The sequence below is a fragment of the Pleurodeles waltl genome, chromosome 9, assembly GCF_031143425.1.
Source record: "Pleurodeles waltl isolate 20211129_DDA chromosome 9, aPleWal1.hap1.20221129, whole genome shotgun sequence".
NCBI classification, from domain to species: domain Eukaryota; kingdom Metazoa; phylum Chordata; class Amphibia; order Caudata; family Salamandridae; genus Pleurodeles; species Pleurodeles waltl.
Genome location: NC_090448.1, coordinates 44,007,943 through 44,080,031, shown reverse-complemented (window position 1 = coordinate 44,080,031; position 72,089 = coordinate 44,007,943).

The window sequence follows — 72,089 nt, the reverse complement described above, 5'->3', positions numbered from 1 at the left end:
GGGGAAATTACCCTTTATGCTGTAAGTGTATTTTATTTTGCATTTGTAGAGTGCCCCGCAGCTCTGATGAGCCCCCAGAGTGCTTACGGGTGGTTGAGTAACTAATTATTCTACTTGTCTTGTGTAGTTAGCAGAGCGTAGGTTCACCAAGTAGCCTACGTGGAAATAATTTTGGTATTATGCATAAGGCTTGGAGGGGTACTCCAACCAACCATGGTTGCAGAAGGCCGTTGAAAGATATCCATAGTTACATATTCCAAGATCTGTGACGGCAACTTATATTCATTCTAACTGACAGCAGCGCAATAGATTTTGATCTCCAACCATGCCTGATAGAAGAGCAATACATCTGGACACCCTGTGAGAGTAAAACAGAGACTGTATGGAGATGGGGTTTGCCATTGACACCCTTTCGAGTGTTTTCTCTTTAATAAGTCTTTCTAGTGGCACCTGTGACTGTTCTATACTTACTACCTCTGTATCATTTCAGTACGCTTTTCTGCTCATTCTAACTCCCATCCATGACAATGTCACTTGAATCCTACAAAATTCGTCTCGCATCCTGACGTTATCTGTGACACCTTTCCCCAATAAGGTAAAACAGCACCAGTGATTCAAGGTGACCAAGGCTCTCACTAATGTTAGTTACACTGGTGGAAAGGTTTAATATACTGGTCGTTGAATTTAATCAAATTTAATTTTGTTGCTCCCTGATGCTGCTAAAGATATTGAATGGCTGAGTTGAGCACTAGCTGCAGAAATAACATTGTGTTACTGATCGCAAAAATGTCAGTGGATTGAGCAACTTGTTGCCAACCATTATCCTAAAGGTCTTCATCAGACTCGTGCATGTATTAGAGCCTGTTTCTTTAAATAAATAGAAACTCGTTTAAGCAGTAGATGAATCCTGCACAGCTATTTTCTCCCTCCTACTCCCACTCCAGGGCCGTAAAAAATATTGGAAGAAGGAGCATGATATAGCACAAATTGTGGCCGATGTATATAGGAGGGGGAGCTCCAGCATCTTGAAAATGGGCACTGTAAGCGAAGAAAATGTGTTTCAAACCGGGAAGATTTTTGTCCACTTGAAACTGCCCTCCTTCTGGTGAAAAAAGAAATCCCGGCTCAGTACTTCTGTTCCTATTTAAAAACCTTTTTATACACTTTGTGAAAAAAAAAGGTTGTTGGATGCCTGTCTGGTCCGGTAACATCACAGAAACGCGAGTACTATTTATAGTGTCTGAATTTTTACTTGATCAGTGGGTGTATTGGAATTAGGTGATTTCATGTAGTCCAATATACTCCTGAGAGGGAGATTCAGAAATCAGTCAGAGCTCTGTCTTGCTGTTTTCTGGAGCACTGCTAGAGTGAGATGCAGAATAAAGGGGGTCATTCCGACCCTGGCGGTCCATGACCGCCAGGGCCGGGGACCGCGGAAGCACCGCCATCAGGCTGGCGGTGCTTCCTGGGCCATTCTGACCGCGGCGGTAAAGCCGCGGTCAGAAAAGGGCAACCGGCGGTTTCCCGCCGGTTTACCCCTGGCCCAGGGAATCCTCCATGGGGGCGCTGCTTGCAGCGCCGCCATGGGGATTCCGACCCCCTTCCCGCCATCCTGTTCCTGGCGGTTTTTACCCTAACAGGGCCCCATAATGATTTTCAGTGTCTGCTTTGCAGACACAGAAAATCGCGACGGTTGCCACTGCACCCATCACACCCCTACAACTCCGCCGGCTCCATTCGGAGCCGGCTTCATTGTTGAGGGGGGTTTCCCACTGGGCCGGCGGGCGGCCTTCTGGCGGTCGCCCGCCGGGCCAGCGGTGCGGTCATTCGGCGGTTCCCTCCAGGCAGGTGGCTCCCGCCGCCCGCCGGGGTCAGAATGACCCCCAAAGTTTCTTTACATCTTAGTGGCCAGTGGTAGGTGATAAAGCTGTGCTGACCTATCCTACAATATGGTAACACGCATTTGGCTAGCATCCCCGGGATACACTCTTTACTGTTTTCAGGCAGTCAAACAACCACTTAAGGACTTCTGGGATTAAGTTCTTCACTTGCAATTTATGTCCGTCAGTAACTCGGAATGTCATATTTTACAAACTGGTGCCTTTATGAGGAACCTACAGTGGAAAAGGGGATCCATGAGGAGCAGATTAAAGTTGGTCACTGACCATGGGAATCATTGTATTGTTGGTGTCCTCAAGCCATTAAGGTCCTTCCACAATCTGTATCCTTGACCTCTACTCTTAGGGTACGCAGTCAATGTGTTGGTGTGGCTACACAGTGACGCATCCACGCAGGGTCATATTGCATGACCCATATACCACCATCTTAAATGGAATTATTATGCTGCCTGCACTCGGTGACAGGCACACCATAGATCATTTGAGTTTACAATCTGGCAAGCACAGTCATGTATGAGATTTCATTGTGCTCTCTGCACTCTGTGACAGACACTCTTTTGATAAATCTCTGACGGAATACGTCAGTCACCTGAAGATTTTGCATCTGGTATTGTGCACAGTGCATTGTTTCTTTTACCCATGCTCGTGATTAGCTAATGATAGGTACTTTTTTATCTTCCAACTTTGCTTCATTCATTGGAAAGTCATATGCTCTTGAGATACTACTTCAGGCCTACAAGAAATTATTAATTTTCCTGCAATTGTTTAATACTTGATTATACGTCAGAAAAGACTTTAGAGTTGTAGGCTGAACATTACTATGCTGCTTGTTACTATTGCCTAGTGTCTTTATTATGAATTGTCATCATATATGCAGCACACATTTAGTTTAACTCTCTCCTTGTCATTTCTGCCGGCCTCAGGTGAACCAGTAAAGGAATGGTAGAAGTTGAAAGATTATCCAAAATTTGGATTCTAAAGGTTTGCATGAGGACAACCATATGGAGAAAAACAGGCGAGCAGGTGAAGTTGGCACATTTAAAAATGGCCATGGTGATCTTCCTAATTACTACTCATCCAGGTTATGTATGCAAATTGATAGGTACAAATTATTCCAGAGAAAACAAAGATAAGCAATTAATTAATATCTATGTTTCAATTTTAAAAAAATCTACAAGCTGCGGATATTGCAACCTGCATGATGAATTCATATAGGATCAATTGATCATGCATCCAAACAAACAAACGGAAGCCGCCGGCCTGGCTGGGCCCGCCAGAATACCGCTGCACGGTCAAAAGACCGCCGCGGGTATTCTGGGTTTCCCGCTGGGCTGGCAGGCGACCGCCAGAAGGCCGCCCGCCAGCCCAGCGGGAAACACCCTTCCATGTGGATGCCGGCTCCGAATGGAGTGGAAGGGGTGCGACGGGTGCAGTTGCACCCGTCGCGATTTTCAGTGTCTGCATGGCAGACACTGAAAATCTTGGTGGGGCCCTGTTACGGGGGCCCCACGACACCCCATACCGCCATCCTGTGCCTGGCGGCCAAAACCGCCAGGAACAGGATGGCGGTATGGGGGTCGGAATCCCCATGGCGGCGCAGCAAGCTGCGCCGCCATGGAGGATTCCCCAGGGCAGCGGAAAACCGGCGGCACACCGCCGGTTTTCAGTTTCTGACCGCAGCTGTACCGCCGCGGTCAGAATGCCCAAGGGAGCACCGCCAGCCTGTTGGCGGTGCTCCCGTGGTCGTTGGCCCTGGCGGATTTTACCGCCAGGGTCAGAATGACCTCCATAATGTTTTTTTTAAGTACATTAGTGCTGAATACATCATATACTTTTTAATTATTATTTTTAGCCATGCTGCAGTGCAGCCACACTGCTATACAGCATGGCTACAAATCATTGCCAAACTCTGCAATGCTCATGATGTACAGCATGATCAAAAGGCAATGGCAGCGCCAATAGCTTTAAAGGTGAGACCTTTTGACTTTCCCAATGCTAATTAGGTCATTGCACAACAGTCCTGTGATTCTGAGCAAATCAATTAATCTCCCGAATCAAGAAAAATAAAAAAATATGACATTTGGCAAAAATCCTATCACATAAAAAAGCAATGGCGCTCTTGTCCATGTCTTTGTGAAAATACATTCAGAAGCTGATAAAATCTGTTTTCACAATAAAAGCAGATAACATCTGCTGTCACAATAAACATCAAATTCTATGGAGAAAACAACTTCTTTGAAGTTTGTGTGGCATAGTAAAGAACAAGTTACTCACCTTTGGTAACACTTTATCTGCTAGAGACATAGACAAGCCACAGATTCCTTACCTTAAAATTCTCCCCAGGCTCCAGAAAAAAAATTCATCAGTACCTCTGTGTGTCGGTAGAGGGCGTTGTGTGACTCCGTATCAACGTCATCCTTCGGATATGATGTCAACGGAGTCCATATAATCTGTCCTCCGACGCGCTGACGTCAGTTTCTTCTGTGACTAGAATCTGTGCAACAGTGTGGAGCCACTGTATAAACTAAATTGAAAGCATGGCAATACAATGCCAAGAAAGCGAGACCGAGGTAAGATAAAACGGTTTGCAGAACGGGTAGGATGGGTGGGTCAGTAAGGAATCTGTGGCTAGTCTATGTCTCTAACAGATAAGACGTTACCAAAGGTAAGTAACTTGTTCATCTGATAAAGACAACTAGCCACAGATTCCTTACTTAGAATTAGATACCAGAGCAATACCAACCCAGGAGGAGGATCTGCAAACATATCCTACCCAAGTCTTGCAAATAAACAACCGGTCTAACTGAAAGAGTAGTAGACCAGACATGAGAGAGACAAAGGTGAGAAGAAGCATTCATCTCACCAGAAGAGCAGTGGATGACCCACAGAATATTTTAAGAAAATATGAAACGCCATGAGGGACAGAGCATGTGGCAATTAAAATGAATATGTTGGTAGAGCCCAACAGGAATATAACTTAAAGTGTGCCAAAGTAGGAGCTTGAAACGAAGAGGAGCTGAGGAGTAAGGTGCAAAAGCGCCCCAACAGTCACTGAGACAATAGGAATGGTATACCCATGAAGGGGTAACCCTAAAGCATATGAAAAAGGGAACGTGATGCATGTATGTTGCTTCAACCAGGATGCATAGTCAAAACTTGCAAGAAGCAGGAAACTTAAGGCTGGTAGGGAGAGTAACTCAAAAGACAGAATATACAGCTCCAGGAACACCAGAACTGTGAGGCACATAGATCCATTTGTTAGGAGACACGAAAGGCTTGCCATATACATGACATACAATGGTTAAATGAGGAGGTCTGGAAGATACATGCCAAGACACCCATATGCACATATATAGACGTAAAGACAGGGATGTGTCCATACATATGTTGTTTATAGATGTGCATAGGGCCAGATTGACACATATGCAGAGATAAAAATAGAGACACAGACCTATGAAGCAGAAATCATATATAGATTTGCATGCCTACATATATAATATATAGAGGAACATAGAGAGAAAAGTGTTGATCAAAAACAACAACAAAGGAGTAAAAGAAAAGAGGGGAGAGAGAGTACACCCCTAAAGAAAAAAAAAGCCAGCCAAGCAGGAAAAACAGTGCTAGCGGACTAAAAGTTAAAAGAGGTTGGTAGAATCACCTGCTGATAGAAGCCAACAGAAACTGTGCGGTACATGAAAAGGATCAACACACAGCAGGCAAATGCCACATGAGTAGATGCCAACCATAGAAAGGGTAAGAATATGGCAATTACAATCCAGCAGACAGAAAAAAGTCACTGAAGAAAGAACTGAAGAAAAAAGTGGCAAAATCCCAGAGAGACAACCAGCGTATAAGAAAGCGATCCAATATGTGGACACGATAATGATATATAAGGTATATTTTACTTTGACCCCCAAAATGGGATTCGGACACCGGACCTGCAGGAGTCTGCAAGGCCAAATGTGAAAGTCCATGTTAGAAATGGGGTCTCTGGTTGGCAGTCAGTTTGCACTCTATCCAAGCAGGGCGCCTCACTCTAGTTAGGCTAATGGAGATACACATTTAGGATAACCCCTGATCACCTCCATGGTAGCTTCGCACAAGCAAACAGGCTTATCTCAAAGGCAATGTGCAAAGTACTTGTACCAACACACAAACAGTAATACAGTAAAAACACTAAAAAATGAAAACCACACCCGTTTAGAAAAATAGCCAATATTTATCTACATCAAACAAAACCAAAAGACAAAAATCCAACATACACAAGTAAAGTTATGAATTTTTAAATTAAAAAGAGTCTTACTCTACAGAAAACAATAGATGCATCGATGTTACTCAAGGTACCTGGTTTGCATCAAAAATAAAGCGGCACGGGTGAGCGTGCATCGGAAAAGTCAGAGATGCGTCAATTCCTTATTCGCAAGTGAGGCCGCGCGTCGTTTCTTCTCTGGTTGGGTAGGTGATGTGTTGTTGTTCTTTTACGTAGCATGCGTAGATTTCCAGATGGAGCACCTCGGATCCGGGCAGGTTGATTTTGATGCCCAGCGACAATGGTGTGAAATCCGGCCACATAGTGATGAAGAACAGCGCTGCATGGGAGTTGCATCGATTTCAGCAGCCGCAAGCAGGTGTTGTGTCATTTCTCCAGCTGCGATGCAGGTGATGCGTCGATTTCCCAGCCCCGATGCAGGTGGTGCGTCAATTTCTCAGCCGCAATGCAGGTGGTGCGTCGTTTTTACAGGCGCGTTGCAGATGGTGCGTCAAATTTTTCCCCACACGGCTCCTGTCATGGATTTCAGTCTTGGTTCCATCAGCTTCACCTTTCAAGGTACCTGGGACTGGAGTGGGCACCACTTGGCATGGTAGGAGTCTCAGCAAGAGAGTCCAGGTACTGGCAGAGGAAGTCTTTTATGGCCCTGAGACTTCAAAACAGGAGGCAAGCTCAGTCCAAGCCCTTGGAGACCATTCACAAGCAGGAATATACCACAAAGTCCAGTCCTTGTCCTCTTTCAGGCAGAAGCAGCAACTGCGGTTCAACCCAGGAAAGCACAGTCACAGGCAAAGGGGCAGTACTCCTCCAGCTCTTCAGCTCTTCTCCTTGGCAGAGGTTCCTGATGGTTCCAGAAGTAATCTAAAAATCTGCGGTTTTGGGTCTACTACCCATACCCCTTTCTGCCCTTGAAGTTGGCAAACTTCAAAGGAAAGTCTCTGTTGTTCACAAGATCCTGCCTTGCCCAGGTCAGACTCCAGACTCACAACAGAGGGTTGGAGATTGCATTGTGTGAGGGCAGGCACAGCCATTTCAGGTATAAGTGTCAGCTCCTCCCTCTACTCTAGCCCAGATGGCTCATCAAAATATGGAGGCTACACCCCAGCTCCCTTGGTGTCACTGTCTAGTGGAAATTCACAAACAGCCCAATTGTCAGTCTGACACAGACATGGAATACACAATCAGGAAGAGGCATAGAATGGTTAAGCAAGAAAATGCTCACTTTTTAAAAGTGGCATTTTCAAATTGACAATCTAAAAAACAACTTTACCAAAATAAGTATTTTTAAATTGTGAGTTCAGAGACCCCAAACTCCATATCTCTATCTGCTCCCAATGGAAACTGTACTTAGAAGATATTTAAAGGAAGTCCCTATGTTAACCTATGGGAGAGATAGGTCATGCAATAGTCAAATCTGAATTTGGCAGTATTTCACTATCCGGGCATGTAAAACACACCAGTACATATCATACCTTTGACATACACTGCGCCCTGCCCATGGGGCTACCTAGGGCCTACCTTAGGGGTGCCTTACATGTACAAAAAGGAAAGGTTTGGGCCTGGCAAGTGGGTGCACTTGCCAGGTTGAATTGGCAGTGCAAGACTGCACACACAGACACTGCAGTGGTAGGTCTACAATATGTTAACAGGGCTACTCATGTTGGTGGCACAATCAGTGGTGGAGGCTCACTATTAGCATTTGAGGCCCTGGGCACCTCTAGTGCACTTTACTTGGGACTTACTAGTAAATCAAATATGCCAATCATGGATAAACCAATCACCAATACAATTTAGACAGAGAGCATATGCACTTTCGCACTGGTTAGCAGTGGTAAAGTGCCCACAGTCCTAAAGCCAACAAAAACTGGTAAAACAAAATAGGCGGAAGGCGGCAAAATGTTTGGGGATGACCTGCAAAAAGGGTCAGGTCCAACAATCCATAACCGTGGACAACAGTCCTAAAGACAAAAACAATATGAGGTTAGGAGGGAGTAAATGTCTGACAGGAGGAACAGGAGGAAGAAGAAATATGACTACCTTCTTGGAATCCTTAACATGAAATACCTGAATATAGTGGTCAAAAGGATGACCGAGGACACACAAAGAAGGAGGGAAGAATCCCAGGATGGGAATACAACCCCTAATGGGGCAGGAACGTAAAGACAGGAACCCATACACAAATGGATGATGCCCCAAACCTACAAGAGCAGGGCAGGGGAAACAATAAATAGGTACATTGACAGCCTGGAAAGAATAGCGAAGTGTTGCTCCAAGGGCAGTATAGAATGCCATGGCCATTGAGTACCCATGAAGCACTAGATATTTCCACTGAGCTATAGCTCCAAATATGCAAGGCAGAAGTACATAAACGTATGGTGTATATATATATATGTATATATATATATATATATATATATATATATATATATATATATATATATATACCAGCAATAAGTGGACTGCCTCCATGACTGGACCAAAAGGTCAGAAGGAGGACGAAGATGTCCATGAAGAAGAAGAAAGATGAATGTGGCACCAGGCCAGACAAGAGAACATGTGAAAACAAAGCAAAGGTTTTGAAACTAGTGCCCTATAAAGGCGAAAGATTAAGCTCCCTACATGTAGCATATGATAGAGACAGAAGATGGGCACTTGGAATTAGAGAGGTACCATGGAAAAGAGGCAGAAATACCATCTCCCACTGCACCAACGGGAAAGGACATCTGTAAAAAAAAGCAGTAGAATCCTTATTGACACAAGGAACCATGGGCCAGATGTAGCAAAATAACATTTTGCGACTTGCAAATAGCGAGTCATTGCGACTCGCTGTTTGCAAGTCGCAAAATGTTATGCAGAACGGTGTCTCAGACACCGTCTGCAAGTCGGTATGGGGTCGCAATGACCCACCTCATGAATATTCATGAGGTGGGTCGCAAATTGCGGCCCCATACCGACTATGGGCACTCGCAAACATGGAGGCCTGCTGTAGTCAGCAGACCTCCGTGTTCGTGACTGCTTTAAATAAAGCAGTTTTTTTTTTTTAAGTGTAGCCCGTTTTCCTTAAAGGAAAACGAGCTGCACTTAAAAAAAAAACCGAAACCTTTAGTTTCGGTATTTTTTCAGGGCAGGGAGTGGTCCCTTGGACCACTCCCTGCCCTGAAAAAATGTTTCTGGGTCCAGTCACAAACTGGAAGGGGTCCCATGGGGACCCCTTCCAATTTGCGAGTGGGTTACCATCCACTTGAAGTGGATGGTAACTGCAACACCATTTGCGACCGCATATGCGGTCGCAAATGGTGTTGCATACCACTAGGAATCGCAAATAGGAAGGGAACACCCCTTCCTATTTGCGATTCTGAAATGCATTTTGCGAGTCGGTCCGACTCGCAGAATGCATTTCTGCATAGGAAAATGTGATTTGCAACTCGCAAACGGCAGTTTTTGCCGTTTGCGAGTTGCAATTCCTTTCCTACATCTGGCCCCATACTACTCCCAGAAGAAGCACTTAGCAAGTTCACAGTAGGGAACAGGTCATTATAAAAGAATGGCTAAAAGCGTACACCAATTGCTCCAAAGAGCAGGGACTTAATACGACTAACATGAGGAAGCACCCCATGGAGAGCCCAATTTCTTAGGCGACCCGCCTATCAGAAGAGTACAACAGAAAAAAACCTTTTTAGAGATATTAGACCCAAACACGGTCAGAAGAATAATGAAACCTGTCCACAATAGTGGTAAATGGAAACACAACATCTACAACGCAGGAGCACCACCTTGAGTGCTAGAATGATAAGAAGAAAAGTGCCTGCGAGGAACAGGAACACCACACCGAGTGTCACAACATAAACAAGAAGCACACCACTGCAGGGGTGGAAAAAAAAGCGCAACATGGGAAAATCAACTTCCCCTGACCTAAGACTGAGTTACACCATGAGCATCTCTAAAGGGACATAAAGCTGAGTCGGCATGCGTGCTAAAAAGGGAGCTGCCATCAAAAGGCTATCAAGTAAAGATATCTGCACAGCTTTTGAGAAATTGGAAGAACGTAACCATGCCCTTCGTTGCAGCGATACCAAAGGAGCCATGATCCTTCCAACAGAATCTGTGGTATCCATAACACATCTCATACTAAGCTTGGCAGCCTGCTGACCATCCCATACAAAAGGCGTTGGAGCATTTCTAGGCTCGTCAGGAAGAAAAGGCAAAATGCGCTCTACTGAGTCCCACAAAATGTAGGAGAAGCGAGCAAGGACACAGGAAGTATTGATTGAATGCAAGGCAGAACTAGATGAAGCGAAAATCCGACTACCAGAAGCATCCAGCTGTATGGCTTCTCGCGGGACAGAAGGAACCTGCACAAAACTATTTGCAGCCAAAGTAGTTTGCACCACAAAGCTTTGAGTAGCTGGATGCCGCCGGAGGCAAGACGGATCCTCTGGGCCTGTGTCTATGTCAGCTAGAGTGCTCCACAGGAGGGCCAGAAACTAGATGGGTCCAAACTCCCAAGAGGATATAAAAAAGAGCCTCACAATAAGGAAGGACCGGCTCGACAGAAGACTGGTCAGGATGTAAGACATCAAGCAAAGGGTCCATGGACAATTGCACAGTGATAAGTTTGAAGTGTAACACTTATGACACACGCTTTAACATGTCTGCTAGAGCAGAACTAGCCTCTGAAGCCAACCCAGGGGATGAAAGGAGGCTGGAAGCTGTTGAAGAGTCTGGGCCGCTAGCATTAGCCAAGTCAAATAACCAATCCGATTGATGAAGCGGAATGGTATCGCAATTGGGAGGCTGAAAATGGAAACAAGGCCCCTCCGATGAAAAACTGGAGGGTGAACCCCAGAAGGCAGACACGCAGATTGAAGAATAGCTGACTCCAACGGCGGCGCTCCGCCGTCGGGGTCGACATCAACCGACTTCGAGAGGGAGAGACCTTGATGTCGGAAGGGGTGTCGTCCGACTCCGGGGATACAACAATCGGGGCGTCGAGCATAGTCGCAGGTGCCACCACCGATGAAGTCCGCAAGTCAGAACTGGATGCCAAAATTGGAGTCACAAGTGAGGAGACAGGCATGGAAGATTAGGAGGCTGTGCATCAGTGCCAATCCAACTCTGGAGTCGGAGTCAAGGGGCCCAACTAACACTGAGGACGAAGCTGTCGGTGAGGATCCCGTTAGGGCACCCACCACCCCCTATAGGGGCCCGAAGATGCTCCAGAAGGGGGCTAGGCCCAAAAACAGCATTCAAGGACGAGTAATAGTCCTGTGCAGACTCTTCCTCAGAGGAACAGGAGTACGCGTCTTTGACCTCAGGTGACGCTTACCATGAGATGGCAAAGGATCTGGAGATGTTAAAAAAGCCGTACACGAGCCAACCCTAGAATGGTCGCTAGGATGAGCTGTAGAAGAAGAAGGACTACAATGCCTACAAGAGTCCTGTGAAGACTGTGCCACCAACGCCACCAGGAGCTCCATCTGCCTCTCCTGCAACGCCTTAGGCCTCAAATGTTGACAGGCGTTGCAATCTTCAGTGTCGTGGTGGGTGCCTAAGCACCACATACAAACAGAATGGGGGCCCATGACCGACATTTGTCGAGCATAGAACCCATAAGGCTTAAAGCCAGAAGGCATAAACACTGTTCCAACGCCAAAAACCGCAGAAAGAGAAGGCCAAAAAATGGCTAGAGGTAACCACTTCTCTGGATCTGCGTTGCTGCGTTGCTGCGGAAAAGAAGAAACTGATGTCAGCGCGTCAAAGGAGGGAGTATATGGACTCCGTTGACGTCATATCTGGAGGATGACGTTGATACGGAGTTGCATGATGCCCTCTTCCAACGCGCAAAGGTACTGCTGAAGATTCTGTGGCTAGTTGTCTCTATCAGATACATAGCTACAAATGGCAAGAAGTTCAACTGTGTTTATATTATGGGGAACAATATTGTGTCACAAATATCGGGGAGAAAGATATCATGACAAAAAGTTTCTATAGGTAAGAAAAGCTTTACTATATATACTTCTGCATATATGTACCTTGACGATACATGTATCTTCAAAGAATAAGAACGGAGATGTGGAGTTCAGAATAGTAAATTTATATTTAGCTATTTGCACTTATTTTCTCAATATTTGGTGCTTGATATTTTTGACACACTATTCTGTTCATACAATATATTTGATTCCGATATTCTGTCAGTGATCCAGTTCAACAAGGACGACAGGGAAGAAAATAAAACAAAAGTAGTGCTTCAATCACTGCACAATCGGTGGAAGAACATGCTCCAGCCAAAAGAAGAGAAAGTGAAGACAGCGTGCCTGGCCAATTAGAAGGCAGAAAATAGGAGAGCAATGAAGCCTGCAAATATTAAGAAAAGGGTGGATTTCAAGCCGCTTATTGTATAGAATATCTGTCACAAGCAAGACTGCATGCATCACATGTGCTGTCACAGGCAAGACCTAACAAAAGTCATTAAAGATGTTGTATTCTGTACATGTAGCTCTGGTGATCATCTTACCAATAAAAAGAAATGTCTGCATTTCATCAAAAATGTTCCAATTGCAATACTGTAGCACAGTGCAAGAGTTTGCAAGAAAAAGCATGCAAATGTCAGGGTTAAAACATTTTATAATGACACTGGTTTTTCATTTTACATTGATAGTTCCTCTAAACATAGCTGTATGTTAAGTACTTGGAAGGTGAAAATGTATTGAGTGTCAGTGTCCCTTAAAGAAACCTGTGTGTGAAATGAAAATCACAGTATTTCAAATCAGCATTGTGACCAACCGATAATCGCCTTATACCAATGCCTACAAGACTGTTTGGAAAGAAACGTTTACAGATGTTATAGGTGATTTCTTAGAATCCTCCAATGAAAAAACAGGCAGTTTCACTGATAAACCTGTCTCTATTTTGTGTTTCAGAGTAGTTACTTTAGAATTCACAGGGAGAAAAGCTGTAAGAAATGTGTATGCGGCTCAAAAGGGGCCATAAGCATAGGGGAGGTCTTGACATTATGTTGAACCCAGATGGCCTAGAACAAGTTTTGGTGGTAGAGGAGTGCAGAAACTGCTTGTAGATTTTTCTGCTGTATCTTCTGGAATACTTGGACTTGAGTATTTTTCATCTCATATAGTTTTGAGACGCAATGCTAAGCTTGTTGTTCACAAAGTGAAAAATGTACCTATGTTGCTGAGGAGAGACACCAGTTCAAAAATGAAGAAACATTTGAATGCCAGAAATATTGAACCCATGGAGTTATCTGATTTGGTCACCCCACTGGTCATAGAAAGACGTCCGAATGGTGAAATAAGTTTGTCTGTAGACCTACCTGGTCTAAATAAGAACAATCAGGCAATTAGTGTTCCCTTCCTAAAATTATCAAGTTACTTCCTGCAACTATGGGTCCATTTTATGTAACTCCAAGCAGGGCCATACTGTCCAAGAGGGGCAGACTGGGACAGAAAATAGAACCTGGCACCAAAATAAAAGTGCCCCTCCCCCATTAGTGAATTAGATAGGTAAACAAGATGGGCCATGTTTGTAAATTGGGGGAGTTTTGAACATGTAAAGACACACCGTATAAATGTTTTGTAAGGTATGGAAGACTACACAGATTTGAACTTGTTGCAGGCAATGTTTGTTTTGAAATCATGGAAATCTACAGTAAACAGAACATAAAACAGGCCCACAAAGAGCCAGAAAAACGACTCACACACTGACCTGTCAGACCACCCCCTCGACACTGCCCAATTGTCCCATAGGCCAGTCCAACCTTGATTCCAAGTACTTTTACATCTGAAGTGTAGAAGTTTAACCAGTTTCATTACTCCAAAAGGGTGTTTCTGTTTTTCAAAAAGGATGCCATTTGGCCTCGCTTTTGGAGCTGCCATTTTCTAAAGGCTTATGTTGGAACTGTTTAAGCAAGTTGATAATATTTTGTTTTTCTAGGAGATATTATGAGTATGGGAAAGAACAAGACAGAGCACGCCATCCCATTAAAGAAAGTATTAGAAATCTTGGATAAGAAAGGTTTCATACTTGAGCATTTCAAGAGTGTTTGTTGTATGCACAGTTAAGTATTTAGGTCATGAGATCAGCCAAGAGGGCACAAAGGATGAACTGTTGCTGTAATTAGGGAAGCACCTAAACTTTGTAGTAAAGATGATTTAGGATCTTGCAGAGTTTTACCCCAAATATGTGGAAAATTTCGCAGAGAAAATGTAAAAATTTGAGACAACTCTTGAAGAACAATTGTAAACTTCAGAGGAATGAAGAATGCAGTGATGTGTTCAGAGTGATTAAAAGTGAAATGTGTGAAGCATGGGTTCAATCGGAAAGTAAAAAGCATCATAAAATTAGGTGCACGCAGCAAGGATGTGTGGCTTTGTTAATTAAAATGAATAAAAGGAGGGATGAGGTTACTCTTGCCTTCGCATTGCCCTCCCTCACACTATCTGAAATATTATTCAGACGTTGCACAGGAATCTCTTGTCTGTATGTGGCAAACTGCATATTTCAGACTTTTTATTTGTGGATCTGAAGTTATTGTTAAACCTAGTCTAAAGCCACTTACCGAAATATTGACTAATGAAAGACTCATGAAACCATCTCCCAGGATCGGCACGTTTCCTGTGAGGTGCTAATTTTGTAATCCTGCATAATCCTCGTACCAATAACAAGGTAGCGTGTTACCTCAGTACGCTTCCTCTACCAATTATGAAGTGCCCTATGGATTATTGGGATGAGTATCAGATTGCTTGGGTGGACAATAAGGAGGTAAACATTGTGGGGAAGCATGGATGGGTGCATGAGTAAGAAGGTGATTATGGAATTCTCTCATGAAGGATTTCTAGGAAATGTCAAGGGAAGAAGAAGGATTATGAGTACTTTTAGAGGCCACATATGGATTGAGATAGTGAACATACAGTTTGTAACCTGCACTGAGTGCTTTAATTCAGATAAAGCTTGAACACTGTTTTAACCACCTTTGTGGCTTATCAAATGTCTCAAAATGCCATGGAATACAGTAGAAGCAGTGCTTATGTGTCACATTCAATAGGAGTGTGGAGAGTGGAAATATATTATTGTTTTTGTGGACATATTTTCCTAAGTAGACAGAAATAAAGATCATAAAGGAGGTGGATGCCTTGCCTAAGAGGATTAATGAAAAAAATAATTTCAGACAATGGGGTTCAGTTGATCCTGATCTGTTGAAAACTTTCTTTAAAAAGAATGGGGTGAAACATCAACCAACTTCTGCGTCTCATCCTAGAGATAATGATGCATTAGAGAGTTTCAACTGCTTGTAAAGGGTGTGTTCCAGCTTTTAATTGCGAATCATAAAGATTGGGTTTTGGAAGTCAAAAGAATGATTTGGAGATATAGAATAACCCCTCTTGTAGTTGGGTACAGCCCCTTTGTAATTATAAGAGAGAGAGCCTTTTGCAAACAGCAATTTGAGTTGGAAGATTAGAAATAGGATTGTGGAATGGTCACCAAAAGTTGTGTGTACGAAAACTGACAGAGCACAGAAAAAGTACAAGGAATACTATAAAAAAAGACATGGACACAACAAGCTAGAACTATGTGTTAGTATGGGTGAAAAAAAAGGATCAAAACTTCGAAATTAGAAAGTAAGTTCAAAGGCTCTATGAAGGTCATAGAAGTTTTTGAGAAATTCAGGGAAGTTGGGTAACAAAGGTGTTTGGAACATGAGTAGCTTTGCTCCGGTGAAAGCATGGATGAATAACAATGTTTTGCATGAAAGAGTAGGTAACAGTGAAGAACTGGCAAGTGGTGAGTCTTTGACATTGGTATAGTGAAAAACTCTTCTCCACCTTTGCAAACTGAAGGTGATAACATTTAAATAAGTGGTGGAGAAGGTGTTTCACAGGATGCATCTGTGCCTAGTGAGGTATGTTGTATGCAGTATGCAAAGGGTGGAGCATAGTGCCAGTGGAGGGAGGCAACCACTGAGAAGCAGTCTGTGGTGCAAGGTTGTACCCAGTAGTAGATCTAAAGATTTTGGGCCTAATTTAGAGTTTGGCATTGGGGATTACTCTGTCACAAATGTGACGGATCTCCCGTCCCCTATATTACAATTCCATTATAGTCTATAGAACTTGTAATACAGAGGACAGGATATCCATCCCGTTTGTGACGGAGTAACCTCTCTGTCTAACTCTAAATCAGGCCCTTTGTTATTAATTTGATTCAGTAACGAGGTAGCTACATTTTATCATGTGCTTGCATTCACATTTGATTTTATGTAAATGAGTCAGGGGCTGATTCTAACCCTGGCGGTAATTACCGCCAGGGCGGAGGTTGGCGGTAGCACCGCCAACAGGCTGGCGGTGCTCCGCCGGGCATTCTGACCGCGGCGGTACAGCCGCGGCCAGAAGCGGAAAGCCGGCGGGGTACCGCCGACTTTCCGCTGCCCGTCTGAATCCTCCATGGCGGCGGAGCGCGCTCCGCCGCCATGGGGATTCAGACACCCCCTACCGCCATCCTGTTCATGGCGGCTCTCCCGCCATGAACAGGATGGCGGTAGGGGGTGCCGCGGGGCCCCTGGGGGCCCCTGCAGTGCCCATGCCAATGGCATGGGCACTACAGGGGCCCCCGTAAGAGGGTCCCGCAAAGTATTTCAGTGTCTGCTTTGCAGACACTGAAATACGCGACGGGTGCAACTGCACCCGTCGCACCTTCCCACTCCGCCGGCTCAATTCTGAGCCGGCATCCTAGTGGGAAGGTTGATTTGCCCTGGGCTGGCAGGCGGCCTTTTGGCGGCCGCCCGCCAGCCCAGGGCAAATGTCAGAATCACCGCCGCTGTCTTTCGACCGCGGTGCGGTGTTCTGACGGCGGTACCTTGGCGGACGGCCTCCGCCGTCCGCCAAGATTAGAATGACCGCCTCAGTGTTTTGTGAAAGTCATGTGATCTTATTCTTCTGTCATTTATTGGTAGTTATTGTTTTTATGTCTTTTTGTGAATCTGGCTTTTATTTCCTTCGTATTGTGATGGGGAAAATGCTGTCTCCATTTGTACTTGAGCTGAGGGTGTTCTTGAAAGTGGTGAGCCATTAAAATCTTGTGGTGTGGGGGACACAAGAGTCATTTGGAGCTCTTCTTGTGAAGCTCTACAGGTGGTCCCTGTTGCAGAATAATCTTTCTTTCGATTACAGCATGTACCTTCATTTTGGTTGTCATTGCCTGGTGACAATGATGCACAGACCTATCCTACAACCCTTCTTTCCTAAAGAAACCACAAGACTCCTCCACCCCCTCTCATTCCACCTCTCTACCAACATACAACAATGTCCTCCAAGAGGGTTAAAGTAGGAGCCAACTGCTACAAGATAATTTACCCTTCCAACCTTTCCAAAGCCTTCGTTATAAAGTTTAAAAAGCTCACATTGAACTTTTTCCCGACACCCTGTTCATTGATCAGTGTCACAGCGGTCGTTAGGGAAGACTCAAGACAGATCCCATTTTTTCACCCATAACATCTCATCCTGGATCTCCAACTTCCACAACTCACTTAATGTTTCATCCTCCACCACAATCCCACGCAGTTGCCAACTTAAAGTCTCCAACTGCTTTGATTATGCTATCACTATCTCCTTATACAACAATGGGAAGGTCATGATTAAGGCTAAAGATACTTATCTCTCTCATTTCGACCTACTATTTTCTTCCCTGCTTACGCCCGCTAACTCTCACAACCCTTTCGTTTCACCAGCTCAGTCCTCCTTCTCTTCACACTTCCCTTTCCTATTCTTCCTGGGTGCTGGACAACCATCCCCCCAAGATGTACTCCATTCCCCTATAGTTCACCCGCTCCACCCCTTGACCCTCTCCTCTCAATATTTCCTGTGGGGACTTGACACTCAACATCCTATCCCTACTGCTGACCTCTACCCACAGAGACCTTAAAGAAACTGCCCCCCCAAGTGGGTTAAATACCCGCCCTTACCTTGTCCCTATCACCTACAGTCTGACATTCCAGCTCATACATCACCCTCTCCTCCAGTGATTCTTTCCTCTGATGCACACCTCCTATCTTCCACTGCTCCTTCCCCTCTTTCATTAAATCTTTCTATCCACCCAACTCCACTCCCACCCCTATTCTCACCTGCTCAGCCACCTTCCACTGCTCCTTCTCTTCTTACCCTGAATTTTTCCACTCCCACACACCACCCCCATATCTTTACACCCCTGCTCAGCCACCTGAACCTATCCCCCCTCAAGCCAAGCTCTTCTCTCCCCCTCTCTTTAATCCAGAGGTTATTTCCACATTTCCACATTCCCATACATCCCTCTGGTTAGATTATTGCTTCATCCACCTCTCCTGGCCCCCTACAAGCAAGCTCAAGTTCTGTCTCCCCACTCCCCTCTTTTCACTTCTAACTATTCATCCCTCTTGCCCCCCCTTTCCCTCCTATCTCACCCCTTCAGCCTACCTGCCTCAATCCCACAACTGCTTCCTCTCTGCCTCACCCCAACCACTTCATCATATCTTTTCTTCTCTCAACCAATGCTCACAACCTTACAACCAAACTCAAATACCATCATCCAACTACCCTCTCTTCACTTTGAACTACACAGCCCTCCCGCCCCGTCTAACCCTCCTACCAACTTGACTCATCCAATTATTGCTTCCACCCTTCATCACCCCAATCACTTCATGATTCATTTACCTGTCCCGAGTGCCCTGAGCTTCTCACTTACACCCCAACAACTACCACACACATTTCCAATCAACACCACTCGACACTACACACTTCACTCAACAATTTAACACCCCCTCTCATCAACCCTCCTCTCTCCCTCCCACAGCCCATTGCCCCCAAAAATGCTCTCCTCTGAACCTGCTGCCCTTCCCGATCACCATTACATTTCTCACTCTGCTCTTAATATTCTTAATAACAAACCTGGCCTCCTCATCTTTTCAATCTCCCTAGCTTGAACCCTCTATTTCCTTCTTAAATTCCAAAATTTCCACTGAACCTAAATCCCTACTCCCCTCGGGTAGATTACAATACCCCGATCACTCCATCCCCAGGAGTAGTCTTCTCCCGTGCCCCAATAAGCTGTGCACAATCTCACCCAAAATGCTATAAATAATCTACTTGCTAGTTATACTACTACCCCTACGCCTTCCACCATCTGCTTTCCTGACAGCACTAAACAACGCACTATACCCACCATCTCTCTGGTCAGAACCCAACGCCGGCTACCCACAACTCATACCCTGCCCTACAGGAACATCATTCCCATCACCGCCAAACATTCTGACACCCCCCACACCAAAACTGTCACCTGAGAGCTGCGTTGTATGCCACATAACTGCAGATAAACACAAATTTGAAATCTCTGACACGATCGCTCACTATAACCTCAACCTACTAATCCTTACTGAGACCTGGTATAAAGACACATCTCACACTTTCTTCGATCTTTTTCTTCCCCATAATTACTCCATTATCAGGAATGACAGACTAGGCAGAGTCAGGGGAGGCATGTATGTCATCTTTAGAAACTCCTTTCATTGCAAGGAGCTACCTAGTAGTTCTTTCTCTACATTTGAATGCATTACTCTAGAATTGCATGTGAAGCACATCTCCCACCCACCAGGTGACAGCTCCTTCATCGTAGAAATCATTGACTGTATTAGTGATCAATCTTCACAAAGTGATAATCTGATTTTTCTAGGAGACTTTAATCTTCACTGGGACACCCAGGAAGACTTGGCTGCTAACCAGCTTACAACATTTCTCTACGGAAATGATCTGTATCAACACAACGCTAAACCTTCACATTCCAAGGACTCTACGCTTGACCTTATTATTTCCAAAGCTGAATTGATTACAATAGATGTTCCTATTCCAGTCGACTGGTCTGACCATTTCCTCATCCCTTTCTCACTTCACCTCTCGCATGCTGTAACCCTGGGCCAAACAAAAAGGGCAACATCCTGGTTTCGCAACACAAAGGACATCAACCTCAAAACTCTCTGCAAAAGCACTAAGAAGATACTACCAGACATCCACCCCAATTCCATTGCCAATGATGTGACCAATCACTGCTACTCCAATCTATCTATCTTAAATGACAATCTGGCTCCAATGCAAAGCAAGAAGAAAAGGCCTACACCCTCTTCCTCTTGGTTAAATAAGTCTCTTTACAATGAAAGAAAAGATCTTAGAATCCTAGAAAAAAAATGGAGGCAGTCATCCTCAATCAGCAACCTCTCACACCTTTGTTACGTGAGATCTCGTTACCACAAACATGTCTATAGCAAAAAATCAAACTACTTTAGATCTCTGCTTGATTCCACCAAGAACAGACCTAAAAAATTATTTAACCTAACAAATCCACCAATAACCCTGTGGCACTTTGGCCCATTAAAATGGAAGACCCTCTAAAGAAAGCAGAAGGTTATGCACTGTTCTATGATACAAAGGTTAAATCGCTAATTGAGCATGACTCACATATTACTGATATGAGGTACGCAACTCCAAAGGCTCCTGGTTCTGTTTTGGTCTTATCACTGACGACCCCCCCCCTTAAACACATCTTGAACACCAAACCTTCTAACCACCCGCTAGACCCTATTCCAAGCGGCATTGCAGTAGATTTCTATACCCTCACACTTCGCTACTGGACAAAGCTGATTAACCTCTTTCTCAGCCAAGGAACCTTTCCCAATGCCCTTAAATCTGGTCAGGTGACCCCACTACTTAAGAAACCCTCTGCTGATTTGGCTGACCTTAATAATTTCTGACCTCTCACCAACCTCCCTTTTCTCACTAAAATCACTGAAGGATCTGTAGCAGAACAACTCACTCAATATATCAAGGACAATAATTTCGATTAATTTCAATCTGGCTTCTGTCAAGGCTGCAGCACCAAAACAGTGCTGCTACAGATTATTGAGGATGCCTTTCGAGTCCTAGACTCTGGCAGCTCCTTTCTCTTGATCCTTCTGGAGCCTTTGAAACTGTCAACCATCACATACTAATCAACACACTAAAAGAAAGAATGGGTATTGAAGGCGTAGTACTTAAATGGTTTGAATCTTACCTCACGGGGAGATCTTAGATGATAAGAATTGAAAACAGTTGCTCAACTACAAGATCTGATGACCAAGGTGTCTCTCAGGGCTCTACCCCAGCTTCAGCCCTTTTCAATCTTTACACTGGACCGCTAGGTGCTGTTTTAAAAGAAGCTGGGAGCTTCTATCACCTCTACGCTGACAACACCCAAATCTACCTCAAGGTCTCCTCCACACACATCTCACTTCTCACCACCACCATTAACTCCATCCAAGAATGGATGAATTATTATCACCTTAAGCTGAATCCCTCTAAAATGGAATTCCTTCTCATCTCTATCTCAAACCCCCCACCTCCTATTCAAACATTCTCTGCAGCAAACCCACAATTGTTGACAGTGCCAAATCCCTTGGTGTCATCCCGGGTAAAAGACTTAACATCCAATCCCAAATCAACACCATAGCCAATATTGCACGATTTCAACTGCAACTTCTCTGGGGGATCTGATGTTTTATTCCTGAGCAAGATCTAAAAACTCTTGTCCAATCCCTCGTACTCTCCAGACTTGATTATTGTAACTCTCTTCGTGCTGCCCTCCTCAAGACTCACCTATCTCCTCTAAGGTCCATCCTCCACTCGGCTGCGCGTTTCGTCTATAAAGCCAAAAGAAATTACCATATCACACCTATGTTGCTAACTCTTCGCTTGCTTCCTATTGAAGCCAGGGCCATATATAAGACTGCTTGTATCACACATAAAGTCATTCACAACTTCACCCTTTCTTACCTAGCAAACAAACTCAAATTATCTGGTGGCTCTAGACCCTCACAAAATGCAGAAAATCTGCTGCTGTAACCTCCTAATTTCAAAAGGGAACGACTCATGGCTCAGTTGTTCTCAGGTAGTGCTACTAGAATCTGGAACTCACTGCCTATAAACCTCCGCACCACCACCTCTTTCAGAACCTTCAAAACGATCCTCAAAACCTTTCTCTTCCAAAGCTATTTTTCACAATAACACCACTCGTCAAGAACAATACTAGGTCTTCACCTCATCTCCCCACCACTCCTTTATGGCATATCCCTAGCCTGGATTTAATTCTGTAAATATGTACTGTCCTTGTGTATAAGCTTGTATCTCTTTTCCAATTTTTCTAAACATAGTTTATGTGATTATTAAGTACTATGTAAATAAGTAACTTGCCATGGGTAACCTCAAGAGCTTACATTGTGGTTCCTACTCGATGCAACTCTCAATTTCTCTTGTAACTCACTCTGTTCTATTGTAAAGCACTCCAACCCTCTTGGGTAAGGTCCTCGCTATATAAAATCACAGAAATAAATGAATAACATGTGAAAAGATAGGAATATGCGAGGTCAGGTTGTAAAGTACTTCTAGGGCTTTTTAAGTGTAGTAAGTGTTATATAAATGCAATTAAAATATGCTACAATGCACTGATTTAAAAAGTCATTTGTGGCTCCATGAAGCAGTAATCCTAGGGGTAGGAATTACCTGATCGGGTCACCCAGAAGTACCCATAATCCAACGGAGGTGAATGAGGTTAGGGGGCTATAGAGGCGATCAGTAATTTTTTTACACCCTTTATTAAGGACAGCTCACAGAATTACTGTCCAGATGTACAAAGATTCCTAATAAGAAACAGTAAATTGCATGAAGCAGCGATTTGCTATTTGAACTTTCTTATTAGGAAACTACTAAATTGGATTTGTTAGAAGTAGGTGCTCTGTGCACACCGATTTCAATGAATGTATTGGTATTTCGTGAATCAATCTGTATATTTATAGGTTGGTTCACAAAATACCTATTCATAGTGGGTTGCAATTCAACATACCTTATTAATGAGCATGAGATAGGTCGCAAATTAAGACGCAAGACAACTGGTTAGAGACAGAGACATGGTTGCCTGTTGGGGTCAGCAGATCACCATGTCAGTGATGGCTATTAAGTAAAGCAATCTTTTTTTATGCAGCTCGTTTTCCTAAAAGCAAAACGAAATGCATTTCAAAAGGAAAATTCAACGTTTTGCAAACATTTTTGAGGATCAGGCCCTGGTCGAGCAACCGCTACTTACTTCTGAAAAACATGTTTTTTTAACCTTCATGAAGTGGAGACCCCTTCTCCTTTGTGAATGGTTACTACCAATTTTAAATTGGTGGTAAAATATTAGGTGGTCATTACGACCTTGGCGGTATAAGGCGCTTACCGCCGTGCAGAAGACCGCCAATAAACCGCCGCGGTAGACCGCCACAGCTATTATGACACACATCTCGGAATCCGCCGAAATTCAGACACCCACACAACACCGCCACACCAAAGGTCAGCAATAAACATGCGGAAACAAATCCTCCACCTCCACGCCAACAGAAACACGCCCATGCTATTACGACCCATGAATCCACGCGGCGGTCTTTCAACCGCGGTATTCCATTGGCGGTACACACCGCTGTGCTCAAAATACACACACAGCTCCAAAACACCGCCACATTGGACAATTCCAAATACACACACCTGATACACATACAAACACCACTCCCACACACCCAATACAATATAAAACACACACCCACATCACACACAAACCCTTACAACCACAATTTCTGAGAGAAGGCCAGAGAGAGACAGCACAGAATAGAGAACCCCATCACACAGAGGCACACTACACCATCACCCACACAACAGCCACGCACAAAACACCACATACCACTACACTCACCACACTCATCAACACATATACCACCCCACACATCACACACACAACCCCATGGCACGCCAAAGACACCCCCGCTTCTCTGAGGAGGAGCTCAGGGTCATGGTCGAGGAAATCGTCCGGGTAGAGCCACAGCTATTTGGCTCACAGGTACAGCACACATCAATAGCCAGGAAGATGGAGCTATGGCAAAGAATAGTCGACAGGGTCAACGCTGTGGGACAGCACCCAAGAAATAGGGAGGACATCAGGAAGAGGTGGAACGACCTACGGGGGAAGGTGCGTTCCACGGTATCCAGGCACAGCATCGCGGTACAGCGGACTGGAGGCGGACCCCCACCTCCTCCCCCACAACTAACAACATGGGAGGAGCAAGTCTTGTCCATCTTGCATCCTGAGGGCCTCGCAGGAGTCGTTGGAGGAACGGACACTGGTAAGTCAAATTTCAACTATCATATCCCCCACCCTACCTGCACTCCCCAGGATTGTACAGTGGGCAAACCACCCACTGTAGAGACTTGAGAGACTGTGGCTTTGGACTCCCCAGGATGGTCCAGTGGGCAACCCACCCACTGTAAAGACTTGAGAGACTGTGGCTTTGCACTCCCCAGGATACATCAATGGGCATGGAGCCCCGTCGTGGATCTGGCTTTGCAGTCATTTGGCTGAGGTCCCCCCCCTTCCCTTCCCCCTGAGGTGCCTGTAGTGTTTCAATCTGATGCCCCGGCAGTGTTCTCTCGGATTTTGGTCAGGTATCTATTGTGGGCCTCGCCCATGCATTTTTGGACTGTTGGTGCACGGACATTGTTGTGTACATATCTGCACTACTTCTTGTATTGTATATATAAATATGACAGATTTCGAGATATGATTCAGTATATTTTTATATGACATGTATATTGGCACATTACAATATTTGAACGGATCTCGCTTTGTCTTTGCATTCTTCCGGGGGGATTGTGGGTTGTTAATGTGATATTTTTGACTGCATTGGTGTGTATGTTGTAATATGCGAGGGTGGGGGTGGGGGTGTTTGGTGGGTGTCCCCCTAACTTTTGCTTCCCCCCTCCCCCGTGTCATAGATGCAGTACTCACAGGTATGTTCTGCGCCTACGTCGCTGTTGTTCGTACAGGAGCAGAAAGACAAGGGCAGGTAGTATTTGGAGTTCCGGCTCCATGGAGTCGTCGTTCCTCGTGGAGTGTGTTGAGGTGAGCGTTTTCCCATAGCAAAGGCGGTTTCCGCCGTGTTTTTATCCACAGTGAATCCGCCCCGGAAAAGGTGGCGGATTGGTGTGTTGTAATAGTGTGGGCGGTATTTGTCTCCCGCCTGTCTGTTGGCGGTGACCGCCACGCTGTTTGTCTGTACCGCCGTGGCGGGCGAAGTGTTAAAGTGGCTGTCTTTGTTGGCGGTTACCGCCAGGGTCGTAATTCCCTTTTTTTTTTCGCCGGCCTGTTTGCGGTATTACCCCACCTTTTACACCGTCCGCCAGGGTTGTAATGACCCCCTTAATGTTTTGCGACCAGATCTCGGTTTCAAAACATTAATACATAAGTTGAAGAATAGGTATTCGGAAAGGAAACACTTTATAAGTGTCTTCTAAATACCAATCCATATTTATTCTAAAAAACACATTGTGTTTTACCAAATCACAATTTGGTTTTTGTACATTTAAAAAACAAACGATTTTGGGGTCGCAAAGATTGAAATGTGACCTTTTCAACCGTAAAATCACTTTGTATGTCAGACCCATTATTCTTTGTATCTAAACTGCTAAGAACGTAGACAATACATGCCTTATTCTGTAAATGTGACATAAATTAACTAAAAAAAATGCATGGAAAGGTGCGCCGGATCTTAGTTATTGGCAGAACCGATACATTTGTAACTTAACTTAATTTAATATTTTTGAAACTGAGGTTGTGTGCTAGTCGGTTGGTTACAGACGCCACTTGTAACAATAGACACCCTCTGACTCATGTTGTATTTGCCTAACATTTAGTCAAAGGCATATCAGGTTTAAGCTCGTACTTGTTTTTACAAGCAATGGAGCCCATGTTAACCCCTGGTGCCTCTGAGGCAGGTCAGACGGAGTCTGAGGAGGGGGAAGGGAAGGGAGGTTGGAAGTCACAGAAAGTAGTAAAAGGGAAATGAATAACGATTTGCATGTCGCCTCTGCAATCCTCAAAAAACTAATGACTGCTTTTGTTGTTATGCATCAGAATCACACATTAGTAAATGTATAAATAGCAATACTCATGTAAAATCCCATACAAGTTAAACTCCCTTAGCTTTCTGATAATTGCAGTTATCTTAGATGGAGGCCCTTCAATGGAATGCCACTTATTTTAATTCTTTCCTCGTGCCAAAGAGGATCCCAGCAATTGCATGAAAATCGCTTGGCATTTTCATTTCCAAGGTAGGCCAGCGGAAGCCTACAGCTGGGAACTACAGTTGGGAATAACCCTGCCAAGTCATTCCATAAGGCGATGGTGCAATGAACACGCAAAACAAGTGGTACTTGAGTTTATGAGGGCTCTTCTATTGAGGACCCAGAATCAAAGAGAAGTATCTGGATATCTTGTCTTCTACAAATCATGTTTTGTTAAGGACGTACAACAAGAATGCAGGTTTCAGGGCTTTGGACTTCATTTATTCATGTTTACGCAATAGAGTTACTGAACATCTCCGAGGGATCCATTACAGGGCTCTTCCTCTACTATAGCCTCCAGCTCTGGTATTTTAGGCGTGAGTCGAAGGCTTCATTGTTACCTCCAATAAGCAAATGTAAATCTATTGCATCCAGTGCAGAAAGTCCACCACAATACAGAAGGAACAACCTCGGAAGATCTGTTCTTTAAAAATATGGCATAAAAGGGACATAAATTAGGAGAACCAGGTATTCCAGTAGGACCCCAACAGGGTGTCTAAGGGAAATAACTTTTTAGACCATCATCTGCATACCTTGCATCTTGAAGAGCTGGCCTCATTTTCACTATTTCGTAATTGTGAAGCAGGCACAAGAATGAGTCACTGTTTTAGTTTTTTTTCAGTAAATTGATTTGTTTCTCACATTTAATTTACAGTTGTTTTTTCTTCTGTGTAGCAAGTGTATGTAAACGGGAGTACCCCCTCTCTGCTTTTCTTTAATTTCTCTGCCCTCACCCCTCGCTGTTTCTGTGTCTTTCAATCAATTGTCTTTCCTCAAGGAAATGTCATTTCCACTGAAACATGACAGGCAGCCTGTGTTTCTCAACCTTCGGCCACGTGACCACATGGAAAAACAGCTGGGACAAAAGTTGATGCAGTCTGCTATATTTTGATTTCTTTCATTAGTCTTCATTGTATTTTGTGGAGCTAGCCCTGCGTTTAGCATTTCATTATTTTATTTCTTGGACTTTAATGTGTTTGCATGGGTGAGTTATTTTTTTAATTTGTTTTTAGTTATATCATGTGCTTCTGTCAAATTTCATTTATATTTGTGATTTTTGTTTCAAGTAAACACAATAGGCCAGCTGCCACTCGCGACTCATTCGCTAATGAGGAGAGGGGTGGGAGGCACGCAGAGGAGAGGAAGGGGGGCACGGGAGCGGTTCTAAAAATTAATTTAAAAAAAGTAATAATCAAATAAAAACTTACCTCGCTCCTCGCCGCTCCTCTCCTCTGTCTCGGTGGCGCTGCAGGCACAGGCTCCCAACCTGCCCTGCGTCAATCCTGACTCTGCTCAGAGCAGCGTCAGGATTGGCTGGGAGCGCCCCGGCTGGGAGCCTGTGCAGGCTCTCTCTAGCCCAGCGACTTTGTTGCTGGGCTGGAGAGAGCCTACAGCACATGTGTGTTTGGCCGGCCCAAGACAGCCGGCCAAACACACATGCGCTCTGAGGAGAGTGCACAGTGCACTCCCCTCGGTGCTTGTCACCCCCGTGGCCGATGCCCCTTCCACCACGAAGGGTGAAAGGTTTGCAGCTTCTGCTGCTGGCGGGGGAGGGGGCGATGCTCCTCCGCCCTAATCGAGGAGCCGTCCCTGCTAGCTGCTGTGTATGGACTCAGTTTTTCTTTCATTTCACCTTCTCTTTTTAGGTCGGGCACGTAAGCGCTTTCACCTGTTGTAAGAATTGTGGGCTTTTAACCACACCCACCTCACCCCCAGCCCTTTCACTCGTTAGTGGGCTTGCCTTTCGAAAATCACTTGTTATCATTGGTAAATGCTTTATGTTAGTCCCTCCTTGGGGAGGTTTTGTTACTACCTTACAGACTGAGCTTGTTACATGGATAATTGCACGATTGCCAATATGTTTGACTGTGAGCGAACTTCTTTTTCCTTTTGTGTCTCTCCTTCGCGCTCATGCTCATGGCAGCCATATCGCTTTGAATCGGCTCGCTAATGTCAACTAATGTTTTATACTTCATTTTCAATTTATGTGGCAAGAAAAGTCTAGTTAGGAATTTACAATGCCAATAAGCTCTAACTCGAGCAAATGTGAGACCCATTGCATTGCAAATGCTTGTTTCTTTTATTACTATGTTCCTGGGTCACCACTGTCTTTCGCAGCCTGGGCCTTCCTATATTGCTGCCTCAGTGGCCACACCAAAGCTCAATACTGAGAAGCCTGTGCCCATTCTCACTGATTGGGTAGAGGGTGTCTCAGCCTCCAAGCAGAGAGAAAATACCCGCTGTCCAAAGCGCATCACTTCAAAAAACATTGCTGTCCTCTTAACTCTTGAGAAATTCCCGTATGCTAGTATTAGCTCCTCTTAGACCCCGGCCTTCATTACTCCTCTCCTCTCCACGAATGGACTCAATCTTTGGCCAAGCACAAAGGTGAAATATGGGACTTCATCTTTGAAAAAAGATCTATATCTTTTTTGGCTTAAGGAACATTCTGACCTGCACATCGAAGAAGCTGTCCCTCCCATGCTATATACACAAGCCGAGACTGCCCTAATTGCATGGATAGGGATTTAGAAATGATGAGCTGCAAATTTAACTTTGACAAATGCCTTTTGACCAACTGTAGTATCTTGCCTTACTACTCAATCACATGCAGTATCATCTACAGTAGTCTGGCTCTGTGACCAAATTTAATATTGCCCTCCTTTGCTTGATTTTCCTCTATGCCTTGCATGCCTCAAATTTCTTTCAAATATGGAAATTCACATATAGACAGAAGTAAGGGATATTCCTCAATTTCCGAGTCTACTCAACACCTTCTCCTAAAAAAAATTCATTTGGAATCTTCTGGTCCAACTCATCAAGCTGGGCATATGGTTGCCATTTCGACTAACTGAAGCTCACTCCAAGACTAATTATTCCCATGGTCTGATACTTTTGTGCTAGGCTTTTCTGTGGACCAAGCAGTCAAGTAACCTGCTAACATCATCTCATGTTTCTGTACTTCTTGCCAATGGCCCAAAGTCTGCTAGTTTTACCTGCACCCTCAGTCAAACCAGAGCTTTCATATATGCGGCCCTCAATAGCAGATGACCACTTATAATAAATAGAACACAGCAGTCTTAGACATAGTTGTATCACTCAGAACTTTAGTTTCTAAGCATTCCGAGCCATCCATATCCTAGCAAAAGGAGCAGGAGAAAAGACTTCAGTGATGTGGCTAAATACTCTTATCATGCTGAAAAAACAAAAAGATGCATTCAAAGCTGTCCAGCTAATCTGTTATTGGGTTCGCAACGGAATGCCAATCTCTACTAAAAGAGAATTAAAAACAGTAGCATAAGTCACTCACAATCAGACTAATATACCTGCATCATAAAAACACTGTGATGACTTCTAACACTACTTTTAAAACAAAAATGAAAATATCAGATCCATATTTACATACCTTCCTTATGAAGTACCTATTATATCTGCTAACTCCTAGTCAGCATCTGGTCTAAAATCCATTTCTGCTCCTTTAGCCGCACTCATCTCCACTTTCAGATTTCTATTTTATCAAGACTCCGATGATAAGCATCTTATTATTATTTGGATAGCATGGCATTTACCACACATTCTGCATTTTGAGATTGTACGGGCTTCATTACTAACCAAATGAATTCCAAAGTACTCAAAGTGAGTACTAACAAAGCCAAGATACTTTTGGTAGGTGGAACCAAATTCCCTTGGTTTGATGCCAACTGGTCTACTGCAATGAGCTGAAGTATCATCTTTTAACAAGCAGCAGCAAAGCCAATAGGTATTGCAAATGTGAGAGCATTTGGCTTTGCCAATCTCTTTATCCGTGTTGTACTGCAGCACAGCTGCTGTGCAACATGGCTAAAGGTTTGACAAAAATGCTATGTCAAAGCCAGTGCTGGCCGCATCATGGCTGTTTTTTTCTTAAGGTGTGTGGGGAGGGCAACACAACCAAGAGTTAGAAGCAACACAGATAAGGGATGGGAGTTTTCCAAGCAACAAGGACAACAGGCTGGAAGGGTCATAAGCAACACAGACATACAAGAGAGGTGGAGGGTTACAAGTAACACGAGCAACAGGGTGGGAGTTTTACAACCAACATGAACAACAGAGACAACAGGGTAGTGGAAGGGTTACAAGCAACACAGTCAATGGGAGGAGGGATGGCTGAAAGCAACATGAACAACAGGGAGATGGGAGAGGAGAAGCAACACGGATAGTAGAAAGAGAGAAGGTGGGAGGTAAGAAGCAACGCAACAACAGGAAGGTGGGAGGAAGGAGCAACACAGGACAAGGGGTGGACAGACATGGAAGAAGCAACACATAATGGAGTGTGGAAGGGAATAAGCAGCAAGACAGGGGAAGAAGAAAGACAAACAGTACCGCAATCAGAATGCGAGTAGCGAAAGGAAACAAATCAAACTGAAGCAATCAGTATATGGTCCATGCTCCACATGAAAGAAGAGAAAGTGAAACTGGCATGCACTGTCCATTCAGAAGGCAGCAAATAAGACTGACAATGAAGATAACGAATTCTAAGGAATGGGTGGGATTCAAGCCCCCTTTAATACATAAAGGGGGTCATTCTGACCCCCGCGGGCGGCGGTCGCCGCCAGCCTGGAGGGAGCCGCCATATGGCCGCTCCGCGGTCGAAAGACCGCGGAGGCCATTCTGGCCTTCCCGCTGGGCTGGCGGGCGACCGCCAGAAGGCCGCCCGCCAGCCCAGCGGGAAACCCCTCCCCACGAGGAAGCCGGCTCCGAATGGAGCCGGCGGAGTGGGTATGTGCGACGGGTGCAGTGGCACCCGTCGCGTATTTCAGTGTCTGCAAAGCAGACACTGAAATACAAAGTGGGGCCCTCTTACGGGGGCCCCTGCAGTGCCCATGCCATTGGCATGGGCACTGCAGGGGCCCCCAGGGGCCCCACGACACCCCTCACCGCCATCCTGTTCCTGGCGGCAGGAGCCGCCAGGAACAGGATGGCGGTGAGGGGGTCGGAATCCCCCATGGCGGCGCAGCAAGCTGCGCCGCCATGGGGGATTCCCAGGGCAGCGGAAAACCGGCGGGAGACCGCCGGTTTTCCTCTTCTGACCGCGGCCAAACCGCCGCGGTCAGAATGCCCTGCGGGGCACCGCCAGCCTGTTGGCGGTGCTCCCAAGTGACACTGCATGCGCGCTGTCCTAGGCAGGGTCTAAAAATCAGGATAATAGGCTCTCATCATCCTGCTTCTTGTGCATTTAAACCTTGAGAAAACGTGTTCCTTTACTAGCTTTGGAGAGAGGGGAGACAGTGATACTGGAAATAACAATTCCCTGCCTTGACCATGTTAACCATCAACCTTGGCCTAAGAATTTAAACACACTGCTGTAGATTTCTCAGAATGTTGCTCCACATTTGGTTCTCAAATTATACAACCCGTACCATATTCCCTCATTTCTGGCACCACAAATGAATCCAGTTAAAAAGTTATCCCCAGGCGTCAGACTAGGTTCAGAAATGTTTCGTGAGTAGTACCCCTGCGCACCGGTAGGTGCCATCTTTGCGCTCCACATGGCGCTCAAGTCCACGCTGGAAGTGACATGTGCGGTGCCTATGAAGGCCCCACCGTCAGTTTCTTTTTGCGACTTTCCACAGCAGAAGCACAGAGCCTCAAACAACACTGACCACTGGTGTGTGGAACTAGGCCCTGAAAAGGGGAACAGCCCTTAACTCTAATAATCACTTCGCAGAGCAGGGAGGATGGGTCGGTCGGTAAGAAATCTGCAGTTAGACAGAGCTTCTACCAGGTAAGGTGTTATCAAAGATATATAACTTGCTCAACTGATAGAGACTTCTAGCTGTATTTTCCTTACCTTAGAATAGATACCCAAGCCAGACCTTCCCGGAGGTGGATCTGCGAACATGATTTAACCTAAAAGGTCCTGCAGGGCAGAATGAGCAAAGTGCCCATCCCAACGGACCTGCCTGTTCTGGCAGTAGTGTTTGGTGAACGTGTGCAGCGAGGCCCACGTTGCTTCCTTGCAGATTTCCAGTACCGGAACTCTGTGTGCTAACGCAGTGGTCGCAGCGTTTGCTCTGGTGGCACAATCAGGCAAACCCTCTAGGGGTTACTTCTTGACCAATGCGTAGCAGTTCTTAATGCAGAGCACAATCCATCTGGAGATGGTCTGTTTCTGTGCGGCCTTCCCTCATTTGGTAAACATATCTCATGAAGAGTTGATCATCCACCCGGAACGGTTTTGTGCAGTCAAGGTAGCTTGATAATGCTCTTTTTGGGTAAAGCTGGTGGAGCCTCTTGTCCTCCTTAAAGGGATGAGGTGGAGCATAAAAAGAAAGGTAAGGTGATATATTGGACTACTTGGAACGGGGTTACCACCTTCAGCAAGGTGGATGCAAAGGACTAGGAAGAAGGAGACGATGGGCGACCTGAATGACAACACCTGAAGTTCACTGACTATCCGGTTAGATGTAATTGCCACCGGAAAGGCCGTCTTGATTATGAAAGGCCTGAGAGGGCAGGTATGTAGTGGATCAAAAGGACACACATTAGGAAGGTAAGGACCAAGTTAAGGTCCCATTGAGGCATAACAAAGGGAGCTAAAGGAAGCAAGTGCTGCAAGCCAACCAATTTACAATAGCAGACTTAAAGAGGTAAGGCTGATCTGGCAGCTGCAGCAAAGAACTCTTCATTGTGACCAATGCAGAGCCCTGCTGGGTTAGGCTAAGCTTAAACAGAAGAACTTGGATAAGTGGTGCAAATAAGCGGTCGACCTGTTTAGATGTACACCATGCAACAAATCTGTCCGAAGGCCGGCATATACCGTCTTGGTGGAGGGACGTCAGGCTGCCAAAATATCATTGCAGACTTCGGGCAGAAGGCCTAAAACTATCCACTTTGTAACTCCAGAGTGCAGAAGTGACATTGCACGTTCTCTGCAGTGGCAAACAAATATAAACAAGGCTCTCCTCACTGCTGAAAGAGATCTTGCACCACCGCCTGATGGAGATTCCATTAGTGATCCTCTGGGCATCTTCGGCAGAGTTCATCCATCCTTCTAATCAGAGAGGCCACCAGGTGTTGAACCACCAGGGAAATGCCATGACGTTCCAGTCATGTCCAGAGACAGACACAGGGCCTTTTGACAAAAGGTCCACGACCCCAACTCGCCCTGTTTGTTGCAATACCCAATGGCAGTGGTGTTGTCCGTGAACACCTGCACTAGCCTTCCCTTGATAAAGGTAGAAAGGCTTTCCTTGCCAGACGGAATGTCCAGAGTTCCAAAGGGTTGATATGGAGTCCGGATTCCACCTCTTCCAGATGTCTGCACCAGCCCAGTAGTGACACATCTGTCACCACTGTCAGATCTTGTTGGGGAAGGGAGAGGGGTCATTAACCACCACTGCAGATCTTTTGCAGTGCCTTCTGAGATTTGGATCATGTTGGATAGATACCCCTGATGCCTCACCCACTGGAACATCAGGTCACACTGCAGAACCCACATATACCAGCGGATATGCGTCACAATCAGGATGCAGAAAGCCATGAGGAGCATCAGCCCCAGAGTCAGTCTCACCGAATCCCATGATAGAGTTTGAAATATCAGTATTATAGTCTGAAAATCCAGGACTCAGTGGTTGGTAGGATAGTCCTGAAACTGCACTATGTCCAGAACAGCTTAGATGAAGGAGAACATTTGAGAAGGGGTCCGGTGTGACTTTGCCACCTTCAAAGTGAACCCCAGATAGTGCAGGAGGTTCGCCATACTCTGAAGGTGGGAGATGACTGCCCAGGGCGAGTTTGCCTTCAACAGCCAGCCATCGTGGTAGGGGAAGATTAGTAACCCTGATCTCCGCAGATGAGCTGCAACCACTGCCATCACCTTGGTAAACACCCGAGGGGCGCTGATGAGGCTGAAAGGGAGCACGGTGAACTGAACGTGTTTGTGACTTACTGTGATCCGCAGGTAACACTGGGGCAGGCAGGACAGGGATATGGAATTATGCGTCCTGCAAGTCTAACACCACCACCTAGAGCAGACAGGACTTCAGCAAGCATAAGTATTATGATTTTATTTCCTTTTTCAGGACGGAATTGAGAGGGTGCAGGTCTAGGATAGTACAAAGGCAGCCTCTGCCCTTTTTTGGGCACAAGAAAGTAACCGGAATAACAATCACAACCTATTTCTGCTGCTGGCACCCTCTCCAAGGCTCCCTTGGCCAAAAGAGCCACCACTTCCTTGGGAAAGTAATGAGAGATGGTCCTCCGTCACCGGGTTGCAAGGGTGGTAAGAGGGTGGCATTGGTGGAGGCGTAGTCACAAAGGGGAGCAGGTAGCCCCTTTGCACAATATGGAGAACCCAGCAGTTGAATGATTCTGACCTCCAGTGGTGCAGGTGATGGCATATCCTGCCCCCCACTGGGTGCCAATGGTGTTTGAAAGGCAAACTAAAGGGGCTTGGAGGCTGCGGCTGGCAGGGGGAGCGTGGACTAACCCAACATTTGTCCTTGGCCATGCAGGAGCTGGGAACCTTGTGTGCTGTGGTGGCTGGGCTGGCAGAGACACTGCTGGAAGTCCCTTCCGTGACCATGAAAGGAGCAAAGCAAAAGATGGACTGGGGTTGGTGAGGAACCATGGAAAGGCCGGAGGACCTGGCCGTAGATCTGTTGTCCTTGAAGCACCCCATCTCTGAGTACTCCTTGTCTCCATCAGCAAAGCCTGGAAATACCCTGAAAAGCTAGTGGTTTTCAACCAGGTGTGGCCCATAAGGGTCACTGACGATTAAACTTCTCTTCCTTGTGAGTTAGTCGTGTCCAGCCCAAAGCAAATAGCAAACGATTACAATAAGTCATACCTTACTAAAAGATCTGTTACTGTGAGCAGGGACATGCTCAATGAAACTAAGGGGGTCATTCTGACCCTGGCGGTAAAAACCGCCAGGGCCAACGACTGCGGGAGCACCGCCAACAGGCTGGCGGTGCTCCCTTGGGCATTCTGACCGCGGCGGTACAGCCGCGGTCAGTAACGGAAAACCGGCGGTGTACCAGCGGTTTTCCGCTGCCCTGGGGAATCCTCCATGGCGGCGCAGCTTGCTGCGCCGCCATGGGGATTCCGACCCCCATACCGCCATCCTGTTCCTGGCGGTTTTGGCCTCCAGGCACAGGATGGCGGTATGGGATGTCGTGGGGCCCCTGGGGGCCCCTGCAGTGCCCATGCCAAAGGCATGGGCACTGCAGGCGCCCCCGTAACAGGGCCCCACAAAGATTTTCAGTGTCTGCCATGCAGACACTGAAAATCGCGACGGGTGCTACTGCACCCGTCGCACCCCTTCCACTCCGCCGGCTCCATTCGGAGCCGGCATCCTCATGGAAGGGGGTTTCCCGCTGGGCTGGCGGGCGGCCTTCTGGCGGTCGCCCGCCAGCCCAGCGGGAAACTCAGAATTACTGCGGCGGTCTTTTGACCGCGCAGCGTTATTCTGCCGGCGGGACTTTGGCGGGCGGCCTCCGCCGCCCGCCAAAGTCAGAATGACCCCCTAAGTGTTCATGCTACAATGTATATAGAATTTGATTAAAGACTTGGGGCTTAATATACTTTTGTTATACATGGTTATTATGGCCTTTTTCTTTGACTATTAATTACATACTGTGTTGACATATTTGATATATTTTGAACACACATACTACTGGATGCATGTGGTTACACGAATAATTAACCATTCAAATGATTGGATTTTAACATCCTAATAATTCACACTTCACTAATGACAACACATACTGTGTTCTAACTAGTGTAGATTCATTACCTATAGACATGTCGGCATACAGAACATCTGTACTTTATAATCTGATCATATTTAGGAGTGTTTTGTTTAAGGTAATCGTTCACTTTTTTCATATAACATTGATGATATGTTAATGATAAAATAGGGTTAACCCAGTATACCATATATTTAGTGAACACTTATGATATTGGTTTGAAATATATATATGGCTAGTTTGATACGTTACAAGATGGCGAACATGAAAGAATTTGCACTGACGATATCCTCATCCCGTACTAACTATACGTAATGAGAGGGAATAGCATATTGGAATTACGTAATTATAGATGTCTTACTTTGCTCATATTACCAATATATTATGCCTACTTTGTCCTTATGACAATTTTTGCCTTTATGGCACACGTTAGCGCTAATACTGACGAAACAAGTATATACGTGTAGCCATTTCAAGATGACGACCACACAGAAGTATATTTTGGATGACGTCTACAACAACATCAAGTAATTAAGGATGCATGCGGATTAGACGGGTAAGGATTTAAAGTTCACGAAACTAATTCTTTGCTCTATACTCGCCACAATGCTGTCGCTAGGAGCTGTTTCCCGGCAGGAAGTGTACTCTCTGTTATTGTATACGGGTAAGGAGTTCATGTTAGCAAGTAGTGTGTGATACCGGTGCACAGTATGGCACACTTAAATACTATTTAGTAGCAAAGCAGACACTGAAAATCGCGACGGGTGCCACTGCACCCGTCGCACACCAGCAACTTCGCCGGCTCCATTCTGAGCCGGCTTCATCGTTGCTGGGGCTTTCCCGCTGGGCGGGCGGGCGGCCTTTTGGCAGACGCCCGCCTGCCCAGCGGGAAAGTCAAAATGACCGCCGCGGTCATTTGACCGCGGTACGGTCTTTTGGCGGTCTCCGCCCGGCGGGCGGCGCCCGCCGCCCGCCAGGGTCGGAATGACCCCCACAGTATGGAAACTGCTATTTTAAAAGTTAAAGATGATGTACACTCAATGTTGCAACTGCATCAGTCTTTGATCTGTTGTCAATATTTGATACCACTGATCAGTAAAAACTAATCTGCACTCTCAGCCAGCCCATAAACATAAAAGGTACAGTTCTTTGATGATTCTCGTCATAACTCTCAAACCAAAAGCACATAGTAATTTTAAGCAGTTAAAGATCTGATATCGCTCCTATACTGTGTGGTATTTCTACAATGGTGCATTTTAGCCCCGTCTCTTTTTTAGCATTTATATGGAACCCCTCTTCAAAAGGGATGGTATTGCATTTCTTCAATAAACTGATGGTACATAGCTTAGCTTAAAAATCTAGGCATCCCTGGACATCAGAACTTTAAAAGCTATCCAACCAAAACTCTTCATATGGATGTGCAAACATTTCTTAAGCCTGAACCCTGTACAAAACCCGACTTCATGTTTCTTGCACAGATTGACATGAAACAACAGACCTCCGTTCAATCCGGTTCTCTTCTTCACTAGAACAGGAGGTAAAATCTTCGGATCTCTGGTTGGATAGCTACTGTAACATGTCTTCCCATGATAAACACACATCATCTGTAGCCAGATCAATACTGCACTTATCTAAAAACATTTTTCTAAAAGCTTTTGTGTAGCACCATTATATTTCACAATAGTTGCTCATTCTATTGTTTCTCGCACTCAACTAGGATCAGAACACAAAAATTCAGACGTGAGCCTTTAAAAATTGTTCTTCATTCAATGGCCAGGATGGTCTCTGGGACAAAAAATATACATGATATCAATGATTAAGTTCAAACCCACCCACAGTATTTTTAGTGCATTGCATGAAAAATAAACAATATATCTACACAAAATCTTTGACGGTCACAAAGACCTGAGCAGCAAAGACAATTTCCCTCTAAAATCAAATAAATTCTTATATCACTGGGCTACCAATCAGTCTTTATCTGGTGCTGCCCGAGCCATTTGAAATAATCTGTCAGAGACATCAGATGTACAAAGGACTTGTTCTTACTCCTGAAAAAACTTACAACATCTGTTTCATAATATGACTGCTTCATTTGCTCGCTCTTCTGTACAATACTTTCTTCTCTTCCTGTTTACTCCTACTCTTCCAGTCCTTTTCACTTTCACTAATTAGAGACCCATTTCTCAGGGAAGAGAAAATTGCTTACCTGTAATCCTTGTTCTCTTCCAGATGAATCATTATCAAAGTAATAAGCACTGAATAGTCCTGCCCATACGCGGGGTCCCTGGAGCACTTCTTAAATGTTAAATATACATATATCTATCTATATGTATATGTGTCTATATATATATATATATATATATATATATATATATATATATATATATATATATATACACACACACATATAATAACCATGTACCTAGTACTTCACACACATGCACACATGCACACACACACAAACATATATATATATATGTTTAAACTCTGCATCCTATAGAAGAGGCTAAAAAAAGGCCAACTTACATTGAGTTTTCATTTTAAACTATTTCCACAACACAAGAAATCATGTCATTAATACACAATGACCGTATAAAAAGTTTCACAAACCTTAATTTAAAATGAAAAGGAAAGGAAATGTGAGTCATTATTAGCCAGTAGGCTCCTATTCAAGGACTGAAAGAGAAAACTGGCACTATGGCCCTCATTATGACATTGGTGGTAAGTACCGCTTACCGCCACGCTGACTGCCGCCAACATACCGCCGCCACAGCGGATTACCACCACCCATATAATGACCCACACATAGTATTCCTTCACTATACAGCCACACACACAAGTACGTCAGCCCAAAGGTCAGTGATAAACTGGCCGTAGCAAAACCCACACCGTAACGCCAACAGAACTATGCCCACAGCATTATGACCCACGAATCACTGCAGCGGACATTCAATGGTGCTAAACCATTGGTGGTACATACCGCCACGCTCAAAATACACACAACCTAACAAAAAAAAACACATTGGACAATTTGAATAACACACATCTGACACACATACACACACCACACCCACACATCCACACCACTATAAAACACACACCCACATTACCCACAACCCTTTACCATTAGAAACAATTGCCACAAGAGAGATAGCAAGACCACAGACAAGACCACAGCCACACACCACCATCACCTATACACCATCCACACACCTTAAATCACACACCCCAAAACATCACCACATACACCCTCACCCACACCACTCACACTACACCCATGGCACCACAACGACACCCCAGGTTCTCAGAGGAGGAGCTAAGGGTCATGGTGGAGGAAATCATCTGGGTAGAGCCACAGCTATTCAGATCACAGATGCAGCAGACATCCATTGCAGGGTAAACGCCGTGGGACAGCGCCAAGAACAAGGGACGACATCAGGAAGAGGTTGAATGACCTACGGGGGAAGGTGCGATCCACAGCAGCAAGACACCAAGTCGCTGTACAGAGGAGCAGCAAGTCTTGGCAATCATGCATCCTGGGGGCCTGACAGGAGTAGGAGGAGGACTGTACTCTGGTAATTTAACTCTCTATTACTATCACCCCCCCACCTGCATGCCATCACAAACCACCACCCTTACCCTCACTCCCATCACTCCACCACCTCACACACACTCCACCATCACAAAACCACCCACCCCTCCCAATAACAAACCCTGCATGTAATACCAATGCACGGACCCCCATCACAGACCTGCATGGACACCCATCACTAAAGCATGCACAATAGAGAGAATCACCTAACCCACAAAATAACTACTTACACAAGGCAAAGCTGACAGGGCAATAACAACCATAGAGGGCAACACACCCATGCACAAGATGACACACACAGAAACAATACCACTGCATTTACATCCCCACAGGTCCCCCAGCCAACGTCATCAGAGAGGAGCTGCCAGCAACATCCAGTCCCCCTCCCCAGAAGAGGCCCACAGTGATGACAGCAGCTGTGGACGCCTGGATCTGGATGACCAACCTGGCCCATCAGGGATCTCCGGACAGTCGGTAACCCAGACACAGTCCCATACCACCACAGAGCCTCCCCCTCAGGAAACACCAGCACAGTACCCACCCAGCGGGCTCATACCTCTGTCCCCAGGACACGTCAATCAGCAGTGTATCCACCACTATAGGGACCCCAGGCCACCCCACAAACACAGGATGATCATGGACCTGGGGTCAGTGGCAGTGGGCACACGGTTCAGGGGACAGAGGCACAGGACAACAGGGAAGTTGGGAGGACTGCTGTGCGACAGGGGGAGGACAGGCCCAGGGAACTGACTCTCCAGAAGGCACTCAACAACATCCTGGGAGCATACCACCATTCCCAGGAGACGATGGGCCAGATACTGGAGACCCAGCAGCTGCAGGAGGGACAGTACCTGGGGATCAGGAAGGACTTGAAGGACATCAACACCACCCTGGTCACCATTGCAGGGGTGCTGGCAGAGATGGCCAACACCATGAAGGAGGCAGTGGCACACCACCAGGCCCCTGACACTAGCCAAACCGATGAACAGCCTTCCACCTCCGCTGATGCTAGTGGACAGGAGGCCCCGCAACAGGAACAACAGGCCACCAGCACCCCACTCCCTGCAGAAGCAGAACCACCCCGCAAACAGTCCTTGCGATCCAGGCAGAAGCCAGAGACTATTGCCAAGACCCCCGCCAGGAAATAAGACTCTCCTGATTATCACCCTTGTGTCCCACTCTGTCACCCTGTCCACCTTGAACTGCCATGGACTCTTGCCTGGACATTCCTCCACCATCACCCCAGCCCTCTGCAAATATCCCTCTACTTATTAGCACTTATATAAACACCATTTGAATAAATATAAGTATGGAGTCTATCAAATGATTGAAATATGTATTCATTTAACAAGCTTTAAACACTGCAATACCACTGAACAGTAATGTATACATAGGAATGACCTGTAGTTGGCTGCAGTCAACACACCAGGAGCGATAGTGGGGCACAAATATCTGAAAATAGAGATGCCAAAGGGTACAGTAAGTGGCCATAGAAGTGGGAAAATCAGCCTGCCAGTGACAATGTCAAACACAAAACTGTCAATGTAAAGTGAAATGAGTGTCTTACCTGTGTGTCATTGGAAGTATTGTCGTATTATAGCACTTCTGTTGTTCTCAGCCTCATCCTCCTCATCTTCACTGTCCAGAGGGTCCACTGCTGCCACACGCCCATCTCCAGCCTCATCCTCCTGCCTGAAAAGGCAACTGGTGACGTAAGGCAAGGTTGTGCAACATACAGCATGCCACGATGATCTGGCACACCTTCTTGGATGAGTCGTACAGGGATCCACCTGTTAGATGGAGGCAACAAAACCTAGCCTTCAGGAGGCCGAATATCCTTTCTGTTATTCTTCTTGTTCGCCCATGTGCCTCATTGTAACGTTCCTCTGCCCTTGTCCTGGGGTTCCTCACACGGGTCAGTAGCCATGAAACGTTGGGGTAACCAGAGCCACCTGCAAATATCGAGGGACAACTGTTAGACACACACTAACCCTTAGGGCCCACACCATACCCATACACCAACACCTACTGGGTGGGAACCAGGTGTCACCTATTAGCCACACCCTGTGCCTCTGGAGTTGATCCATCACATATGGGATGCTGTTATTCCTCAGGATAAAGGCCAATGCACAGACCCAGGATACTTTGCATTGACATGGGAGATGTACTGGTCTGGCAGGCACACTATATGCACGTTCATGGAGTGAAAGCTCTTTTGATTTCTGAACACCTGTTCACCGTTCATTTCTCCAGGGGGGGACAAATGCAATATGTGTACTATCTATTGCCCCAATAATGTTGGGGATATGTCCCATTGCATAGAAATCTGCTTTCACTATGGCCAAATCCTCCACCTGGGGGAAAACGATGTAGCTGCGCATGTGTTTAATCAGGGCAGACAACACTCTGGTCAGCACTATTGAGAACATTCAATCAATCAATCAATCAATCACAGACATTTATATAGCGCGCTACTTACCCGTTAGGGTTCCAAGGCGCTGAGGGGGGGGGTGGAGACTGCTACTGCTCGAAGAGCCAGGTCTTGAGGAGTCTTCTGAAGGCGAGTAGGTCTTGAGTCTGTCGGAGGTAGGTAGGGAGCGTGTTCCAGGTCTTGGCGGCGAGGTAGGAGAAGGATCTGCCACCGGTGGTGGTATGTTGGATGCGGGGGACGGTGGCGAGGGCGAGGCTCGCGGATCGCAGTTGGCGGGTCGGCGTGTAGAAATTGAGTCTCTTGTTGAGGTAGGTGGGGCCGGCGTTGTGGAGTGCTTTGTGTGCGTGGGTGAGGAGCTTGAAGGTGGCCCTTTTGTCGACGGGAAGCCAGTGGAGCTCTTTGAGGTGAGGGGTGATGTGGCTGTGGTGGGGCACGTTGGTGATGAGTCGGGCTGAGGCGTTTTGGATGCGTTGGAGCCATTGGAGGTGTTTTGCTGGGATTCCTGCATAGAGTGCGTTGCCGTAGTCCAATCTGCTGGGTCACCGTCTTCCTGGTGTCGGTCGGGATCCACTTGTAGATCCTGCGGAGGGTGTTGTAGCAGGAGGAGGTGACGGCGCTGACTTGTCTGTCCATGGAGAGTGCGGAGTCGAGGATGAATCCCAAGTTGCGGGCGTGGTCGGTGGGCGTCGGAGCCGTTCCAAGGGTAGTGGGCCACCACGAGTCGTTCCAGGCGGAGGGGGATGTCCCGAGGATGAGGATTTTTGTCTTGTCGGTGTTGAGTTTCAGGCGGCTATTTCTCATCCAGTCGGCGACTGCTTTCATTCCTTTGTGGAGGTTGGCTTTGACGGTGGCGGGGTCGTTGGTGAGGGAGAGGATGAGCTGGGTGTTGTTGGCGTAGGTGATGATGTTGAGGTCGTGACGGCGGGCCACTTGTGCGAGGGGGGCCATGTAAATGTTGAACAGCGTTGGGCTCAGGGAGGAGCCCTGGGGGACGCCGCAGATGATGTTGTTGGCTTCTGAGCGGTAGGGTGGGAGGCGGACGGTCTGTGTTCTGCCGGAGAGGAAGGGTGAGGTCCAGGCTAGGGCTTTTTCCTGGATGCCGGCTTCTTGGAGGCATGATAGTAGGGTGTGGTGGCAGACCGTGTCGAAGGCCGCTGAGAGGTCTAGGAGGATGAGGGCGGAGGTCTCGCCGTGGTCGAGTTGGCATCTGATGTAATCTGTGGCGGCGATGAGGGCGGTCTCGGTGCTGTGGTTGCGTCTAAATCCGGTTTGTGGGGGGTCGAGGACATTGTTGTCTTCGATGTGGCGTGTCAGTTGAAGGTTGACGATCTTTTCTGCGACTTTTGCTGGGTAGGGGAGGAGGGAGATGGGGGGAAGTTCTTGAGGTCCTTGGGGTCGGCTTTGGGTTTCTTGAGGAGGGCGTTGATGTCTGCGTGCTTCCAGCTTTCCGGGAAGGTGCCTGTTTCGAAGGAGGCGTTGATGATCTTGCGGAGTTGGGGCGCGATGATAGAGTCGGCTTTGTTGAAGATGTGGTGGGGGCAGGGGTCAGTCGGTGATCCGGAGTGGATGGAGTTCATGATTTTGCGTGTTGCGTCGTCGTCAACGTTGGACCAGGCGGTGATGGGGTTGGCGCTGCTTGGGTTCGAGGTGGTGACGGAGGTGGGCGTGGTCGGGGTGTTAAAGCTGCTGTGGATGTCGGCGATCTTGCTGTGGAAAAAAGCGGCGAGGGAGTCGCAAAGTTCCTGAGAGGGCGGGATGTCGTTGACGTTGGCGCTGGGGGTGGACAGTTCCTTTACGATGCGGAAGAGCTCTTTGGTGTCGTGTGCGTTGTTGTCTAGGCGGTCTTTGAAGGAGGACCTCTTGGTGGTCCTGATGAGGTGGTGGTGTCGGCGGGTGGCGTCTTTGAGGGTTACGTGGTTGTCTGGTGTGCGTTCTTGGAGCCATTTCTTTTCCAGTTTCCTGCAGGCGCGTTTGGAGGCCAGGAGTTCGTTGGTGAACCAGGAGGCTTTCTTGCTGGCGGGGTTGCTGGGGGGTTTCTTCAGTGGGGTGAGGATGTTGGCGCAGTTGTTGATCCATTGTCTGAAGTTGCAGGCTGCGGTGTCTGGGTCGGTGGGCTCGTTCGGTGGGTTCTGGGAGAGGGTGCTGAGAAGTTGTTCTTCGGTGACTTTGCCCCAGTTGCGGCGGGGGAGTTGGCGGTTGTGGTGGTGTGCGGTGTTTTGTTGTAGGTGAAATGGATGCAGTGGTGGTCGGTCCAGTAGGGTTCGGTGGTGTCTTTGAAGGTAACGTGGTCGCTGGTGGAGAAGATGGCGTCCAGTGTGTGTCCGGCGGCGTGGGTTGGTGATGTGACGAGTTGTCTGAGTCCGAGGTTCTTGAGGTTGCTGATCAGCGTGGTGGAGTTGCGGTCGTTGTTGTTCTCGAGGTGAAAATTGAGGTCCCCGAGGAGGATGTAGTCCGTGGAGGCGAGTGCGTGGGTGCTTGCGAGGTCGGAGATGGTGTCACAGAACTGGGCCCGTGGACCGGGGGGTCTGTAGACGAGCGTGCCTCTGAGGGTGGTGTTGGGGTCGGTGTGGCTCCGGAAGTGTAGAAGCTCTGCGGTGTTGAGATGCTCGTCGGTGTGGGTGGTGATCTTGAGGGAGGATTTGTGGACGATGTCGAGTCCTCCTCCGTAGCCGTTGGTGCGGTCCCTGCGGAAGATCTTGTATCCGTCTGGGATGTCGATGGCGATGTCTGGCGCGGATGAGTCGTTCCACCATGTCTCGGTCAGGAAGGCTACGTCCGGGGCGGTGCTGTCGAGTAGGTCCCAGAGTTCTACGGCGTGTTTGCGTGCGGAGCGGGTGTTGAGGAGTATGCAGTGGAGGTGGTTCGGCCTGGTGGTCGTTGGTTTGGAGGTTCGGTCGCAGGAGAAGTGGCAGTTGCGGCAGGCGAAAGGTTTGTGGGTGTGCTTCGGGCGGCTTGGTAGCAGTGTTGGTCTCGCCCGTAGTTGAGTGCGTGGAGGGAGGCGGCGTCGTAGCTGAGCCTGGGCGGTGTGCGGTGCGGGGTGCGAAGTCCAGGGGTCCTGGCGCTGGGTGCGGGCCAGGCGCGGACGGGCGCAGACGGGCTTGCCTCTGGCGTGCCTCCGGTGTGCCATCGGCGCGCCCGCTGCACAGTCGCGCAGCGACCTGCATTAAGAGGGGGGGGAGGGGGGAGGAGCTGGGGGCGGGAGGGGGCGGGGCCGAAGCAGCGGGGAAACGGGCGAGGGAGCGGCGAGTAGGGAGGGGGGTGGGTGAAAAAAATAACGCTAGGTAGCTAGAGGGGAGGGGGAGGTGGGAGGGCAGGGGGTGTAGGCTGGGAGAAAAGAGTCAGGGAAGCGGGCGGATGGCGCTGGATTGAGAGCGGGGGGGTCAGAGGAGGAGGGAGACACACAAGGGGAGAGAGCAAGAAGCGGTACAACGCACAAAATAACAAGACTACTAGGTAACAGATACAGATACTAGGACACAGGGCACAGATGGAATAACAGTGAATAACAGTGACAACGTGATTACAATACAATACAGAGAATGCACAACAGGGAGAGACGGTGAGGAAACAGAGACAGAAACAGACACGACAGAACAAACCTTACTGCCCACCACTGGGCCACCAGGGATGAGGCGGGGGCGGGGGCCTGCGGGTGGAGGAGGGCCTCGAACTCGGGCAGCAGCGGCAGTCAGGGACAGAGCACCTGCAGGGTGCGCTGCGCGGCGGGGGGAGCGTCCTGTCCTGACAACAAGGTCAGAGAATGCACCCTCGCAGCGCAGCGACCTGCATTAAGAGGGGGTGGAGGGAGGTAGGAGGAGCTGGGGTCGGGAGGGGGGCGGGGCCGAAGCGGCGGGAAAACAGGCGAGGGAGCAGCTAGTAGGGGGGGGTGAAAAAAATAACACTAGGTAGCTAGAGTGGAGGGGGAGGTGGGAGGGCAGGGGGTGTAGGCTGGGAGAAAAGAGTCAGGGAAGCGGGCGGATGGCTCTGGATTGAGGGCGGGGGGGTCAGAGGAGGAGGGAGACGCGCAAGGGGAGAGAGCAAGAAGCAGTACAACACACAAAATAACGAGACTACTAGGTAACAGAGACAGATACTAGGACACAGGGCACAGATGGAATAACAGTGAATAACAGTGACAACGTGATTACAATACAATACAGAGAATACACAACAGGGAGAGACAGTGAGGAAACAGAGACAGAAACAGACACGACAGAGCAAACCTTACTGCCCACCACTGGGCCACCAGGGATGAGGCGCAGGCGGGGGCCTGCGGGTGGAGGAGGGCCTCAAACTCGGGCAGCAGCAGCAGTCAGGGACAGAGCACCTGCAGGGTGCGCTGCGCGGCGGGGGGAGCGTCCCGTCCTGACAACAAGGTCAGAGAACGCTGGCTGAGACATTCCTGCTGCCAAGCCCACTGTCACTTGTAAGGAGCCAGTTCCCAGGAAATGAAGCACTGATAGCACTTGCACAAGAGGGGGTATCCCGGTGGGCTGAAGGATAGCAGATATCAGGTCAGATTCCAATTGGGCACACAGCTCTGTGATTGTGGCCCTGTCCAGTCTATAGGTGAGGATAATGTGCCTGTCCTCCATTGTTGCCAAGTGCACCAGGGGCCTGTACACTGTGGGATTTCTCCATCTCCTATTCATCTGCAGCGGTTGCAATCTAGGGGGCAAATGGTGAGCAGCTGGTCAGTATTCCATATTTTCAAACACTACACTGCATTGCATGTTGTGACTGTAACAGTATATTGTTGGATAGGCCCAAATGGTGCCTATGTGTACTGTGACGCAGTTAGGTGCCATGGCGTGCCCCCCCCTTAAATGGTGTCTGCCTGTCCTGTATGGAGGGACAGGTGGAAATGAGGTAATTCCACTGATGTTGTGTGCCGTTGCGGAAGGTGGTCCAGAATCGCTGCGCAACTCCTCATTGGATACCATTGGGCCCTATGGGTTACAGTGGCCAATGGTGATGTATGCCGGCGGTGACAGTACACACCGCTGCGTACGTGACCGCCGTCTTCTATCTGTTTACTCAATTGCTACCTGACCTTCAATAGGAGAGGACCTACACTTCATGTGCTGCTATGACCTGTGTCTGGAACCCACCATGGCTCGTGTCACTGGGGAAAGGGCCCCTGCCTTCACCGCTGCGGAGTTGGAGAGACTGGTGGATGGGGTCCTACCCCAGTTCCGAATGCTGTATGGGCCTCCAGACCAACAGGAGAGTAGACAGTGAGCACAATGCATGGGGCATGAATGCATGGAGTGCTGTGTGAGAGGGTCTCGTGTAGGGAGTTTGGTGGAAGGGCCCTGTGCAGCGTGCTGCCTTTTTGGTGGGCAATGTCTGTGCGTCAGGGGATGTGAGGGCTATAGTGGGCCATGAGTGTAACAGGCAGGACGGTCTGACTGATACCTTTTCCTATGTGTATTTCTCTGCAGGTCAGCGTCAATCAAAACAAGCATTTTCAATGCAACGGGTTCTCACATTTGTTCGAGTTAGAGCTATTAGCGCTGTAAAGCGGAAAAAACCCATGCAGCACGATCGCGCTGCGTGGAAAATAAACAGATAAAGTAGTCCGGACTCCAGGCTGAAAACATTGAACCTCGTATGTTTTTGGTACTTTACCAGTGCTTTGTAGGTGGGCTAAACACCGGAAAAGGCATGATGTATGCATGCCTTTCACAAATGAAAGCAAGCGGATTTTAAAAGGCAAGCCCACGAACCAATGTAAGTGACTGACGTGGCATGGGAGTGGTTTCAAGCCCAAAATGAGATTACAGAATGGAGGGAGCACTTTGTGCTCGCCCATAAAAAGGGCATATGGCGTGCCATCGCCAAGGACGTGATGACCCTGGGAGTCTACGGTAGGTGGAGCATCCACTGTCGGAAACGGTGGGAGGACCTGAGACGCTGGGCACGGAAGACGGCGGAGGCCCAGCTGGGGATGGCCTCCCAACGAGGAAGGAGTGCCCGTCGAACCCTGACACCCCTGATGGCCCGCATACTGGCGGTGGCCTATCCGGAGCTGGGTGGGCGCTTGGGGGCATCACCCCAGACACAAGGGGGTGAGTACAGTGCCCCAATATACTACTTGCGCGTGTTGGGGTGGCATCTGGGTGGGGGATGTGGGCCTGTGGGTGCCCCTAGGCCAGGCTGGACATTGCAGGGTAGGGCCAATGTTGGGCAGGGTCTGATGTACACCTCCAACAACCAAGCTAGTAGGCATCCACTACTGGGCAGGTGTCTGTGGGTCTCAGGTATGCTGCGATTGGTGTTAGGTATCCCTGTCCATGGGCTGGTGACTAGCATTGTGACTGTTAGTGCATTGCCTAGTGCGTAGGGCTGTTCCCTGGGTATGTGTGTTGTGTACACCAATGGTGGTGTTGTTGCCGCCTTTGACCAAGGGTATCCTTTGTCTCTCCCCCTCTTTTTGTTTTGTCACCCTGTCCTTATGTGCATTAGCATCATCTGGCGGAGGAGCAGAGGCACCGGTGACGGGGAGAGCTGCATCGCACATGGCCCATGAGGCCGAATCCACCAACGGTGAGGGCACCGAAGGGAGGGAGGGTGAGGTGTGCACCACGCGGAGACAGGAGGGGACAGTTCTGACAGTGATACCTCCTTCGATGGAAGCTCCCTGGGGTTGGCAGAAACCTCTGTGCCCACCCCAACTACAGGTACAGCCGCCACCCCCGTACCAGCATTGCCCTCCCAGTAGCCCCTCTGCATGTTTCCCATGCGCGCTCAGCCAGGAGGGTGGGCATCTCTTTCGCCCCAGGCACCTCAGGCCCTTCCCCAGTTAGCACCGCTGCCCTGAGTGAGGAGGCTATTGACCTCCTGCGATCCATCTCTGTTGGGCAGTCAACCATTGTAAATGCCATCCAGGAGCTGGCAGCCCATTTGCAACAAACAAATTCATTCCTGGAGGGCATTCACTCTGGCATGGTGGCCCAAAAGAGATCAATTCAGGCTCTGTCCTCCTCCCTGATGGTAGCCATTGTCCCTGTTTCTAGCTTCCCCCCTCCAACTTCCTCTGCCCAATCCCATTCCCCTCAACCCCAACCTATCTCAAGCACACAGGCAGACCAACATGCACACAGGACAACACACAGGAGTGGTTCAGGCCAACACAAGCACCACACATCATCCCACAGGCACTCACACAAACACCATCCAGATACAAACATACCGACATCCACTGCATCCACTGTGTCCCCCTCCTCCTCTTCGTCCACCTCCCTCCAAGTTGCGTCTACACTCACACCTGCATGCACTACATCGTCATCCACTACAATTATCACGCCTATCACTACATGCCCCTCACTGGCAGTCCCCACCCCCACATCCATGCACACGTCCCCTGTGTCCTCTCCCATTGTGTCTGTGCCACCTCCTCCCAAAGTACACAAACGCAAGCACTCAGACACCCAACAGCCATCTTCCTCATAACAGCATCCAGCCCATGGACCTGCACCCAAACACAGCAGACAGACACCTCTTTCAACCACTTCCTCCACTCCCAAACCCTCTCCATCTTTTCGCCCCAGTGTGTCTAGAAAACGTTTCCTGGCAAACTTTGACCTGTTCCCTACCCCTCCCCCCCGTCCTTCACCTCGGGCCAGGGTGTCCAGAACCCAGGCCAGCACCTCAGCCACCAAGTCGGTGTCCGCTGTGGTACCTGCAACTCCCAGAGGCTCAAAGGGGGCACCTCTCAGGCAAGCCAGTGTGCACCGACCCCTGCAAAGGACCAAACCATTCCGCCACCTGCCAAGGTGAAGAAGGGGACAGCATGCGGCAAGGGCAAGGAGCACGACCCACACCGCAAGGCCTCCTCCAAAACTCCAGCTACCAGAGCCAAGGTCACAACAGCATCTGCCAAGGTGAGGAAGGGGCAGAAAACCCAAGGCAAGGCACATCAGACATCGGAGGCTGCAGGTGGGGGCCTGGTGCCCACCAGCAGAACCGCCAGCCCCGCCACCTGCACCGCGGGCAGCACCACCAGCATCCCTGCCGCTACCACCGCCGCAAGCACTGCCACCTGCACCGTGGCTGCCACCACTACTTTCAGCAGCAGCATCCCCAGTGGCCAGGCATCCGAGGCTGCAGGAGAAGGGCTGGTGCCTCCCTCCACCACTGGCAGCACCCCCACCAGCACCAGCACTACCACCAGTTTGCAGCTTTAGGCGCCGCAGGATGGAGTCTAGCCCTGCTACCTCATCCCTGCAAAGCTCGTGCCTCAGACACCCAGGTGGGGGAATGTTAACTAAAAACAACAAGTGATGGACGGAATGCTGAACATTGTCAAACACTCACCCCCAGTCATAGATCTGGGTTTAATCCATCGTTCTTTTGCTCACCATGCCACCCCAGTTTGGACCCAGCCATATGCAAATCAGTCTTGACCCTGTTCCTCATGGGAACAGTCCAGACCGAACTGCCAAGCCAGGTCCTCACTGGACCGGAAACAAGCATCCTGGGACCGGTTTCGGGGTTTCACCCCTCATCAGCCAGGCTAGCTTGAATCCAGTGGTATGGGAAGCACGGGACCCACGTCTGGGCATACCCTTCCCACTTAGGGCGACAAAGCAAAAACAACAAGTGATGGACGGAATGCTGAACATTGTCAAACACTCACCCCCAGTCATAGATCTGGGTTTAATCCATCGTTCTTTTGCTCACCATGCCACCCCAGTTTGGACCCAGCCATATGCAAATCAGTCTTGACCCTGTTCCTCATGGGAACAGTCCAGACCGAACTGCCAAGCCAGGTCCTCACTGGACCGGAAACAAGCATCCTGGGACCGGTTTCGGGGTTTCACCCCTCATCAGCCAGGCTAGCTTGAATCCAGTGGCATGGGAAGCACGGGAATGTTAACTGCCACACCCCAAGTGCTGCATCCCTGGGCACAAGGCCCCCTCCAGAACCAGTGGAGCTATGCATCCACGCGCACTATCCTTGGCAGGATGAAGCAGACTGGGCACAAACCCCCTCCAGAACCAGTGGAGAAATGCATCCACTCACACTATCCTTGGCAGGATGAAGCAGACTGGGCACAAAGCCCCCCCAGGACCAGTGGAGAAATGCATCCACTCACCCTATCCTTGGCAGGATGAAGCAGATTGGGCACAAAGCCCCTTCCAGAACCAGTGGAGAAATGCATCCACTCACCCTATCCTTGGCTGGATGAAGCAGACTGGGCACAAAGCCCCCTCCAAAACCAGTGGAGAAATGCATCCACTAGAGGGACTGTGGCTCTGCACTCCCCAGGACCAAGCAGTGGGCAACTCACCCACTTGAGAGACTAGAGAGACTGTGGCTTTGCACTCCGCAGGACAAAGCAGTGGGCATGTAGCCCCCTCCAGGAGCAGTGGCGTTATTACATTTTCCGGCTAAGGTGCCCCCTCTTCCCCATCCCCCTGAGGTGTGTTTATGACCTGATGCCCCTGCAGTGTTCTCTCTGTACTGAGCCAAGAATCAAGTGAGGGCTTGGCCCATGATTTTTGGCCCAGTGCTCCACAGACATTTTGAAAGGACAATGTACGGCCTTATGTACATATTGTAAATATTTGTAAATACTGTTTTTATACTTGTTACGTTTATCTGCCTATTTCTAATATATCACTGATTTGACTCTATTCCTTTTGTCCTTGCATTCTTCCAGGGGGTTACAGGGTGTAAATGTAATATTGATGCATGTGTTTGTGTGTATGGTGTTGGGGGTGAGGGTGGGGGTGGGGGTGTTGCATGTTGCGTGTGTGTGTCACTCTCTTTTTCCTCCCCCCCTCCCCTGTGTACTATGTGCAGTACTCACCGTGGTCGTTGCCGCAGCCTTTGATATTCCTGGTAGATGAGGAGGTAGACCAGCATGGGCAGGACCTGTAACTCGGGCTCCATGGCGTCCTGGTTCTTCGTTGAGTGTCGAGAGGTGAGTGGTTTCCCTTCCAAACACTGTTTCCGCCGTGCTTTTGATGGCGTTGGTACCGCCCTGTCTGTTGGCTGTGACCGCCGCGGTGTTTGTTGCTACCGCCGTGGCGGTCGGAGTGTTAAAGTGGCTGTCTTTGTTGGCGGTTTCCACCGTGGTCAGGATTCTATTTTCTTTACCACTGGTCTGTTGGAGATTTTACCGCTGCTTTATCACCGACCTCCACGGTTGCAATGAGGGCCGTGGTCTGGGAGTTTGTCATTACGAACTCCACAGTTCCATAATGGCTTCATTGAATACTGTGAAGTTTGGTATCAAACTTCTCAGCACAATCAACCCCCACTAATGCCAGTGTGGGATTTATTAAAATATACACACAGAGAGCATCTTAGAGATGCCCCCTGCATTTTACCTTATCCTCTAGTGTAGGACTGACTGGTCTGTGCCAGCCTGCCACTAGCAGATGAGTTTCTGACCCCATGGGGTGAGGGCCTTTGTGCTCTCTGAGGCCAGAAACAAAGCCTGCTCTGGGTGGAGGTGCTTCACACCTCCACCCTGCAGGAACTGTAACACCTGGCGGTGAGCTTAAAAGGCCCCCCTCCCCAGATAAGCCCCCACTTTGGGCAGCCAGTTCGGCAGAAAACTTAAGATAAACAAGGAGGAGTGACCGCTTCAGCTGGGACCATCCCTAAGGTGTCTAGAACATAAGTGACCCACTCCCTACAGAATCCTCCATCTTGGTTTGGAGGACAGGGACCAATAGGGATAGGAATGTGCCCCCCTTCCCAAAGGGAGTTGACACATGGAGGTTGTAGCCAACCTCATGGACTGTAGCCATTGGTTACTGCCCTCTGACCCCTGTAACACCCCTAAATCATTTATTTAAGGGCTTCCCTAAACCCAACTCACCAGATTCCTTGTGACCAACAAGAAGAAGAAGGACTGCTAAGCCGAAAGTCCCAGCAGAGAAGAAGGAAGACGACAACTGCTTTGGCCCCAGCCCTATCGGCCTGTCTCCTACTTCAAAGAACCTGCAGAAAGACCAGCAACGCGTCCAGCGGACACCCTACGCCCACGGTCCGTGTCCCGGTGGTCCACCCACCAAGAGAGGGTCCCCAGGCGATTGCAAGCAAGTGCCCACCCTGGGTTGACCTCTCCACCCCTCCACAACGACGTCTGCAGAGGGAATCCCGAGGACCCCCCTGGCCGCAAAACTCTGGACAAAGATATCCAATGCCTAAGAACGCACTGCACAAGCAGCCTCAAGGCCTTGGAGAAACCAACCCCGGGTGCCTCATCATTCAGCAGGCGGCCCTCCTCCCTGTCTGACCAGTGGTGGGCCCGAGACACGCCCCCTCCAGACCTCGCCTGCAGCCTCTGAGTGACCCCCGGAGTAACCTCATAGACCAGCATTGGAAACCTGACATCCTGTTTGCACCCTGCACCTGGCCGCCCCTGTGCGCTGAGGGTGTGTGTTTGGTACCTACTCGGGACCCCTCCAGTGCTCCTCTAATCCCCTCTGGTCTGCCCTCTGAGCCATGGGTACTTACCTGCTGGCAGACAGGATTCAGAGTATCCCCTGTCTCCACAGGAGCCCACGTTAATTTTGCTCAACTTTGACCTCTGCACCTGGCCAGCCCCGTGTTGCTGGTGATGGGTGTTTGGTGTTAACTTGAACTCCAACCAGTGGACTTCCTAAAACCCGAAGACTGAGACTGTAAGTGGTGTCCTTACCTGTAAACAGATCTAACTTTTCTTCCTCCCAGAAACAGTTTGAAAATTGCAGTGTCCATTTTTAAAATAGGGTTTTGCCAATAATTCAAAAACTGTATTACTTACCTATTTCAAACAAAGTACTGTTGATACCTGTGGGAAATATGACACTTTTAAGGTACTTAGCTGCAACTTGAATCTTGTGGTTCTAAAAATAAACTGAAAAACAATATTTTTGCAATATGAAAACCGCTGGTCTGGAGTTAAGTCATTGAGTGTGTGCTTCCTCTATTGCCTGTGTGTGTACAACAAATGCTTTGCACTACCCTCTGATAAGCCTAACTGCTTGACCACACTACCACAAAGAGAGCATTAGTATTATATACTTTAGCCTCTGTTAATCCTCTGAGGAACCCCTGGACTCTGTGCACACTATGGGGGTCATTACAACATTGGCGGTAAAAGGCGCTTACCGGCGTGCAGAAGACCGCCAATACACCGCCGCCGCTGCGGTATTCCGCCGCAGCTATTATGACCCACATCTTGGAATCCGCCGAAATTCTGACACCCACCAACACCGCCACACTAAGGTCAGTGATAAACTGGCGGAAACAAATCCTCCACCTCCACGCCAACAGAAACACGCCCATGCTATTACGACCCACGAATCCACACGGCGGTCTTTCAACCGCGGTATTCCATTGGCGGTACACACCGCCGCGCTCAAAATACACACACATCTCCAAAACACCGTCACATTGGACAATTCAAAATACACACACCTGATACACATACAAACACCACTTCCACACACCCAACACAATATAAAACACACACCTACATCACCCACAAACCCCTACGACAAAAAATTCAGAAAGAAGGCCAGAGAGAGAGCACAGAGACACACAACACCATCACCCACACAACATCCACGCACAAAACACCACACACCACTACACTCACCACACTCATCACCACATATACCACCCCACACATCACCTACACCACCCCATGTCACGCCAAAGACACCCCTGCTTCTCCGAGGAGGAGCTGAGGGTCATGGTGGAGGAAATCGTGCAGGTAGAGCCACAGTTATTTGGCTCACAGGTACAGCACACATCAATAGCCAGGAAGATGGATCTATGGCGCAGAATAGTGGACAGGGTCAACGCTGTGGGACAGCACCCAAGAAATAGGGAGGACATCAGGAAGAGGTGGAACGACCTACGGGGGAAGGTGCGTTCAACGGTCTCCAGGCACAACATCGCGGTACAGCGGACTGGCGGCGGACCCCCCACCTCCTCCCCCACAACTAACAACATGGGAGGAGCAAGTCTTGACCATCATGCATCCAGAGGGCCTCGGAGGAGTCGGTGGAGGATGGGACACTGGTAAGTCACATCATAACTATCATATCCCCCACCCTACCTGCATGCTATCACACACCCCCACCCTCACACCCTCCCCTATCACTCCAAATCCTCACTAATCTACCCATAACACAAACCACACATCCCAACACCAAGCCCTGCATGACACAACTAAGCATGGACACCCCTCACTAAAGCATGCCCACTGCACATACCCAGAACACCCCCCCAACCATCATCACACAAACCCACACACAGGAATGCTTGCACTGGGGTACACAAACACCCACCCATTGCACACCATTACACACATACCTGCAATAATCATGCTCTTATGCCCCTGCAGGAACACGAAGGACTGTCACCACACCAGAGGGACCAGACAACATCACTCCACCCCCAGAAGAGGCCCACAGTGACGAGAGCAGCTCTGCCCTACTGGATCCTGATAACCAGCCCGGACCATCGTGGGCCTCGGGACAGTCGGTTCCCCTTGCACAGGCACAGCCCAACACCGACCTTCCACCCTCTGGTAACACCAGCACAGCACCCACCCAGCGGGCCCAAACCTCCCTACCCAGGACAGGTCAATCAGCGGTGTGTCCACCACTACAGGGAACCCAGGCTAACCCGCCACCCCAACAACAACAGGGACCTGGGGGCAGTGGTAGTGGGCACACGGTCCAGGGGACGGAGGCACAAGAACACAGGGGAACTGGGAGGGCTGCTGTGTGACAGGGGGCGGACAGGCCAAGGGAACCCACTCTCCACGAGGCCCTATCCTCCATCATGGGAGCATACCACCACTCCCAGGAGACGATGGCGACGGTCCTGGACAAGTTGCAGGAGACCCTGCGCCTGCAGGAAGAACTGTATTTGGGGTTCAGGGAGGAGCTCAGGACCATCAGCTCCGCCCTGGGCACCATCGTAGGGGTACTGAAGGACATACAGCAGACCTTGAGGGACACCGTGGCACTCCAAGGGGCCCCTGACACTAGCATGGACGATGAAATGCCCACCACCTCCGCCGGCGCTAGTGGACAGGACGCCCCGCCACAGGACCAACACACCAGCACCCCACCCCCTGCAGACGGACAACCACCACGCAAGTGGTCCCTGAGATCCAAGAACAGGACAGAGCAAGATGGCAAGACCCCCGCCAGGAAATGAGACCACCCTGATTGTCATCCCACTGTCCCACTTTGTTACCCTGTCCATACTTAAACTGCCCCAGCTCCACTTCCTGTGCCCAGATGGGCAGTGCACCTGTGAGACTAATAGACTGGACTCTGCCATGGACATTCCTCCGCCATCACCCCTCACCATTTTACAAACCCCTCACATTTCAGAGCACTTCGATAAACACCCTTGAAACACAAAACAATCTGGAGTCAGTCTGTGATTTAGAAAATATGTATTAGCAATGACAGTGTCATAATGGGTTTACAATTGTAAGGCTAACATACCTATGTCACACATCACAAGCCCTTGAAGGATGCAAACAGTTGACACATAGGTAACCACACCTGTGAAACCGTAGTGGAAGGGTACAACTCAGTTACCAAATAGTGATTTAAATCGAGAAACAGGACAGAGGTAGACGTGTGAAAGTTTAGGTAATGCTAAAAATGAAAATTTTCTCACCTGTGTCTCACTGGAAATATTGCTGTATGACTGACTCCCTGTTGTCGTTGTCTTCTTCCTCAGCTTCATCCTCATCACTGTCCACAGGCTCCACAGACTCAACAGCTGCTACAACACCGTCATCTGGATCATCCTCCTGCAGAAAAGGCACCTGGCGTCGCAAAGCCAAATTATGGAGCATGGAGCAGGCGATGATGATGTCGCACTCCTTCTTCGGTGAGTAGAATAGGGATCCACCTGTCATATGGAGGCACCTGAACCTGGCTTCAGGATGCCGAAGGTGCGTTCGATCACCCTCCTAGTCCGCCCATGGGCCTCATTGTAGCGTTCCTCTGCCCTGGTCCTGGGATTCCTCACTGGGGTCAATAGCCAGGAAAGGTTGGGGTAACCAGAGTCCCCCAATAGCCATACACAGTGCCTCTGGAGTTGACCCATCATATCAGGGATGCTGCTATTCCGCAGGATGTAGGAGTCATGCACTGAGCCAGGGAACATAGCATTTACCTGCGAGATGTACTGGTCTGCCAAGCAGACCATCTGGACATTCATTGAATGATAACTCTTCCTGTTCCTGTACACCTGTTCACTCCTGTGGGGGGGGACCAGAGCTACATGAGTCCCATCAAAGGCTCCAATGACGTTGGGGATATGTCCAAGGGCATAGAAGTCACCTTTCACTGTAGGCAAATCCTCCACCTCAGGGAAAATGATGTATCTCCTTACGTGTTTCAGCAGGGCAGACAACACTCTGGACAACACGTTGGAAAACATAGGCTGGGACATCCCTGATGCCATGGCCACTGTTGTCTGAAAAGACCCACTTGCAAGGAAATGGAGCACTGACAGCACCTGCACGTCAGGGGGGATTCCAGTCGGATGGCGGATTGGTGACATCAGGTCAGGCTCCAACTTGGTACATAGTTCCTGGATTGTGGCACGGTCAAACCGGTAGGTGACGATGACATGTCTCTCTTCCATTGTCAACAGGTCCACAAGCGGTCGGTACACCGGAGGATTCCGCCATCTTCTCATATGTCCCAGCTGACGGTGTCTACGAAGGACAACAGCGAAGAACCAGTCATTATTCCTCCAGGTATGTACCCACAGTTACACACAAGACTACACCACTCACAAAACCCTTCCTGTATGTGTGTTGAGTGTAGGCCTAGCTATGTGTGACGCAGAGGTAACTGAAGCCATGTGGGCCCCTGAAATGGCGGCTGCCTGACCTCTAAACTGGGACAATGGGATTGTGGGGTAACTGCGCTGGCGTTGCACACCGTCGCGGTAGGCAGTCGTAGATTCTGCATTGGTTAACATTGGACCCTATGGGTCCAAGGAGCCAATGAACAGGTGCGCTGGCAGTGATCACTGTTCAATCACTAGATACCTGACCTTCGACAGGAGAGGACCTACACTGCTAGTGCTGCTGTGACCTCGGTCTGGAAGCGACGATGGCTGCTGCGTCTGGGGAAAGGGCCCCTGCCTTCACTGCACAGGAGTTGGAGAAACTGGTAGACGGGGTCCTCCCCCAGTACACACTACTCTACGGTCCTCCAGACCAACAGGTTAGTACACAGGGAGCACGTTGTATGGGCTAGGCCTGGGTGGAGAGGGCTGGTTGGAAGAGGGAAGGGGGCAGAGTTCATAGAGTGAAGTGGAGGTGTCTGGGTGGGGGAGGTGGGCTGTGGGTGTTCCTAGGCCAGGGCGAGTTAGGTAGGCAAGGCCCCTCCGTAATGTAGGCCATGTGGCACTCTACCCCACCTCAGCAGAGTGCCAAGTCGAGGTACAGTTGTCCCTGTGGCATAAATGTGCGCAGATGTCCACCATTGCCATGTAGGCCATATCCCTGAAATTGCATGTGCAGAGGGCAGGAGCACGGCGTAATGCAGGGGGCTGCTGCGTCTGTCTTGTCCGCCAACGGTAGCGGTAATCCATGCACTAAAACTCTCTTTCTTCTGTCTCCCCCCCTTTTTCTGCTCTCCCTGTCCTTTTGTACATCAGCATCAACAGGCGGAGGTACAGTGGCACCGGAGCACGAGGGAGCTGCATCCCACATGGCCATGGAGGGCCACACCACGGACTCTGAATGCACCAGTGGGACGGAGGGCGAGGGGAGCTCACGTCGGCCACCCGATCACCAAGCAGCGACACGGACTCGTTCGCCGATGGGGGCTCCCTTGTGGTGGCGGCACCATCTGAGCCCCCCACCTCTACAGGTACAGCCGCCACCTCCCCTACCAGCACCGCCCTCCCAGCAGCCCCTCATCGTTCGCACCGTGCCCGCTCACCCAGGAGGGTGGGCATCACCTTCGCCCCAGGCACCTCAGGCTGTTGGGCAGTCTACCATTGTGAATGCCATCCAGGGTGTAGAACGAAAGTTGCAACACGGTAATGCATTCCTGGAGGGCATTCATTCTGGTCAGGCTGTCCTTCAGCGAACCCTGCAATCTCTGGCCTCAGCACTGATGGCAGCCATTGTCCCTGTGTCTAGCCTCCCCCTCCAACTTCCTCCACCCAGACCCAATCTCCTGTACCCCAGCCCATCCCAAGCACACCTACAGACCAGCATGCACACAAGTCAACACACACAAGTAGCTCAAGCAAACATAGGCACCACACACACCACAGGCACTCACGCAAGCCTCACCCACGTACAGACACAGCAACATCCACTGCCTCCACTGTGTCCCCCTCCTCCTCTTCTCCCTCCTCCCTCCCAGTCTCGTCTACACACACACCTGCATGCACCACATCTACAGGCACCATGAATCGCACAAGGACACCCAGCACCACACGCCGCTCACCTGCACTCACCACCCCCACTGCCATTTACACGTCCCCTGTGTCCTCTCCCAGTGTGTCTGTGACGCCCCCTCCCAAAGAACACAAACGCCGGCAATCACTCACCCAACATCCATCCACCTCACAACAGCCTCCAGTACCTGCACCTGCACCCAAAACACCTAAAGTGACACCTCCTACAACCACCTCCTCTTCCTCCACTCCCAGACACCCTCCAGCTACCCATCCCAGTGTTCGTCAGAAACTGTCCCTCTGTAACGTTGACCTTTTTGCCCCCACCCCACCCCACCCCACCCCCTCCAATTCATCAGTCCCGTTGTAGCGCCTCAGCCAAAAAGCCTCCAATACCAGTGGTGCCTGTTCAAGGTTTGTGGAGTGCACCGGCCACCAGGGCAGGCAGTAGGACCCGGAGCCAAGGCACTGGCAGCCCACCACCTGTAAAGGCTCTGAAATTGGAGAGTGGACGACGGGACCGTGTTAAGACTCCTGGTGGGAAAACAACTGACATGGGTTCCAAGGGGATTGGAGAGTCAGCTGTGACTCCACGAAAGGTGGGGAAGGGCCTGAGGAAGTCTGCCCAGCCTGTTGTGAGTGTCACGGCGGAGAAGTGCCCAATCACTTCCGGTGGTCGACACACAACCGCCAGCACCGTCGTCACTGGTCCAGAGACCACCGCCGGAGTCACAGCCCAGAAGGGCCCGAGTATCATCACTGGTCAGGAGACCACCGCCGGAGTCACAGCCCAGGAGGGCCAGAGTATCGTCACTGGTCCAGAGACCACCCCCGGAGTCACAGCCCAGGAGGGCACAAGTATCGTCACTGGTCCAGAGACCACCGCCAGAGTCACAGCCCAGGAGGGCCCGAGTATCGTCACTGGTCAGGAGACCACCCCCACCGCCGGAGTCACAGCCCAGGAGGGCCCAAGTATCGTCACTGGTCAGGAGACCACCGCCGGAGTCAGTGCCCAGGAGGGCCCAGGTATCGTCACTGGTCAGGAGACCACCGCCAGAGTCACAGCCCAGGAGGGCCCGAGTATCGTCACTGGTCCAGAGACCACCGCCGGAGTCACAGCCCAGGAGGGCACAAGTATCGTCACTGGTCCAGAGACCACCGCCAGAGTCACAGCCCAGGAGGGCCAAAGTATCGTCACTGGTCCAGAGACCACCGCCGGAGTCACAGCCCAGGAGGCCCCGAGTATCGTCACTGGTCAGGAGACCACCGCCACCGCCGGAGTCAGTGCCCAGGAGGGCCCAGGTATCGTCACTGGTCAGGAGACCACCGCCAGAGTCAGTGCCCAGGAGGGCCCAAGTATCGTCACTGGTCCGGAGACCACCGCCGGAGTCACAGCCCAGGAGGGCCCGAGTATCATCACTGGTCAGGAGACCACCGCCACCGCCGGAGTCAGTGCCCTGGAGGGCCCCGGCTGCCACAGCCCCGCTGGGCAATGATGGAACGTCATGCCACACACCAATGCCCAGTGTAGAGAACGTCATGCCACACACCAATGTCCGTATCAGAACCGCCATGTCAAGGCACCGCTGAACAGGGCAAAGACCGCCATGTCAGGACACCGCTGAACAGTCCAGACCCGCCATGGCAAAGCACCGCTGAACAGGGCAAAGACCGCCATGGCAGAGCACCGCTGAACAGGGCAAAGACCGCCATGGCAAGGCACCACTGAACAGGGCAAAGACCGCCATGGCAAAGCACCGCTGAACAGTCCAGAACCGCCATGTCAAGGCACCGCTGAACAGGGCAAAGACCGCCATGGCAAAGCACCGCTGAACAGTCCAGAACCGCCATGTGAAGGCACCGCTGAACAGGGCAAAGACCGCCATGGCAAGGCACCGCTAACAGTCCAGAACCGCCATGTGAAGGCACCGCTGAACAGGGCAAAGACCGCCATGGCAAGGCACCGCTGAACAGTCCAGAACCGCCATGTGAAGGCACCGCTGAACAGGGCAAAGACCGCCATGGCAAGGCACCGCTGAACAGTCCAGAACCGCCATGTGAAGGCACCGCTGAACAGGGCAAAGACCGCCACGGCAAGGCACCGCTGAACAGTCCAGAACCGCCATGTGAAGGCACCGCTGAACAGGGCAAAGACCGCCACGGCAAGGCACCGCTGAACAGTCCAGAACCGCCATGTGAAGGCACCGCTGAACAGGGCAAAGACCGCCACGGCAAGGCACCGCTGACCAGTCCAGAACCGCCATGTGAAGGCACCGCTGAACAGGGCAAAGACCGCCACGGCAAGGCACCGCTGACCAGTCCAGAACCGCCATGTCAAGGCACCGCTGAACAGGGCCAAGACCGCCACGGCAAGGCACCGCTGACCAGTCCAGAACCGCCATGTCAAGGCACCGCTGAACAGGGCAAAGACCGCCACGGCAAAGCACCGCTGACCAGTCCAGAACCGCCATGTCAAGGCACCGCTGAACAGGGCAAAGACCGCCACGGCAAAGCACCGCTGAACAGTCCAGAACCGCCATGTCAAGGCACCGCTGAACAGGGCAAAGACCGCCACGGCAAGGCACCGCTGAACAGTCCAGAACCGCCATGTCAAGGCACCGCTGAACAGGGCAAAGACCGCCACGGCAAGGCACCGCTGAACAGTCCAGAACCGCCATGTCAAGGCACCGCTGAACAGGGCAAAGACCGCCACGGCAAGGCACCTCTGACCAGTCCAGAACCGCCATGTCAAGGCACCGCTGAACAGGGCAAAGACCGCCACGGCAAGGCACCGCTGAACAGTCCAGAACCGCCATGTCAAGGCACCGCTGAACAGGGCAAAGACCGCCACGGCAAGGCACCGCTGAACAGTCCAGAACCGCCATGTCAAGGCACCGCTGAACAGAGCAAAGACCGCCATGGCAAAGCACCGCTGAACAGGGCAAGCACCGGGTAGGAATGAATGGCCCGCCACATCAGGCATCCTTATCCCATGTGCAGCTGGGACAGTGACAGGACAGGAACTTTCACGGGGAGACTTATCCAGCCTGGGCACCAGTCCCCCCCAGTACCAGTAGAGACCTGCATCTACTTGAGAGACTGTGGCTTTGCACTCCCCAGGATTGAACAGTGGGCAAGCCACCCACTGTAGAGACTTGTGAGACTGTGGCTTTGCACTCCCCAGGATGGCACAGTGGGCAAGCCACACACTGTAGAGACTTGAGAGACTGTGGCTTTGCACTCCCCAGAATGGCACAGTGGGCAAGCCACCCACTGTAGAGACTTGTGAGACTGTCGCTTTGCACTCCCCAGGATGGCACAGTGGGCAAGCCACCCACTGTAGAGACTTGAGAGACTGTGGCTTTGCACTCCCCAGGATACATCAATGTGCATGGAGCCCCGTTGTGGATCTGGCTTTGCAGTCATCCAGCTGAGGTGCCCCCCCTTTCCCTTCCCCCTGAGGTGCCTGTAGTATTTCAATCTGATGCCCCGGCAGTGTTCTCTCCGATTTTGGTCAGGTATCCTTTGTGGGCCTCGCCCATTCATTTTTGGACTGTTGGTGCACGGACATTGTAATTTACATATCTGCACCACTTCTCGTATTGTATATATTTATGACTGATTTTCAAAGATATATCTGAATATTTTTGTATGACATGTATATTGCCACATTACAAGATTTGACCGAATTTCGCATTGTCTTTTCATTCTTCCGGGGGGATTGTGGCTTGTTACTGTGATTTTTGTGAATGCATTGGTGTGTATGTTGTAATATGCGAGGGTGGGGGTGTTTGGTGGGTGTCCCCCTAACTTTTGCCTTCCCTCTCCCCCGTGTCGTAGGTGCATTACTCACCGTTGTCTTCGGCGCCTACGTAGCTGTTGGTCGTAGAGGAGCAGAAACACAAGGGCAGGGAGTATTTGGAGTTCCGGCTCCATGGAGTCGTTGTTCCTTGTGGGATGTGTTCAGGTGAGCGTTTTCCCATAGCAAAAGCTGTTTCCGCCGTGTTTTTATCCACGGTGAATCCGCCCCGGAAAAGGTGGCGGATTGGCGGGTTGTAATACTGTGGGCAGTACATTGTCTTCCGCCTGTCTGTTGGCGGTGACCGCTGCACTGCTTGTTTGCACCGCCGTGGCGGGCGGTGTGTTAAAGTGGCTGTCTTTGTTGGCGGTTTCCGCCAGGGTCATAATTCACTTTTTTGGGCCGCCGGACTGTTTGCGGTATTACCGCAGCTTTAACACCGTCCGCCAGGGTTGTAATGACCCCCTATATCTCACTTTGATATAGCATATACAGAGCCAGCTTCCTACAATAATGGCTAGTTAAAGTATGTGCAGATTTCCAATTAGCAGCTTTACAAATTACAGAAGCAGGTATGTTCCTCAAAAAAGCTCCAGTCGCAGCGTTTCCCCTTCTAGAATGTGCCTTAGGTCTAGCAGGTAAAGATTTTTAGCTAGTTAGTTAGGAAAGGAATATACAAGAAACTATCCACCTAGAAATAGTTTGTTTAGCTAGCAGCTAAAGATGTTTAGCTAGTTAGTTAGGAGAGGAGCATACAAGAAACTATCCACCTAGAATAGTTTGTTTAGAAGATGCAAAACCTGTTCTCACCGGACCGTATTTAACAAAAAGGTGATCTGATTTTCTTATAAGCTTTGGCACCCATTTAATATCAAGACAGTGTAAAAATCTTTCTGCTTCAGTGGAAGGATACGGAAAGAAGGTAATTAGCTAAATGTTCTGATTAATGTTGATAGAAGATAGGGCTTGACTTTCACTTCCCCTACGAGCTGAAGTTATAGCAACAACAAAAAAACTTTACAGGTGAGATGCTGCAAAGAGGCTTTATGTATTGGTTCAAATGGGGGGCCCATCAGTTTGGAAAGGACATCATTAAGTTCCCATAGAGGAGAAAACGGCAGTCCATATTTAGCTAAAGAAGATACCGAATGGCCACATCTTCGTGACACAAAATTGGATTGTGATCATTTTGTGTACACCATCAATAAAACCTTTTCAATTGGAAAGCATATGTTCTTCTAGTGCAGGGTCTTTTACCCTCTCTTACAATGTGCATTAATTCTTTAAAAAGGCCTAAATGCCCATAGGGGAGGAATTGAGGAGCCATGCTGTCAAGTTCTTTGGGAAGGCTGGGATATAGAATCTGTCCTCCGAACATGTACAGGAGATCCTGCCTACATGGCAACATCTTGTGTGATCTCTCTGACAGATGTAAAATGTCTGTGAACCTCCACTGGTGAGGCCATTCTGGTGCTATTGGAACCATTCTGGTCTTGGATTTGCACAGTTTGACAATCACTGTTGGAATGAAGGGAATTGGTGGAAATGCATAAAGAAATTTCCCTGATGAGTTTATCAAAAGGGCATTCCCCGCAGACCCTCCTTGGGTGAACCTGGATGCATAATGGGGGCATTTTTTTGTTGTTTGCATTTGTAAACAGGTGTATGTGAGAATACCCCTATTCCTGAAAAATATCTTGCAAAACTTTGTTGTTTAAAATTCAGTCGTGATTACCGTGGAAGTGTCCACTGAGAAAGTCTGCTTAGATATTTTGATCCCCTGGCAGATGAATGGCTGATATTGTTAAGTCCCTGGCTATCAACCATTTCCAAATGGTTTGAGATTTGAGAGACAGAGGGCGAGAATGGGTCCCTCCCTGTTTGTTCAGGGAATGCATAGCCGTTGTGCTGTCAGTTTGAACAAGGAGAGCCTTTGCTGTTATCAATAGAAAGAAGAACTTCAGAGCAAGGTGAACTCTCTATTCCAGCATGTTGATGTGATACGTTTTCTCCTTGTCCAACCAAATTTCCTGAGTCTGTAGGGGCCCCATATGAGACCCCCAACCCTGAAGAGATGCATCTGTGACCAGTGTCTGAGTTTGTAAGCCTGGATGGAATGGTACCCTGATCAGCAGGTTCTTCTACTGCGACCACCATGGGAGAGATTGGCATGCAGCCTGCATTAAGATCAGCTTGTCCAGCGATTGGAAAGTTGATTCCATTGATCTTCATGGCATTTAGGCCGACTGGTAATACTTTGTATTGATAGTGTTGAGATTTCACTTTGAAGCACAGAAACGTCCGATGTTTTACAGAAATTAGTATATGAAAATACGCATTTGGAAGGTCTATTGCACACATCCAGTTTCCTTGATGTAATTGTGGATAGATTTGGTGGAGAGTGAGCATTCTGAATTTTTCTCTGTGTATGTATTTGTTCAGTAGACTCAAATCTAAAATGGGTCTGCACTCTTGTTTTGGACCTTTCTTCTTTACTAGAAAGTAACAGGAATAAATTCCCAGTCCCCATTGGTGACATGGAACCTCCTCTTTCTGCAATCGAATAATGACTTCCGATTGTAAAAGGTCTTGCTGATACTGTGACGTTTTTACTGGAGAAACTGAAGGAGGGAACTTGAAACACAAGGGAGTATCCATTCTGAACAATATTCAGGACCCATTTGTGTTCTGTGCTTGAATGCCACTCTTTCAGATAGTTAACAATGCTTCCCTCTACCAAAGCGGGTAAAAGAGAAGGGGAAACATGTGATTTGGTTGTGGATGCAGGTTGCTGTTTCGATCCTCTTCCTCTGGATTGTTCTTGATGGTGATAGTGAGATCTTGCCTGCTGCTGGTGATGTTGAGTCCAATGAGGGGCTTGAACCCTCTGCTGGAAAAAATGCCTGTCATATTGCCTGTGCCTTTTGCACAACTCTTTCTTCGTCTCCAGGCCAACGGCCTTAACCCCTTCTGTGCCGCGGACGTAGTGGTTACGTCCCGCGGCACAGTGCTGCTGTGCCGAGGACGTAACCACTACGTCCTCGGCACACAGCCCAGAGGGAGAGCTCTCGCTCCCTCTGTGTGCTTCCCCCCCACCCCCCAAAGTCAGGGATGGAAGGGGAAGCCCTTCCCCTTCCACCCCCGACCCCCCCACCCCCCCATAATGACGTCAGCGCGCGATCGTGCAATGACTTCGTTATGGGATTCTCGCCGCACAGGAAGCCATTTGCTTCCTGTGCGGCGACGAGTGAAGAGGTGAGTTCCTCTTCCCGGTGGGTGGGGGGTTGGGGCTAAAGAGGCACCGGGGAAAAGGAAAGGCTTTTCCTTTTCCCTGGTGTCTCGATGAGCATTCCTGCTGCCCGATCGCATTGCGATCGGGCAGCAGGAATGCCCACTAGACACCAGGGATTTGTTTTTTTTGTTGTACTTTCTGTTTCTGGCTTGCGGGGAGCGGCCCCTTGGGCAAGGGTCGCTCCCCTTTAGGGGGCAATTACTTAGGCCATTTCTGCCCCCCTTGGGGGCAGATCTGGCTACTTTTTAGCCAGATCTGCCCCCAAGGGGGGCAGGAAACACTAGATCACCAGGGATTTATATTGTTATGTGCATTTATGTGTGGGGGGGTGCCCCCTTGGGCAAGGGGTGCCCCCCCCAAGGGGGCAGAGAACTGTTGGCCTTTTCTTGGGGGCAGATCGGCCTATTTTTTTTAGGTCCATCTGCCCCCAAGGGGGGCAGAAGCCACTTAGGCACCAGGGATTGTGTGAGTAGTGGATGGGGGGGCGGCCCCTTGGGCAAGGGTCGCTCCCCTTTGGGGGGCATGTCTTTTAGGGCCATTTCTGCCCCCCTTGAGGGCAGATTGGCTACTTTTTAGCCAGATCTGCAGAAAACACTAGATCACCAGGGTTTTTTATTTTTATGTGTATTTATGTGGGGGGGGGTGCCCCCTTGGGCAAGGGGCGCCCCACCCAAGGGGGCAGAGAACTGTTGGCCTTTCCTGCCCCCCTTGGGGGCAAATCGGCCTATTTTTTTTAGGTCCATCTGCCCCCAAGGGGGGCAGAAGCCACTTAGGCACCAGGGATAGTGTGTGTAGTGGATGGGGGGGCGCCCCCTTGGGCAAGGGTCGCTCCCCTTTGGGGGGCATGTCTTTTAGGGCCATTTCTGCCCCCCCTTGAGGGCAGATCAGCCTATTATTTTTAGGCTGATCTGCCCCAAGGGGGGCAGAAACCACTAGAACGCCAGGGTTTTTTTTTTATGTGTTTATTTTTGTGGGGCGGCGTCCCCTTGGTCAAGGGGCGCCCCCCCAAGGGGGGCATTGACCTGTTGCCCATTTCTACACCCCCTGGGGGCAGATGGGCCTATTTTGTTAGGCCCACCTGCCCCCAAGGGGGGCAGAAGCCACTTAGAAACCAGGGATAGTGTGTGTGTGTGTGTGTGTGTGTTAGTGGATGGGGGGGGCCTTGGGCAAGGGTCGCCCCCCACTTTGGGGGCACATGTACCCAGGCCATTTCTGCACCCCTTGGAGACAGATCAGCCTATTATTTTTAGGCTGGTCTGCCCCCAAGGGGGGCAGAAACCACTAGAACGCCAGGGATTTTTTTTTATTTGTTTATTTTTGCGGGGGGGCGTCCCCTTGGTCACGGGGCGCCCCCCCAAGGGAGGCATTGACCTGTTGGCCATTTCTACACGCCCTGGGGGCAGATGGGCCTATTTTGTTAGGCCCACCTGCCCCCAAGGGGGGCAGAAGCCACTTAGACACCAGGGATAGTGTGTGTGTGTGTGTGTGTGTGTTAGTGGATGGGGGGGGCCTTGGGCAAGGGTCGCCCCCCACTTTGGGGGCACATTTACCCAGGCCATTTCTGACCCCTTGGAGACAGATCAGCCTATTATTTTTAGGCTGGTCTGCCCCCAAGGGGGGCAGAAACCACTAGAACGCCAGGGATTTTTTTTTATTTGTTTATTTTTGTGGGGGGCGTCCCCTTGGTCACGGGGCGCCCCCCCCAAGGGGGGCATTGACCTGTTGGCCATTTCTACACCCCTGGGGGCAGATGGGCCTATTTTGTTAGGCCCACCTGCCCCCAAGGGGGGCAGAAGCCACTTAGACACCAGGGATAGTGTGTGTGTGTGTGTGTGTGTGTGTGTTAGTGGATGGGGGGGGCCTTGGGCAAGGGTCGCCCCCCACTTTGGGGGCACATGTACCCAGGCCATTTCTGCACCCCTTGGAGACAGATCAGCCTATTATTTTTAGGCTGGTCTGCCCCCAAGGGGGGCAGAAACCACTAGAACGCCAGGGATTTTTTTTTATTAGTTTATTTTTGTGGGGGGGCGTCCCCTTGGTCACGGGGCGCCCCCCCAAGGGGGGGCATTGACCTGTTGGCCATTTCTACACCCCCTGGGGGCAGATGGGCCTATTTTCTTAGGCCCACCTGCCCCCAAGGGGGGCAGAAGCCACTTAGGCACCAGGGATAGTGTTGTGTGTTTTTTTTTGTTTTTTTGTTTGTTTGAGGGCTGTCCCCTTTGGCAAGGGTCGCTCTCCATGGGGACACACTACTAAAGGTATTTTCTGGCTTCCTTGGGGCAGACAGACCTATTTTTTTAGTAGGCCCATCTGCCCCTATGGCAGAATCCACTTAGGCACCAATTTCTAAATGTTTGATGGTGGGGTGTTTGTCAACTGAAGAAGTCTTTGCATTTGTGATAAAAAAAAATGTCCTCCTTTTTGTTCTAGTTCAAAGCTTTTGCTTTATTTGCTGTGGCTCCTTGAGGTTTTGGCGGTGGTTGACCTGCAGTTTGCACAGTTGCATGTTTTAGGTAAGTAAAAACAATTTACTCCAAAGGAGTATTGTTGCAATGCATGAATGACCTGTTTGTAGGGGGTGTACTAAATGCAGGATTGTGTGTGAAATTGTCCTTAGGTTTGTGCACAATGATATTTGTTTTGTCTTATTTCTAATTTGCCTTTCTTTCTTTATTTTTAGTGGGATATCATTGGTGATTGCTGTGTAGTTGCTGGTGAATCAAGCTGCATTTTGTTGACAATGCATTAGCCTTGCCACAAGATCACCCAGATTCTGACCGTCTTTTTAAGATTAGGCCTGTACTTGATCATTTTGTAGATCGGTTTTCGGAGGTCTATGTTCCAGGCAAAGAGTTAAGTGTGGACGAGTCTTTGGTCCTCTTCAAGGGTCGTTTGGTTTTTAGGCAGTACATTCCTAGCAAAAGGGCATGATATGGAATTAAATTGTATATGCTGTCTGAAAGTAGGACAGGATATGTGTATAGTTTCCGTGTGTACACTGGTAGGGATTCCACTATTGACCCCCCTGGTTGTCCTCCCACTTTTGGAGTTACTGAGAAAATTGTGTGGGATCTTGGTAGACGACTGTTCAACAAAGGTCACCATTTGTATGTAGATAACTTCTACACTGGTGTGCAATTGTTCAAGGAATTGTTTAGAGTGGACACAGTTGCTTGTGGCACAATCCGTTCTAACCGGAAAGGCTATCCAAGGGAGCTTGTCTGTAAAAAACTTGAGAGAGGACAGTGCTGTGCCTTGCGGAACGAGGAGCTGCTAGCTTTGAAATTTTCAGACTAGAGGGATGTCTACATGCTAAGTACCATCCATGATGAGAGTACTTCCCCTGTGACTGTTTGGGGCCAGGTTGCTGAAGTGCGCAAACCTGTGTGCATTTTAGATTATAATAAGCACATGGGAGGTGTAGATAGAGTTGACCAGAGGTTGGAACCTTATACTGCTATTCGTAAGTCTTAAGTTTGGTATAAGAAGTTAGCACTTCACCTCTTCCACTTAGCAACCTTCAATGCTTTTATTGTGTTTAGGGATAGGTCTCCAGAGTCAAAGATGACATTTGTGAAATTTCAGGAGTCAGTGATAGAGAGCCTTATTGTGGTGGAACAGGCCAGAGTTCCTAGAGAAGCAGTGGTGGAGGATGTGGCTAGATTGAAAGATCGCCACTTTGCTGAGCACATTCCTCCCACACCCAAAAAAGACTTTCCAGCTAAGAAGTGTAGAGTGTGTTTTCGAAGAGGTATCCGGAGGGAGACTCGAATGTACTGCCCAGATTGTCCTTCAAAGCCTGGGCTGTGTGTCGGTGCTTGTTTTAAGAATTACCACACCCAGAAGAATTTCTGGGAACAACCATGAGTGTAAACTCATGTCTGTTTTGTATTTTCATGTGTTTAGTTTCATGGTTAGCATTTCTGTCATGTTCTTAGTTAGAGCTTTTGTGTTTGTAGTTTTGTAATTCTTTCTACTTAGTTAGGGGTTCCTCTGTTAAATTTTTTTTTTTTAAAATGATGCCATTGTGTGTGGAGTGGGGCTTGGCTGAGAGTGTACATATTGACTTGCTGTTGGCTACTGCAACACACTGCCAGCCAAACACCAGTCCACACACTCCCATCAGCTGGTGTGATTGTTGTATCAGGCATGTGGGCGTATGTAAGTGATGGGCCCTTGAGTGGCGCTGTCTGTCGATGTGAGTGTTGTAATGTGCTGGGCCCGTGGCTGGCGGTGTGAATGGCCTTGTGTGTGTCATGTATGAAAGTTGTGTGAATGGACTGTAAAGCGGTTGGTGCCTTGTTGCGGCTTTACAGCTCACGAGCTGTGAGTCATTGGTTCAGTTTTTTGCCTTTCAGTTACTAACCGTGCATTTCATTTTTGTGAAAGCTCTTGTTAGTAAAATTTGATCCACTGAACCATCACTCACCCTCGTGCCAAATCCAACTAGTATGTGTGGTAAAAATGACAAAACCTGCTCCGCTGTAATCAGGCGTCGCAGCACACCTGTGACACGCTAGGTGCCTCAGGTGGGACCCCGATGATGAAGCATGCCACCAACTTGGTTGGTGGGTGAGGGGTCTTTTTCACATAGCCTAAGTGTGTTTCTTTTCAAAATTTTAGTGTTTGGCACATCACGGACGTATTTGGGCACATCAAAATGATATATTACAAAACTACCTGTGTTTGGGGGGGAGAGGGCACCTATGTTTTTGGTCCTGTGTGCGGCTTTCATCTAGGGAAACCTACCAAACCCAGACATTTTTTAAAACTAGACACCCCAAGGAGTCCAGGGAGGTGTGGCTTGCATGGATCCCCCAACATTTTCTTACCCAGACTCCTCTGTAAACCTCAAAATGTGCTTAAAAAAGCATATTTTCCTTACTTTTCTTCGTAGGATCACCACTCCAGCACAAAATTCCTACTCCTCAGTGTTCCCCTCAGTCTCCCAAGTAAAATGACACCTCACTTATGTGGGTCTCCAAAGCAGAGTCAGTCTAAAGATGTATAAAAGAATATGTCCTTATAAACTTGCTGTGCTATCCCCTCTATCTCTACAAGTTTTGGGCCTTATTCTGTTGCAGGCACCTGGCCCACCCACACAAGTGAGGTATCATTTTTATCGGGAGACTTGGGGGAACGCTGGGTGGAAGGAAATTTGTGGCTCCACTCAGATTCCAGAACTTTCTGACACAGAAATGTGTGGAAAATGTGTTATTTTAGACAGAATTTGAGGTTTGCAAAGGATTCTGGGTAACAGAACCTGGTCAGAGCCCCGCAAGTCACCCCATCTTGGATTCCCCTAGGTCTCTAGTTTTCAAAAATGCACAGGTTTGGTAGGTTTCCCTAGGTGCCGCCTGAGCTAGAGGCCAAAATCTACAGGTAGGCACTGTTTTCAATGAAAAAATTTGATGTGTCCACGTTGCGTTTTGGGGTGTCTCCTGTCGCGGGCGCTA